The 72,089-nt window shown below is 33.8% G+C and overlaps 3 protein-coding genes and 1 non-coding gene across 8 annotated transcripts in view; 2 read left to right on the top strand and 2 right to left on the bottom strand.

Annotated features, from left to right (window-relative positions):
* The window catches only part of LOC116129219 (homeobox protein knotted-1-like 2), a 6,054-nt gene extending 4,179 nt beyond the window's left edge, over positions 1-1,875 (top strand). For all 4 annotated transcript variants that reach the window (XM_031414963.1, XM_031414966.1, XM_031414964.1 and 1 more), the window contains 2 exons: positions 1,012-1,265; positions 1,385-1,875. In XM_031414963.1, the coding sequence (XP_031270823.1) occupies positions 1,012-1,265; positions 1,385-1,588 (458 nt within the window). In that variant the 3' untranslated portion in view covers positions 1,589-1,875. The remainder of the gene's footprint in view (positions 1-1,011; positions 1,266-1,384) is intronic.
* A 21,235-nt stretch (positions 1,876-23,110) lies between these two features.
* Positions 23,111-25,324, bottom strand: LOC116129242. The gene is made up of 3 exons (XM_031414993.1): positions 25,185-25,324; positions 24,482-24,569; positions 23,111-24,388 (listed from the first exon to the last, which is right to left on the bottom strand). The coding sequence occupies exons 1-3, from the start codon at positions 25,322-25,324 to the stop codon at positions 23,111-23,113; spliced, it is 1,506 nt and encodes a 501-aa protein (XP_031270853.1).
* LOC116129274 lies at positions 24,750-24,856 on the top strand. Its single transcript, XR_004127882.1, has one exon. It is a non-coding gene; the product is annotated as a small nucleolar RNA R71 (small nucleolar RNA).
* Positions 25,325-42,209: 16,885 nt separating the features above from the next.
* LOC116129225 (protein ZINC INDUCED FACILITATOR 1-like) lies at positions 42,210-57,945 on the bottom strand. 2 transcript variants are annotated; one of them, XM_031414975.1, is made up of 17 exons: positions 57,750-57,945; positions 53,369-53,409; positions 52,955-53,015; positions 52,754-52,856; positions 52,504-52,606; positions 51,760-51,813; positions 51,574-51,636; positions 50,547-50,596; positions 50,368-50,443; positions 48,869-49,081; positions 48,097-48,184; positions 46,148-46,233; positions 45,948-46,055; positions 44,868-44,912; positions 44,663-44,751; positions 42,933-42,976; positions 42,210-42,521 (listed from the first exon to the last, which is right to left on the bottom strand). In XM_031414975.1, the coding sequence occupies exons 2-17, from the start codon at positions 53,369-53,371 to the stop codon at positions 42,421-42,423; spliced, it is 1,287 nt and encodes a 428-aa protein (XP_031270835.1). In that variant the 5' UTR covers positions 53,372-53,409; positions 57,750-57,945; the 3' UTR covers positions 42,210-42,420. The 2 variants fall into 2 exon arrangements, with proteins under 2 accessions (XP_031270835.1, XP_031270834.1); XM_031414974.1 differs by lacking the exon at positions 57,750-57,945 and adding an exon at positions 54,552-54,871.
* Between the last annotated feature and the right edge of the window lie 14,144 nt (positions 57,946-72,089).

Raw genomic sequence — 72,089 nt, 5'->3', positions numbered from 1 at the left:
AATACAAAACTTGTTATTCGTTTGTGATACAAGTAGGCCATCAATGATGAAACACATTGATAAATTTAATGGATGTGGATGAAAATAAGGATACTGATGTTATTGATGAAAAAGCAAATTTCTGTCTTTGGAAAGAGGAAGTAAAGTCGGCGCGGATCGTTCTAAATGTTACACTACATTGGCGGTCTTAAAATTTTTTTGCCAGAGATGAGGTCTCTTTATAACATACACTTCTCTGCCATTTTGGAATTACACTCTCTCTCTTAGCCCCTTTTGATAACCAGAGGGTTTGTTATTATACATAAGGAAACTCATAATTTTATATTATATGTGTTATCTGAGCATTTCAAGTTAAGGATGTGCTAAATACTTTGTAGAGTTTCATGATATGCTGATCATTTTAGTATACATGTGATGTGGTGAAAGAAGAGGATATGCTAAAATATAAACAGAAACCATTTGAGATATAGCCAAATGATTTTTGACTAACATATCATGTGCTATCAGGGATATAGGATCAGTATACTATCGGTTTTGAATTTGGAATTTTATGTCGATTGGATGGAAAGGTTTAATAGGAGCATATCTTTTAATCAGACATGAGTAAAGATAAAATCAAATTTAAAATTGTTGGCTTTTGCATTTTACTTCTACATGGACTCAATAAGTGGCATATATTTACTGACATCTTCCTATCAAATTTGAGGAAAATATCTTATTGTTGGTAGGGGGAGCAAAACTCTCTGTCTCAAAGTTATGCTAACTTTTTTGACTTATTTTCTTTGGTTTTGGGGTGGTTGCTTGGAAATGCTAGAGTAATTACTCTTATCTATTATCAACTTTTCAATTACTCTATCTATAATGAAGTATTGAATTCTGTTGAATCTAAAATTTTATGGTAACTGTGAAGATGGAAGTAACTAGATAATTGATATATATTATACATTTATAATTTCCTTGTCAAATTGCTTATGTTTCAATTTATGCACTTTCAATATGACAAATGGACAGATGAGAAGTGTGAGGGTGTTGGTTCGTCTGAGGATGATCAAGACAATAGTGGCGGCGAAACAGAACTTCCTGAAATTGATCCGCGTGCTGAAGACCGAGAACTGAAGAGTCACTTACTAAGGAAGTATAGTGGTTATTTGAGCAGCCTTAAGCAAGAGTTGTCCAAGAAAAAGAAGAAAGGGAAACTACCCAAAGAAGCCAGGCAGAAGTTACTTAGCTGGTGGGAGCTACACTACAAATGGCCTTATCCTTCGGTATGTGTATTTCCTTTTAGCTAACTTGATTCCCACTGCTCTCAACTCTTATTGCTAATTATTAGTTCAAGAAATTATTTCGGCACAGTCACTGAAATATTGTTTTGGCAATCCTACAGGAAACAGAGAAGGTGGCATTGGCTGAATCAACTGGTTTGGACCAAAAGCAGATAAACAACTGGTTCATAAATCAAAGGAAGCGGCACTGGAAACCTTCTGAAGATATGCAATTCATGGTGATGGATGGCCTTCATCCACAGAATGCTGCTCTCTATATGGATGGCCACTACATGGGTGATGGTCCTTACCGTTTAGGACCATAAACAATTTGTGAGTTAGATACAACTCCCTATGCTTCCACAAGAAGGCTGGAATCTACATATATATATATATATATATATATATATATATAGTGTCATTATCAAGTGTAGCATATAAGTGTTAGTCATGCCACATTGTATTTTAATTGAGAGTTGGGTAATGTCCTAAAACCAAATTTGATAGTTTTTTCTTCCACAAATGCCATCACTATGATTTGGTGTAGCTTGTCTATGTATGTTACGGTGATCATTGAGGACAGGGAATGCAGTAATTGTCATTGTACACTTGATTTGGGATGTTTTCATTTGCTTTCTTAGAAGTTCGAAAAGATGTGTGTTATCAGTTAGCCGTGTCTATGAAGAGTGTAAGAAGATAGGTTTGAACTTGGAACTGCACCTACAACTACCAGCTATCAAGTGTATATAACGAAAAAGGTTTGTAATGAGCCGAAGTATCTAGTTTATCTAGTGAGTATCGCTTTTAATTTTATTTTTTTCCCCTTTTTCTGCAAATTTGTCGGTTTTTCAGTATGTTTCTGATGACTGTTCTTCAGCATCCAGATGCATGCTCGTGAATGAACAATCTTTCCAGATGTTCGTCTTGAACGATGTCCAGTGTCATTCTCAAAGAAAATAACGTTATTTTGGTGAAAGGGAAATCTGAAATTAAAGATGTTTTGTCCCTTTATTAGCATCAAATTAAGCCGCCATATTCTGTGGAGGGAGAATCGTTGGCATGGAGATACATGCAGTTGCCAAGTGCATGCAATTCAAAGTTAAAAAACTTTTGAAGAATGTATTATACGACACAATCTCACAATTTCAATTAGAATATGGAACAATTTTAACCGGAGTTGAAACCCCTTGTAACAGTTAGGGGTGTAATTGAGCCGAGTTTTTTGACAAATCGAGCCGAGCTTGATTACTGTAGCAACGAGCTCGAGCCCTATCGAGCTTGGGAAAGCTGAATCGAACTTGAACTCGTAATACTGTTTCGGGCTTGAATTCGAACTCGAGCTCGAGCCAGCTCAAATTCGAGAAAGCTTGATTTCAACCGAGTGCAAAATCAAGTTGTAGCTCAAATTTGAGCTCGACTAGCACAAAAAAAAAAAAAAAAATAAAAAAAAAAATAAAAATGAAACACCAATTACATGAAATTGAAACATAATTACATATTTACATTGCAAAGCATGGCATAATAAGTTCAAGTACACTGATATAATAAAATCATAAGTTTAATATCAAGATTCAAGAAGAACAATACTAAAAAATTAAAGTGTTACATAAAAGATCCCACAAATTCATGTACAAAAAACATAACACCATATATTGGCAAACACAATTGTGAGTTGCTGGAAGCTTGGAATACAATAGCAAAATGTTCATCTTGTAAGTAGTTATAGCAAACGTGCACTCTAAGGTTGTGTTTGGAATCTGGATACCTTCAAAAACTGAGAAAAAATAACATGAGTTAAAAATGGTGTAAATATTACAAGGATAAAGCATGATAATGCCTGATGTAGCTTACAAATATTCATGATACTGCCTAATGTAACTTAGAAATAGTTACTCTATAAAGCATGCATTATAATTGCATCTAAATATTGTTCGATGAAAATGAGAACTTAACCAATGATATAAATATTACAAGGATAAAGCAATTGCATCTAAATATTGCAACCTAACATAATAAACAAAAGAGTACATGATGATGAAGACACTAAGTTGCCTAAACAATGCAAACTGCCAAACCACAACAAAACCTACAAACTTTAACATCCTCAAAAACCAACAAAGCTCAATCACACTCTCCATAAACAGCATACTAATTTTCTACAAAAAAAAAAAAAAAAAAAAAGAATCATTCAAAACCTTTGGGGTTGTCCACCAAAAAAAGATATTACTTATACTAATTTCTTATAAGTAAGGCTGTCCACCGAAGTCACCACAACTCTTCATTAATGCTTTTATCATTTCATTTCAGTCCACAATTTATAGCCTTACAAACCGTTAGCAACATTAGGTAAGGTAAGGTAAGGCTGTCCGCCAAAGTCACCCCAACCTTTGATTAATGCTAATTTTTTTTTTCTTCTTCCAAACAATAAAACATATACATATACCTGCCAATTTATCAAAAGTTGGATTGTTTGGACTGTTGGAGGATCAAACATCTACTGAATCACTTCAGTTGAAGGGATAGGAAGCGTAATCTTCATTGGTTGAATATCCCTCTAAAATACATATAGAAAAAGATAAAAAAGTTTAAGTTAAGAGTAAAATAAAGTTAATTACAGATAAAGGAGGAATATAAATTTTATTAATTTAATAAATGAACTTACTTTGCTCTCCTTCAATCCGTTAAGATTGCGGCACCAATCACCAGCACATAGTAGCACTTGGACTGTTTCAGGAGACAATGAGGCTCGATAAGTGTCGATGACTCTACTTCCGACACTAAAACTAGCCTCTGATGCAACCATGGTGATAGGAATGACTAGTACATCACGAGCCATCTTAGATAATATAGGATACTTTGAACTATTCCATTTCCACCAAGCTAAAGAATCAAAAGCATCATGAGCTTTTAGACATTTGTAACATCCCTCATCTAGATAACAATCCAAATCTGATTTTTCTGATGCAACTGTATCACTTTTGTCTACTAAACTCAGTAATACCAAATAACTAGAAGAGCATCTCCTGTAGACACCCCACTGTTGCTAGGCCCACCACTAACCCCTACATTAGCACTGCGATTGGCAATAGAAGATTGCCTATCAGCCACATTTTCCCCATACAACTCATATAAGGCCTCCCGAACTCTTGCAACACGCACCCAGGATTCTTGAGGACCAATTTTTTTGGGAAAAACACCTTCAATCACTCTCAATTTGACCTAGGGTCCAATACCGCAGTAATAACCATCAACAAATTACACTCTCCCCAATACTGATCAAACTTGGCTTTCATCAACCTTACCATGTTCCAAACAAAATCATCCTCATCATTTGCATGTTTATCCAACAATATTTTCACCCTACAAACCTCGGCCAGAAACTTATTTGATTTTGAATAGTCACACCCAGAAATGATATTTGTGGCATCACTAAAAACTTTTAAAATCTGACAAACTTTCTCAACTCTGTCCTAGTCTNATAGAAAAAGATAAAAAAGTTTAAGTTAAGAGTAAAATAAAGTTAATTACAGATAAAGGAGGAATATAAATTTTATTAATTTAATAAATGAACTTACTTTGCTCTCCTTCAATCCGTTAAGATTGCGGCACCAATCACCCGCACATAGTAGCACTTGGACTGTTTCAGGAGACAATGAGGCTCGATAAGTGTCGATGACTCTACTTCCGACACTAAAACTAGCCTCTGATGCAACCATGGTGATAGGAATGACTAGTACATCACGAGCCATCTTAGATAATATAGGATACTTTGAACTATTCCATTTCCACCAAGCTAAAGAATCAAAAGCATCATGAGCTTTTAGACATTTGTAACATCCCTCATCTAGATAACAATCCAAATCTGATTTTTCTGATGCAACTGTATCACTTTTGTCTACTAAACTCAGTAATACCAAATAACTAGAAGAGCATCTCCTGTAGACACCCCACTGTTGCTAGGCCCACCACTAACCCCTACATTAGCACTGCGATTGGCAATAGAAGATTGCCTATCAGCCACATTTTCCCCATACAACTCATATAAGGCCTCCCGAACTCTTGCAACACGCACCCAGGATTCTTGAGGACCAATTTTTTTGGGAAAAACACCTTCAATCACTCTCAATTTGACCTAGGGTCCAATACCGCAGTAATAACCATCAACAAATTACACTCTCCCCAATACTGATCAAACTTGGCTTTCATCAACCTTACCATGTTCCAAACAAAATCATCCTCATCATTTGCATGTTTATCCAACAATATTTTCACCCTACAAACCTCGGCCAGAAACTTATTTGATGTTGAATAGTCACACCCAGAAATGATATTTGTGGCATCACTAAAAACTTTAAAAATCTGACAAACTTTCTCAACTCTGTCCAAGTCTTCTAAGTTGGGACAAGAATGATAATGCGAATCCCTTTCATAGTAGCTTGAAAACACCATTTTGAACTTCAATGCAACTGACAACATCTCATAAGTTGAGTTACACCTTATTTTAAAATCGAGGATTAGCTTACGGTATGGCAGCTAAAAGTGTTGTACAATCTATGAAAAAATGGTAAGTCAACTATCCGATTGATTGATGTAAGACACACTATCATGGGCATTCTAAATGACGTGCCTAATATGAATAAGACTATCTTGTACCATTATATTTAATATGTGCACACAACACCTAACGTGAAACAACTTACCTCCACAAGCAAGCCTCCTGGTTATTGAAAAGTTTTCCTTCATAACCGATATTGCCACATCATTACTCGAGGCGTTATCAACTGAAGTCGTAAAGACCTTGTTTTCAATTCCCCATTCCTTTAAACACTTGAATATACAATCAACAATCTGAATCCTACCCCGAGGAGGAGGTAAATGAACAAAACTGAGCACACGCTTATTCAACCTCCAACTAGGATCTAACCATGTATTCAATCTTCTGGTTGCTTGAATTCCACAAATCAGTTGTCAAACTTATTTTATCGACATTCTTCAATAGATTCTTCAATTTCTTTTTTTCCATATCATACACCTTCACACAATCATTTATACTAGTAATATGCGATATTCTTTCCCAGCAAGGCGTCACATACTTTGGCAATTTGTTTAAACCCTCTTCCTCCATAATTGTGAATGGGTGCTCATGCATAGGCACCCAATGTGCAACCAATTCCCTCATAACTGTCATATCAAACTTACCACCTATTAGAGCTGACATCTCAGTTTGTCCCATATTAGACTCTGATGGCAGGACATTTATTTGTTTTTGTTGTCTCATGGCAACCATTCATCGCGAACACACATTTAAATGTCTAGAAAACTGAGTAGTGCTTCGGGTAGCATTAATGGGCAGTTTTGCTTTACAATGGTTGTTTTTTGCCTTTTTTGTATCGTCGGGTAGAACTACCTCCGAAAATTCATTCCAGATCGTAGATGTCTTAGCTCTTTTCCTTTCACAGAATAGATTAGTATCATTTTCATTGGATAGGCTACTACCACAAGTTTCAGTTTCAGCTTCATTCCTATTAGTTGTGGGGTTTGTGGTCTTAATCTGAACCTTAACCAAGTGTTCATCCCACGTGAGACGGAAACCAGATAAGGAATCCATACCTATAATGGAAGAAATATAATGCTATTAGTATTGGAAATATCAATACAAAAATTTGTCACATAAACACTAAATTGATTATCAAACAACATTAGTGATAACGATATTATTGTATAAATGAAGAAACTAAGACATTTCAATAACATTCAATCAAAAGCATATATATTAGTGATTGGTTTAATGTCATAAAAAATAATTATGTTTGGACATATGTAAATTACACAAACATTTGAAAAGAAAGTAGTGGAGAGAAATTGCAAATGCCAAATCACAAAGTTAGCCAAGACAAAAGTTCATAAAGGTACACAGATCGATCAGAACCTAAACACCAAGCAAAAGGAAAAAAAACAAAAAAAAACAAAGGCATACAACACACATTGATCACACAAATTCCAAATCTAATTTTATTTGATCAACATACAAATAACATACAAGACTCTTTTACTGATTCATAATCTCAACTCACTTCAAAATCCACAATCTCCATAATCAATTGGAGCTAAAAACATTAAACAATAAAATCATTAAGTTTTACCGAATGCTCACTCTTGGTTGTGCTTGTGCCTCTGATGAATCTTGACCAGCCCTTTTCATAAGGAGTCCTGGAGGATCTTCTCCTTTAGTAGTGGCTTCCTGCACAATGACATCTTATTCAGTAACAAACAACAAACATGTATAAAGTAAAAGTCTAAAACTGAGAGTGACACGGGAATGAGAGTGAGAGTGAGAGGGAGACAAGAGTCACGACTCACGACTGATGAGAGTCAGATTGAGAGGCTGAGACTGAGATTGAGACTTTGAGAGGCTGCAAAGTAAACCTTACCTAAGATTAAGAGGCTGATCGTCTGAGACAGTCAGACGAGAGTTCAAGAAGAAGCCAAAGCATCATTTGTCGGAGAATTAGAGGGAAAACGGTGACCCAAAAACAACGATGAACATAGTCAATTGGGGAAGGAGAGAGATTTATGTGGTTGGGGTTTGTTTATAGTTTGATTTAGGAATTAGGGGTGTATCGATTTTGATTTCATTTTATTTGATAAGGGGGTGGATTTGCAATTTTTTTAAAACTAAAACATAACAGAACTTCATATGGCCTCCTATTACTTTCAAAATTAGCAAATAAACCTACGAGCTGTGATAGGTTACTCGCAAGTGTATGAAATCGCGCAAGTAATAAAGCTCAAGTAATGAGTGTCGAATCCCAAGAGAACTATTATTACCAAGTACCAAACTAATCTATCTTATTACTATTTGATAAATCAAAATCCTTAAGAAAGAAGTATTAAAAGTAAAACAAATTAAAAAGTAATTAGCAACATAATTATTATCAAACTTTGGTTGAAAATCAATATGATTAAACTTAGGGCAGATAGTTCACACCAATTTAATCATATGCAATGACAATTATTGCTAACCTAATTAAGCTTATTTTAAAGGCTAAATTCCCTAATTTTCTGATAATTTTCTCTCAAACAATTACCAAATAACCCTTAATTAACAACCCAAAATATCTCTAAAGTGGATTTAGAAGTTAAGAGATCATTAAGTTTTATGGAACTTATTAGATCCTCACAAATCACGGTAACCTATCTCTAGTATTCACTCAATCTGTGGTTTTATTACCTTAGACTAATTAGGTTTCATCTCTCGATCTCAACCCAACCCATGATATCATTTAGCTCTTAGATCCATAAGAATTGAAAGCCTTACATGCAATAATAAAACTTAGACAATACTCAATTAAAACTAACAACAATAAAATCAATACATATTCATAAATTGGGCTACATCTTTAGCCCTAAAAAAGAGATTTAGTTCATAATTTTAGTACTAAAAACAACCATTGTATTGAATAACATGAGTATACGAAAGAAAATAGAAAAAACTTCTCTAATTGGTCAACAAAAACTCCAAGAATTCTGATCTCCAAATAGTGGCTACTCTTCTCTCTTTCTTCATCTCTAAAAACTAATTAAAGACCCTTATTTATAGTGGTAGGGTTTGGAAGTTAATCAGGAAAAAATTAAATGCCTCAAACAAGTCAAATTCAGACTAGGAAATAAAACAGCCCATCCAAGCCCGCACTCCATCGCTGCTAGCGATAGAAATGATCGCTGCGGTGATCGCTCAATCTGTCCCACGAGTATGATATCTTTAGAATTTGGTGAAGTCATAAGAATAAAAATTTTATCCCTTTGAATAAGCTTTCCAACGCCATAAGAATCATCCAATTCCAATTTCTACAGCTCAAGTTATGATCAAAACATTGAAGCATACTTATCTTGCAGAATTTCTAGGTTTTAAATCTCATCTTCAAAGCATCACAACTTCCTCGTTTCAAATCTGATTCTTGTATCGTTTATTTCTACTCGTCACAAATTCCATCAATATCATCCTTCTTCATTCAAATATTATTTATAACCTGAAAATACTCAAAATACATCCGTGATCCCATAAAAGGTATTTATGAAATAATTAACTTAAATTTTGCAATTTAAATTAACTTTCACACAAATACTCTAAATAAATCACTAATTAATCATGTATTTTCAAGCTCTTATCACAACCCCCAACTAGCTTCTGGCTAGTTCCTAGCAAACTAAGCGATAAAACATGTCTTCGATCTTGAAAATAAAACACGCAATTAAAACCTATATCTAAACTATCCTAAATCATTTTTGTGGATTGACACGATTGCATTTAATGCATGCAACAAGCCTTTAAACCCCTAGGTTCGCCCTAGTTAGATGACTTGTAGTCTCGTGAGGGTTTCCAACAATGTTCTAAAAATCAGACCGGGCCCTAAACCGGGCAAGGGCCTAATTTTTTGTTCGGACGGTTCAACTAGTCGGTTGGACCGGTGACGTCAGCATGCTGATGTCATCATAACATCATGTTGACATCAACTTGAACATCCAAAACAAAAAATGTAATATTTAAAAAAAAAAAAAGCCCTGCAACAATCATAAAGACATTAACCAGAACACAAATAAATTTACAAAATATCAATCCTTAAGTTCAAAGACATAGAAAATTACATAATATCAATCCACCAACTAGTACACAAACAAAATTACAAAATATTAATCCACCAACTGACATACAACATTACAAAATATCAATCCACCAACAAAACTACCATCCATCAACCATAAGTAAAATGATTTCAACCCAAATTCAATTGAATCAACTCCCACGAGTCCCATCATCCTACAAATGAATTAAAATAAATCAAAAGAATTAGAATGAAAACATGACATAAAGTCATAAATTACTACATTAATTAATATAATAATCCATCTCAATTCCTATAATCATTTGAATCATTTCCATAACATAAATTTAAAATAAAAACATACTTTATTTTTCCAATGATCTTCAATGGTTCAACCCATCCTAAATTGATTATCCACTCCATCGTCCGAGTCATCATCATTATCATCACCATCATCTACAAAAGATTTAACAATAATTAAAAACATAAGTTAAAACTTATGAGGTACATTGTTTTTTAATATTATAATTTAAAATAGCTACTAAGTTGGTTAAAAGTTGGAAAACAACCTTATAAAGCATCTGCTGAATCATAGTATGACTCATCACCAACACGAATAGGAATAAATCCTTCGTTGTAAAGTGCTTGCTCCAATTCATCTAAATTGAATTCATCACCCTCATTTGCATCTTTAGCAATCCAAAAATCTGTTTTGTCGATGCTTTCAAAATCGATAGGGTCACTACTGCTTTTCTTGTAGCACATCCTAAAAGACAAGCCAAATAAAAATATCAATAAAAAAAAGAGATAATAAAAATTAAAATTGTCAATGCTTTATACCTATTTTTCAAATGCAAGTTATAATGGATAAAAAACAAGATCATTCAACCATTGATGCTCCAATCTAATCCTTCTTTTTCAATGGATGCGTTTGAAAACACTCTAATTTCGCCCACATCCCGAACAGGTCGATGTTTGGCTTAAAATTTTAATTGCAAACTTCTATAAAAGTGGAGTACTGTACTCATATGTCCTCCACCATTCATCTAATTGAAAGTTAAAGTGTTAACCATATGAAATAAACATAAATTCATAACTCGGAAATTAGACTTTAAATTGAGAAATTTAATAACTATCACATACTAGGTCATGTGGTTTTGCAGATTTGAAGGGCAAGCTCAAGAGAAAAGCTTTTCTCGCGGTCTCGATATATTCTACTCTCGTCCACTAACTTTGTCTTGTTCAACCTGAATGCACTTGCTTTATTGTCGACAACATTAAGGAAACCACGCATGGCCTCTGGTTTCTGGCTGAAAGTTGCATGCTCATACTGAAAATCTGGATTCAAATAATAAGCTGTAGCATGAATGTCATGATGCAAAAGCCTATCCCACCATATCTTAATAATATTGTTATAAGGCTTGTATAATGTCTTTTTATTCTTAAAGAACTTCTTGATCACTTTTTTTGCTCTGTACATGCCATCGTACACATATCCAATTGCAAGCCTTTCATCTGAGTCCACAATTCGCGAAAACGCATCAAAGGAGCCACAATTTTGGTAACTTTATCCATGTCATCCAAAAATTCATTATCTAGAATTATGAGAATAACATCCTTGCCTTTACTATTTTTGGCATATTAAGAGTCTACAAAAAATCTATCCATCACCATAGCTTGCAAGTCTTGTTTGTGCTCATGGAGACTTTTTAATGCAATGAAAGTAGCAAAACGTATAATTTCCTTCCAACCCTGTTCAAGTGATAGATATTAGGTATATAGTAGATGTTAGTAAATTACTACAAAATATTCATTATGTAATGAATTGACAAGAACATGAGTTAAATGTTTATAAGCTATTACCTCTCTTTTCCTCAACCAAGCTATCAAGATTGTGTGATCATACACAAACTTCAGATGCACGTTTTGCAAGATGTACTATGTGGTCCAACTCAACTATATCTTTCAAAATTAAATTTATGCAATGTGCTACACAGAGCAACCAAGTAATATTCTCATACTTCTTGGACAACATTCTTCCAGCAGCTTTAAAATTGTTCCATTATCCGTGACAACATGGACAATATTGGTTGGTTCAACCCATAAAGCTATATCCTCAAACAACTTGGAAAATGTAAATGCATCCTTTACAACATCTGAAACATCCACTGATTTTATAAAACAAACACCTTTAGGATAGTATACAAGAAAATTAATCAATGACCTATGGGAAGTATCAGTCCAACCATCAACCATTAATGTACATCCAACATCTTCCCAAATATTCCTGTAACTGTCAACAAGTAATTGCACTTCCTTCTTAGCATCTCTCAATAAATTCACATGCATAGCATCATAAGTAGGTTGTTTATACACAGGGCCAATTGCAGTTATAACATCCAACATAGGCTGAAAATAAATTGAATTTAAAGCATTCATCGGGATGCAAGCATCATAAAAAAACCGTGCAATAGACATGTCTGCTCTCCACTTTGCTTCTTTTCCATCCAAAGCACTTACCCAAGAGTAGTTTGTGGAGTAAAATAACTACTAATCCTTGTAGGTTGCTTCCTCTTACTGGTCGTGCATTTCTTTTTACTGCCACTACTATCACGTTTATTCATGGTCGTTTGTGATGGGGGAGACCCCTTCACATTCTTTATCTAACATATCACCCTCAAATTCATGTACCGTAGCACCATAAGCATTTGCATACTTTAAAATATCTTATTCTTCTTTATTCTTTTTCCCTATTTCTTTTAGCAATTCATTCATACGGAATTTAACATCAAATGGAACCTTTAGGCACTGTTCAATATCCCTTTTTACTCCTACTAGGTGTTTCTTCATTCGGAAAATACCTCTACCTTTAGTAACCTTGCCACAATAAAGACAAGATAATGTTTTCTTTCCATCTTTATCAACACCCTCAATAGCATGTTCCCATGCTATATCGGTCCTTCCTCGAAAAGATTGTGAGGAAATGGATGCGACTAATGAGTTTTGTGCAGACGAAGATGATGACATTCTCTCCCCTGGCAAGTGGCAACCAACAACCAAGTCACCAACACAAACTATTTCACATTCAACAAACAAGTTACAAGTTTGCATATTCCAATATTCGATATTTGTTTACTACAACCCTTACTAATTGATAAATGCTAGTTTACTATAGCCTTTCCCTTGCCTCTACCCATTATTGAAAATTTCAAAATGTCAAAGACGAAAAATTTAGTCCATAGTTTAATTAGACCATGGCCCACTTCATTAACTAAACTAAATTGTAAACCCAACACATACTTGCTTAACCAAATCACCAAAATAATAATAATAATAAAAAAAAAAAAAAAAACTCACGCTTACTAACTATGCAACATTACACCTTATATAATATATAATATTAGCAAGTTTATATGATGTTGGCTTTTCTTTTTGCTTTCATTTGCCTCTTAGCAATTAACACGTAACAGTATACCATCTTCTCAAACATTCTAAATTTCTAATACAATTGAAAATTTGAATATATTGTAACTCTTGTACCAATCCATCATTCTCTCTCTGTTTCTACCTTCTTTGTTTTGATCAAATTTCCTTCTATAATAGAGCCAAAATAGTTTTAGGAGGTATATGCGTTAAAACAACATCTGAATGCAGATGGAATGCATGTGAAGGTGTATGAAGGTTGATGCAAAGGCTGAAGCGGTTGGAAGTTGAAGGAGCAAGTCGCGAGAATGTAGACGACGAAGACAGCAGATGTGAAGGCGAAGATGTTGAAGTTGAAGGAGAAATGAGGTGAAGGATGAAGACAAATGGGAGATGCAGATGAAAGATGGATGCATGGAGAATCAAGCATATCATGCTATAACAAGTATAGTCTAGTTTAAAAGAAAATTTCAATCAAATTGAAATAAGTAAGGTGAACATGTTACCTTAGTGCCTTAGCAAATGGAGCTCTTAATTTCAAGAGAAATTAAGCAAAAGGTATCCACACCAAGGGAAGAAGAAATTTGACCAAGAGAAATATTTAGGGTTCTTAGAGATTTTTTGATCTCTTTACAAAAATTGATAATTTTTTCTTTATATAAGATGCTTGTAAACAATTCAATAATTGTTTTGGACTTCCTTAAACAATTCCATAATTGTTATGAAGTGTAAACTTCTTTAAATTAACATTGGATTAACATTTAATCACAATTAACAATTTACTCTTAAATTGTTACATAACAATTAACCCTTAAATTTACAATTAGAACCCCTGTAAAATCCAATTAATATAAAGAAAACGATTAATATAAATAACTTATTACCTTGGTAGGTGCTAGCCAACCGGATAATCAACTCTCTTTGGCTATTTTTCATTCTCCTAGTTTTATGTGTGACCTCTTGGTTCATTGTGGCCTAGCCGTGGGCCCAATATCACAGACTATTTCGATATGTTTTGTCAAAATTTATGAACAAAACTTCCACTGATTATGGTAGGATCTAGCAATGCTCCATAACCCCTAAGTCACAATGAAGATACTCAACGAACCTTTTACAATTACACGTTGTATAATCAAATCCTTCTGTTGTCTAATCCAATTAAGAATGGATTCATGGTATGTCAAAATCTTATCTTAAATTTAATTCAATACTATGGAACGTGTCACCATGAAACAACCTTTCATGTAACATTTAGATTACCTCCGGCCGGAGATTTCCCTTTTCCAATGTATCTTGACATTTGTCTTGGAACTTGATATCAATCTATACCAAGTCAACGGATCCCATCTTGACTATCACTTGTCCTCACACATAAACAACACATGGCCAAATCGGCTTATTAACACATGGCATGATTAGCCTCATGTTTATACACCATATGAACCATATGCGTTTATGCAGAATCCAACCGTGATATCTCAGGTCTAAGGATTAATAATACCCTAGTACGATCTTATGATAAATCATTGACTACATTTTAAATGTCCATGTGATTCATCATAAATGGCCATATTTGATAAACAGTTCACTAACTGCGTATCCATGCTAATGCCCTAGTGATATAACTTTTATAATCACCCACACCAATACTATCACATGATATTCTACAGAGGCATTCAGCATGCCTTCTATGTAATATTATTGCCCAATTAATATTACCTATGTAAGGAATACTTTGATGATTTTGATCTTCTAAAGATTTGTATCATCTGGACATTTCACATGTAATACATATATATAAATGAAGCAATAAACCACATTTGAAATAAGAACATTTTCTTCTATTGATAAGATAAAATGTATATACAAACTATATACATTCACATATATATACAAAACATAATGCCTCGGAACCGATGACACGATTGGTTCCTAGGGCATACACTAACAGCAGACAGCGATGGCGACGACAAATTTGAAGAGTGAAGACTCAAGAAGGAAGTTGCAAATGCAAGCAATCCGTAGACCTTGAAGGAGTTCGCAAACGACAAGGCGAACGACAGGCGACGACAGAGTGAAGACTAAAAAGCTTAAAGGAGTTTGCAAATGGAGGGAGGTGGTGAGGGGTAAAGACAGTCACAGAAAGCAAAATGAAAAGGGAAAAGGGAAAAAGGAAAAAGGAAAAAAAAAATTTTGATTTTAGTTAGGGATTTTTAGTGGATTAGATCTAGTTCAAATCTGGTTGGACCGGCGGTCTAATACAGTAACACTGGTCCAAATGAGGTCTAACACGATTTAAAGCTAAATCTCAGTTTTTTTCTCTTTGTAAACTGAAAATGCAAGCAAAACTTGGTCAGACCGGTTGAATCGGCTGATCCAATTCAGTTTTCAGAACACTGGTTTCCAGTGATAATACCCACAAACATTCATACTAAACCTAACCTAGACTCCAAAAATAAAAATAAACATAAAAAGAATAAAAATTCTTGGATCAATTCATAAAGTTTTCTCAAAAATCGCATACTAAACCCACAGATAATGCAAACATCAATTCCAATTTCGTTATCGACCCTAGAACATCCATACAACCTCAAACCATTAATTTAAAAACCCAGATGATTTTATGTATAACATTCATAGACATAGTTTTGATCTAAAAAATTCGGGTTATGACTCATATATGAATCATGGAATGAAACTCCATAGGCTCACTTTTCAAACCACTCTCTATTAATGTAAAAATTCACACTACCTTGGATCATTGGGTCTTTATATAGGTTGTAACGTTAGGTCAGGGAATATGGTCATAAAAGAATGGAAATGATTTAAACAGAATCAAATTAAGAGACTTAATCTTCATTATATTCATTATTATCATACAAATACACTTCCCTTTTTCACTCAGAAGCTTCCCAAACTTTATCGAGCTCTCTCTTTTTTCAACACTACTACAAACCCATCTATTTATTTTCACATTTTCACAATGCTTCTCAGTGCTCACTTCCTTTTTTTTCATTTTTTTTTCTTTTCATATAGGAAGAAAACACATACAACTCCACCTTATCATTCTAACTCTCCACAACCCCCAACCTATTTCTTTTAATAATTTTGTGTTCCGACAAATTTTCACCACTTCTTACCCTCATTTGTCCACATTCTCTCACTAAGCTTGTACTCGAATTAAGTCTCTTATAATAAATGGGTAAGGATGTGTTTTAGGCTCATAATCAAGGTAGGTTTAATTAAGTTTAAAGAAAGAAAAACAAGGTCTAAATGTGTTTGCAAAGGCTCAAAGGAGGCTCAAAGGGTTGACTAGTGGTAATTAAATAAATGGTTGGCCTGAAAGATTCAATCAATCCAAAAATAGCCTAACTTATTTCCTAAGTAATGTGAATTCTAGGATTTCGCTTCAACTGGTTATCAAATAAGTTTTAGAGTTTGTTGAGATCACAAAAATATCCATGAAAAATTCACGCATAAAACTTCTCTAAGTAAATAGACTAACCACTTTCAATCTACAAACCGCTAGGGTCTTAAACTAGATGTCATTATCATTAACATTCACAATCATCTGCAATTAAAGCAAAATTTGATGTCCTTTACCGATTATATGTTATTGTAATTATATTCCTATGATAGACCTACAAATTAATTAAAGGAAATAACTCTAAAAAAAAAAAAAAAATTGCTCCCTAAGTCCATATGTCCATAATTTGCACAAAGGTGGGAATTCTTACCCCCAACCTTAAAATCAACACTATCCTCAATGTTAAAAAAAGGAAAAAGGAAAGAAAAACAATACCACATTCCTAATGGTGTGAAAGCTATCCAGTTCGATGGTGTCCATGTGTGCCGAAACTGTTCAATCAAAATCACAAAATAAAGAGGACCTTATCAACCACCATTGTTATTCATAAAAATAAATGGATATAAAAAGCATCAACAAACTAGAAATATACTTGGATAAACACTTAATCAGTTCACAAAAGCATAACAACACAAATATCAACAAAGAGCAAGTGCATGAAAGAAACAATTAACACTGAAAATAAATAGAAAAAAACAAAAAAACTCCAAGTCTCTAGTAGTAACACACTCCCCATTCTTCCATGGTATCCTCAGAATCATCACCAGTAGCATCGGCATCCTCCTCATCAGGCAAATAAACAAAGTCATTCCATTCAAACTCAGGCCCTGCTATCCCAGCATGAGCAAGCTACAAATGTTGCATTTCATATTGCACCCTCATGTGCTCAGTCATCCAAGCTTCTTGACAATCCTATTGCTTGCTTAATTTATCTAAATCTTCACTCATCTTTGTCAATTGATCTTTCTTGGATGCCTTCTTTGATGTAGACGCTCTGGTCTTGGATCCTTCCAAGTTGCCCCCAATTGTGAGATTGTGCAAAAAATGCATTATCAGACACACGCCAGGTGGGATTAACACTTCTTCAGAATTCAAGGGCACCTGAGCTTGCTTACATAATTTAGTGATCAACTAAAGGAAGTAAAAACATGTCTTGATATGCTTTGCCGAATTGAGAATCTTATGAAAAATGATACCTCCCACATTCATCCTCATCTTGCGGTGGATAGCAAACATCAGAATTGCCCTAGCTTTACTAATTATGCTCATATGCTTTGAAGGCATCAAAGTAGAGCATACAAAATACTACTAGATGCACGCAATTGGGACTTACTTTCAAAACAGATATGCTCCCCAACAACAATAAACCATGTTGCTTTCCCCTGCGTTAGAAGGTTAATCACTGCATCATAATCCACTTCTTGCTTGTATGCCACATACTCATTCTCATTCTCTTCAATATGTGACAGCCCGTAAAATGCATTAATGGTGGTTACATTAAAAACTACTTCCTTGCCTCTCACCATCGTCCTTCCATCAACGATATTTGACATGTTGACATAAAACTCCTTGACCACAGAGGCTACAACAGGTCTCTGCGATTTTTTGCAAAATGTTTGCCAACCTAGAGCTAGGATTTTGTCATAAATCCCCACTAACATTTTCAGTAAACACCAGCCCTCTCTCTTCAATAAACCCTCTAGGTTTCTTCACAAACTGTTCATACCACTCCTTGGAAGCCTGACTTACAAATCTAATGTCGTGAGAAGGCTGCCTCTTTCTTTTATCTCTCCTATCTCCTCTTGGTTTTCTTTTACGTGCCATCATAATAACTCTTCATTCAACCAATTCACCCAATCTAATATACTATCACAACACCCAATCTCAATCACTACAAACTCCTCAATCACATACAATTTCTCCACAATTAAGCAAAGAATTCAACCAATCCGCAACAATCAACAATATTATGCAATGTGGGTGGAAAAACACTTACTTGAATCGATTGTGTAATAAACTTGTTTTGAATTTGTGAAAATTGTCCCAATTTGAAATCCCCCAAAATTGGAACCCTAGCCTTTGAACTTGTGAAAATCTTGGAATTGTTTCTTGAATCTATGTGATATATGAGTTGAGATGGATTTTTTTAGTGATAAAATGATGAAAAAAAATTGGAATGAAGGACAGATGAGGTGAAGGGTTTAGAGATGTTAGATGGAGAAGAGGAGGTGATGGGAGTTTGAGAGAAAAGGAGAAGTAAATAAATTGGGAATTCGCATTTTTTTTTTTTAAATTAAGGGACTCGTTGTTTTTCCAAATCATGCTTGCTGCAGCTATGTGTTTTTTCATTGCAGCGAGCATTGTTCTTGTGTTTGCGTATCGAAATTTGATACTCGTTGCAGCGACGTGACTTGTCGCCGCGATGATCGTACTTTTCTTTATCGTTCATTTTTTAGCGTACAGTGGCTACAATGGTGGAATTGTTGGCCGCGAGGAGCGTGATTTTGTTATGGTTGGGCAACTGATGAATGTGGTCTGCTACTGCCTTGAAAAAAAGCACATCAAATATCTAAATTGAGACACGAAGATACTAAAACTAATAAGACTCAAAATAAAATTGACCAATAAAAATACAAAAAAATGTAAATAAATAAAAATGAGAATTTAAACAAAAATTAAGAACTAAAAATAAAACGAAATTAAAATCTTGGGTTGCCTCCCAATGAGTGCTTGTTTAAAGTCTTAAGCTCAACTCCTTTCCGTTCGTCATTGTGGATTCTAAAGGAAAATTGAAACCCTCTTATCATTAGTTTCATGCTCTATATAAGATTTCAATCTTTGTCCATTGACTTTGAATGTCCCCTCCGTTGGGTGGTAAACCTCTATCGCCCCATGTGGAAACACGCGATGTACTGTGAACTGTCCAAACCATCTTGAGCATAATTTTTTTAGAAAAGTCGTAGTCTTGAGTTAAACATCAACACTTTATCCCCCTCGAATTCCTTCTTCATGATATGCTTGTCATGCCCTTGCTTAGTCTTTTCTTTGTAAATTCGAGCATTCTCATATGTATGATTTCTGAATTCCTCCATCTCATTGATTTGCAGTAATCGTTTTGCTCCTGCCNAAAATGAGAATTTAAACAAAAATTAGAACTAAAAATAAAACGAAATTAAAATCTTGGGTTGCCTCCCAAGGAGTATTTGTTTAAAGTCTTAAGCTCGACTCCCTTCCGTAGTCATTGTGGATTCTAAAGGAAAATTGAAACCCTCTTATCATTAGTTTCATGCTCTATATAAGGTTTCAATCTTTGTCCATTGACTTTGAACGTCCCCTCCGTTGGGTGGCAAACCTCTATCACCCCATGTGGAAACACGCGATGTACTGTGAACGATCCAAACCATCTTGAGCATAATTTTTTGAGAAAAGTCGTAGTCTTGAGTTAAACAGCAACACTTTATCCCCCTCGAATTCCTTCTTCACGATATGCTTGTCATGCCATTGCTTAGTCTTTTCTTTGTAAATTCGAGCATTCTCATATGTATGATTTCTGAATTCCTCCATCTCATTGATTTGCAGTAATCGTTTTGCTCCTGCCGCTTGTAAATTGAAGTTTAAAAATTTCATTGCTCAATACGATTTATGTTCCAACTCCACTGATAAGTGACAAGCTTTTCCATAAACCATCTTATAAGGTGACATTCCAATGGGTGTTATTCCAATGGGTGTTTTGAATGCTGTACTATACACCTATAATGCGTCATCAAACTTGGTTGTCTAATCATTTCGAGAAGTGCTTACAGTCTTTTCCAAGATCCGTTTAAGCTCTTTGTTGGATACTTTTACTTGGCCATTGATTTGAAGGTGATATGGGGTAGAAACGCGATGCGTAACACCACACTTGCTTAACAATGTTGCAAATTGACGATTGCAGAAATGAGAACCTCCATCACTTATAATGGCCCTTGGTGTGTCGAATCTTGTAAAAATGTTCTTCTTTACAAACTTGACAACCACGCGAGCATCATTTCTTGGCAATGCTACAACTTCCACCCATTTTGAGACATAATCTAAAGCAACCAAAATAAAACAGTTAGAAAACAAGGAAGGAAGAGGTCCCATGAAATCTGTACCCTACACATCAAATAATTCTACTTCTAAGATATTATTTAAAGGCATGACATTTCTCCTAGCTATTTTATCGACCTGTTGACATTCATCACAACTCATCACAAAATTAAAAGCATCTTTAAAAAGAATGGGCTAAAAAAATCTTGATTGAAGAACTTTAGCGACTGTCTTTGTCAAACCAAAATGGCCGCCAACTTCCATTGAATGATAATGACGAAGAATATTCGTCATCTCTTCCTTTGGCAGACATCTTCTTATCATTTGATCTACACAATGTTTGTACAAAAAAGGATCCTCCCAAAAATAATATTTTAAATCAACAAAAAATTTCTTTTGTCTTTGGGAGTTCATTCCAAGGGGCAAAACTTTATGTGCTAAATATTTGACAAAATTTGCGAACCACAACCTTTCTTGAATGGAGAATAATTACTCATTTGGTAAGTATTCGTTGATTGACTTATCTTCCTCTTGGACTTCTTCATTGGACTCCAATCAGGATAGATGATCAGCCACTTAATTTTTCGTTCCTTTCTTGTCTTTGATTTCCAAGTCGAATTCTTGTAGGAGCAGCACCTGTCACAACACCTTGGCTTGGAATCCCATTTTGCTAGAAGGCACTTCAATGCAATATGGTCAGTGTACACAATAACCTTGGTACCTAGCAAATAAGAACAAAATTTATCAATAGAAAATACTTTTGCTAAGAATTCTTTCTCAGTAGTAGCATAATTTAATTGAGGCCCTATTAAAGTCCTACTAGCATAATAGATCACATGCAAATTCTTACATTTTTGCTGTCCTAAAATAGCCCCTATATCATAATCATTTGCATCACACATGAGTTTAAAAGGTAGTTCCCAATCGGGCGTTACAATTATAGGAGCAAAGATTAATTTTACTTTTAAACATTCAAATGCATCTAAACACTATTGATTAAAATTAAAGGGAACATCCTTAGCTAATAAATCACAGTGAAGTTTAGAGATTTTATAAAAGTCCTTTATAAATCTCCTATAAAAACCCGCATGTCCAAGGAAATTTTTGACAGCCTTCACTGAATTTGGAGGTGGTAGTTTCTCAATGACTTCAATCTTTGCTCAATCTACCTCAATTCCATTCACGGATATGCGATGTCCTAACACAATTCCATCTTGTACCATAAAATGACACTTTTCCCAATTTAACACCAAGTTAGTATTAACACATCTTTGCAAAATATTAGAAAGGTTAGTTAAGCAATCATTAAAGGAATTTCCAAAAATAGAAAAATCATCCATGAAAACTTCAATGGACTTCTCAACCATATCATAGAAAATTGACATCATGCAATGTTGAAAAGTGGTAGGAGCGTTGCACAAGCCAAAGGACATTTTTTGGTAGGCGAATGTTCCATATGGGCACGTGAAAGTTGTTTTCTCTTAATCTTCTAGTGCTATAGCAATATGATTATATCCTGAATATCCGCCTAGGAAACAATAAAATCCATGGCCTGCTAACCTCTCTAACATTTGATCGATGAATGACAATGGAAAATGGTCCTTATGAGTCGCGAAATTTAGTTTGCGATAGTCAATACATACTCTTCATCTCGTGACTATTCGTGTTGGAATCAACTCGTTGTTATCATTATGGACCACAATCATTCCTCCCTTTTTGGCACTACTTAGACTAGACTTACCCACGCACTGTCCGAGATTGGATATATGATTCCCACATCTAAGAGCTTCAAAACCTCCTTCATGACCACTTTTTGCATTTATGGGTTCAATCTTCTTTGTTGTTGGATGGTAGGCTTATAACTCTCCTCCATTAGGATCTTGTGTATGCAAATTGAGGGATTTATACCGTTTATATCCGCAATTGTCCATCCAATGGCCTTCTTGTATTTCCCCAATATTTGCGGTAACTTTTCTTCCTCTACAACATTCAAATAAGCATTAATAATGACTGGAAGAAAATTATCATTTTCTAAGAATGTGTACCTTAAATGAGATGGTAGTTGCTTGAGCTCAAGTGTCGGTGGCTTCTCGATTGGTGAAGTGGGCTGAGCTACCACAACTTCAATTTCTTTAATTGTGTTGGCTTGAGGACGAGCTAAAGGTGGTAAAGCAGTTAAGTACTTTAAACACTCTCTTATCTCTTCACTATCAACTTCATCCTCTTGATCTCTAGAGTTCATCAAGCAATTTCTCTAAGGGGGAAATATGGTAGCTTTCTTCAAAATTTTGATCCACTATGTTATCAAAGACACTAATCTTAAAACATGTGTCTATTTCAGATGTGCACTTCATGGAGTCGAAAACATCAAACTCTACATGCTCATGTTATACCCTTAAGATTAATTTCCCTTGGTGGACATCTATCAATGTTCTAGCCATGGCTAGAAAAGGTCTTCTTAAACTTAAAGGTATTTTCCTATTTTCCTCCATGTCTAACACTGTGAAATCTACCGGGAAAATCAATTTGTCTACCTTAATCAAGACGTCTTCTACCACCCTCCTAGGATATGTTATTGGCAATTGGAGAGACATGGTGGTTGGCTTTACTTCTCCCAATCTAAGTTTCCCATAAATAGAAAATGACATTAAATTAATGCTTGCCCCTAAGTCACACAAAACCTTATCAAAATAACAACTATCAATAATATAAGGGATAGTAACACTCATTTGATCTCGTAGTTTGAGTGGTGATTTCTTTTGAACCAGTGCATTGCATTCTTCCGTTAGCGTAACTTTGTCGTGTTCCTCGAATTTTCTTTTATGTGTGAGGATCTCCTTCAGAAACTGGACATATTTTGGCATCTGTTCCAACATATCAACAAAAGGAATATTAATATGCAAGCTTCGAAACACATCAATAAACTTACCAAATTGCTTGTCAAGCTTCTGATTTTTCAAACGGTGTGGGTATGGAATGGTGGATTCCTTTTTCTCCTTGGCCTGATGACTTAAAGAAGCATTATGGTTAGATTCACGGTTGTCACGACTACCAGTTTTTTCGCCGCGGCGATGAGTGCCAACTTCTGAAGATTCGGGAACAAAGTCACGGTCACCACGGTGACAAGTTTCCTCGCAACAGCGATCGTCATCAACAAAGCTTGCATCTTCAGAAATTTCATAGTCACTGCGGCTACCATTTTCGTCGCCGCAACGATCGTCTTTCTTTTCTTCCTTTAGGTCTTTCTCTTGTTCTTGAATTCGTTTTTCATCCTCTGAATTTTCCAAAGTTCTTCCACTCCTTAGGGTGATTGCATGCACTTGTTCCTTAGGATTCTTCTCTGTATCGCTCGACAAAACACCTTGAACTCTTCCCGTTAATATGTTATGGATTTTTCGTATTTGAGTCTCAAGGTTTCTAATGGAGGTTAACTGATTTTGGACAAGGATTTCATTCTTTTCAAACCTCTTGCTTGTCTCATCAATGAACATGGTAAGCGCATTCTCTAAGTTAGATTTTGGCTCTTGAGCTTGAAAACTAGGAGGTTGTTTAGGTTCATTGGTTGCTTCATGAGAAGTTGGGATGCTTCCTTCATGCAAGATTGTAGTTGGAGTATGGATTCCTTTGCCCCTTTGGAAATTATTGACGTAATTCGCTTGTTCAGGCTAAGCAAATGGATTCCCTTCTTGACAATCCTTGGATGAGTGATTACTTACACAAAGTTCACAAGTTAAAGGAGATGAATCAATTGCATTTACCTTTAAAACAGTACCCAATTGCTTCTGAATAGCTAAAAGTTGTGCAGCCAATGCAGTGTAACCATCTACATCAGACACCCCAGCGACCCTATTTGGTAAATTCTATTCTGAAGACCTCAAGTAATTGTTGGTTGCCATAATTTCAATTAAATTGTAAGCTTCCTCTGGTGTTTTATTATTCAAAGCTCCCCCACTTGCAGCATCTATCATAGCTTGAATATTTGGCAGTAATCCTTAATAGAATGTTTGCACTTGCGACCATATTGGCAATCCATGATGAAGACACTTTCGTAAGAGATCATTATACTTTTCTCATGCTTCATACAATGAGTCCATGTCTTGTTGGAAGAAATTAGTAATATCACTTGTCATATTGGCAGACTTGACAGGTGGAAAATATTTCATAAGAAACGCTTGAGCTAACTCGTTTCATGTAGTGATGCTCCCAGATGGCAGAGAAATTAACTAAGCCTTAGCTTTATCCTGAAGGGAAAATGAGAAAAGCCTTAGCCTAATTACATCATTAGATACCCCATTATGTTTGAATGTGTCGCATAACCCTAGAAAATTGGCGATATGCAAGTTGGGATCATCATTAGATAACCCTGCGAATTGGACCAAATGTTGTATCATTTGAATAATTACTGGCTTTATTTCAAAATTATTCGCTTGAATTGGTGATATCCTAATGCTAGAATAACACCCTTCAACATTAGGACTAGAGTAGTCCTTCAATGCTCTTTGAACAACTACAACTCCACCAGTTGCATTGCTCCCTGGGATTTCCTCATTCTCAATCTCTTGATTAATCATATTGTGACTTATAATTCCCTTGTCAACCATTGATTTTTCTAAGTTGGCTTGCATCTTTTCTTTTCTCAACTATTTAGCCGTTCTCTCAATCTCAGAATTGAAAGAATTAAGATCACCGCCACTTTTAGAACGTAAGCTCTCCAGGATCTAAAAAGAAAAAGAAAAGCAAACACAACAAAATAAAAATTAATTTTAAAACAAAAATAAAACAAATCAAATTAGCAACTAAATAGTTTGCAATGATATTGATAAAAAAAAAAAGTATTTCCCCAACAACGACACCAAAAACTTGACAGGTTATTCGTAAGTGTACGAAATCGCGCAAGTAAAAGTTTTCTTGGGATTCAACAATCGTTACTTGAGCTTTATTACTTAAAAACTTGACAGGCTATTCGCAAGTGTACGAAATCACGCAAGTAATAAAACTCGAATAACAAGTGTCGAATCCCAAGAGAACTATTACTACCAAGTATCAAACTAATTTATCTTATTACTATTTGATAAATCAAAATCCTTAAGAAAGAAGTATTAAAAGTAAATATCAGCAAAATTATTATCAAACATTGATTGAAAATCAATATGATTAAACCTAGGGCACAAATTTCACACCAATTCAATCATATGCATTGACAATTATTGCTAACATAATTAAGCTTATTCTAAAGGCCAAATTCCCTAATATTCTGATAATTTTCTCTAGAATAATTATCAAATTAACCCTTAATCAACAACCCAAAATATCTCTAAAGTGGATTTAAAAGTTAAGAGATCATTAAGTTTTATGGAATTTACTAGAGTCTCATAGATTACGGTAACCTATCTCTAGCGTTCGCTCAATCTGTGGTTTTATTATCTTAGACTAATTAGGTTTTATCTCTCGATCTCAACTCAACCTATGATATCATTCAACTCAACCTATGATATCATTCAACTCTTGGATCCATAAGAATTGAAAGCATTACACTCAATAATAAAACTTAGACAATGCTCAATTAAAACTAACAGCAATAAAATCAATATATATTCATAAATTGGGCTACATCTTTAGCCCTAAAAAAGAGACTTAGTTCATAATTTCAATACTAAAAACAACTATCATATTACAAGAAAGAAAATAGAAAAACTTCTCTAATTGGTCAACTAAAACTCCAAGAATTCTGATCTCCAAATGGTGGTTGTGCTCTTCTCTCTTTCTTCATCTCTAAAAACTAATTAAAAACCCTTATTTATGGTGGTAGGATTTGGAAATCAATCAGGAAAGAATTAAATGCCTCAAACAAGTCAAACTTGGACTAGGAAATAAAACAACCCATCCAAGCCCGCACTCCATCGTTGCAGCAATGGAAACAGTCGTTGCGACGATCACTCTTTCTGTCCCACGAGTCTTATATCTTTAGAATTTGGTGAAGTCAAGAACTTTGTAGCCCTCTGAATAAACTTTCCAAAGCCACAAGAATCATCTAATTCCGATTTCTACAGCTCAAGTTATGATCAAAACATTGAAGTGTGCTTATCTTGAAGAATTTCCAAGTTTTTAGTCTCATCTTCAAAGCATCACAACTTCCTCGTTTCAACTCCAATTCTTACACCGTTTGTTCCGACTCGTCAAAAATTCCATTGAAATCATCATTCTTCATTCAAATATCATTTATAACCTAAAAATACTCAAAATACACCCGTGATCCCATAAAAGTTATTTATGAAATGATTAACTCAAATTTTGCAATTTAAATTAACTTTCACACAAATACTCTAAATAAATCACCAACTAATCACGTATTTTCAAGCTCTTATCAAGCTAGCTCAAGCTTGCGAGCTTCATGAGCCGAGTAGCTCGGTGTTCGAACTCGGCTTGTGATCAGCCCGTCCAAAACCGAGCTGATTTCGAATATTTCTTGAGTCGAGCTCGAGCCGCTTGGCTCGGCTCGGCNTTTTTTTTTTTATTTCTGTAATGCTACAACAATGTAATAGATTATCCATTTGTACCGTATACAATTGTTTTTGGGATAATGTATAAAATTTTATTTCAATAATTGTTAATTTGGATTTATTTTTGTTATTTTGTAGTATTATTAATTATACAATAATAGTAATGGTATTATTCAGTCAACAATAAATTTGTTATATAAACAATGAAAATAAATTTATTTTTTGTAATTAATTTAAAATTTTGAAAAATTAAATATAATATACTATAGTTATATGAAAACTTTATACGATAACTTATATACAACGATAAGTTACCGTTGCATATACATTTATAGTCCCTCCGTTTCAATATATATGTCATCTTAGACTTATTACTTTTTTTCTAAATTAAGTGCCGTTTGACAAAAAAGTTGAGCGAACCTCTCTCTCTTTCTCGTTTTATGGCCTCTGTCTCCTCTCTTTCTTGTTTAACAATATTTTCCACCAAACTTTCAAAGGGAAGAGTAATTTTAAATTTGATAATTTTTCAATCATTGAAAAGTAAATAAGAGCCGACAAAGTAGGAGAGAGAAAATCCGAGTCAACTTTTGTCAATGTAAAAGAGTGCCAACTGCCAACAAATTATTGATGACGATTTGTCTACATTAAAAAATTACTTTCTCATAACAGAGAAGTATGTCATCATTAGTTCATTAAAAATTGTGTAATTTGCTAAAACGACAGATATTTTGAATCAAAGGGAGTATTTGTTTATAGTCTTTCAATGATGTTTTTTTTAAGCATCCATACCAACCTAGGTATTAATAAGCTTCAAATCCCACATAGTCTTCTATTAACTTAACTGTCATGGCTTAAATAACAAATTAATAAGCTATAACTTAAGCTTATCTATTTTTACTATATTAAATAGAAAATGATAACTAAACAATATTAATCAATGTTCTAAAAACCGAACCGGGCCCTGACCTAGCCAACGGCACGGTTTCCAGTTTAACCAGTCCGATCGGTCGGTCGGACAAATGACATCATCATGCTGACATTAGCATGATGATGTCATCATAACACCATGCTGACGTCAGTTGAATGATGTCAACATGATGATCCACAAAACAAAATGTTAGATTTTTTTAAAACAAACCCTACAGGCTACAACAATAATGAAAACATCAACCACCACACAAACAAATTTACAAAATATCAATCCTCAAGTTCAAAGGCATACAAAATTATATAATATCAATCCACCAACTAGCACACAAACAAAATTACAAAATATCAATGCACCATCCATCAATGATAAGTTATTAATGATTTCGACCCAAATTCAGTTATATCAACTCCCAGAGTCCCATCATCCATCTCAATTCCTACAAATGAATTAAAATACAACAAAAGAGTTAGAATGAAAACATGACATAAATTACTACATTAATTAATATAATAATCCATCTCGATTCCTATATTCATTTGAATCATTTCCATAACATAAATTTAAAACAAAAATTCAAAAACATACTTTATTTTTCCAATGATTTTCAATGGTTCAACCCATTCTAAACTGATTATCCACACCATCGTTTGAGTCATCATCATTATCATCACCATCATCTACAAAAAATTTAGCAAAAATTAAAAACATAAGTTAAAATTTATGATATGCATTGCTTTTTAATATTATAATTTAAAATAGCTACCAAGTTGGTTAAAAGTTGGAAAACAACCTTGTGAAACATCTGTTGAATCATAGTAGGGCTGATCACCAACACGAATAGGAATAGATCCTTCATCATAAAGTGCTTGCTCCAATTCATCTAAATTGAATTCTTCACCCTCCTGTTCATCGTTAGCAATCCAAAATTCTGTTATGTCGATGCTTCCAAAATCGATAGGATCACAACTACTTTTTTGGTAACACATCCTAAAAGACACGCCAAATAAAAATATCAAGAAAAATAAGAGATAACAAAAATATGAAAATTGCCAATGCTTTATACCTATTTTTCAAACGCAAGTTATAATAGATGAAAACAAGATCATTCAACCGCTGATGCTCCAATATATTCCTTCTTTTTGAATGGATACGTTTGAAAATACTCTAATTTCGCTCACATCCCGAAGAGGTTGAAGTTTGGCTTAGAATTTTGATTGCAAACTTCTGTAAAAGTGGAGTACTGTACCCATATGTCCTCCACCATTCATCTAATTGAAAGTCAAAGTGTTAAGTTAACCATATGAAATAACCATAAATTCATAACTCAGAAATCATACTTAAAATTGAGAAATTTAATAACTATCACATACCAGGTCGTGTGGTTTTGCAGGTCTGAATGGCAAACTCACGAGAAAAGCTTTCCTCATGGTCTCAATATATTCTACTCTCGTCCACAAACTTTGACTTGTTCAACCTGAATGCACTTACTTTATTGTCAACAACATCAAGAAAACCACGCATGACCTCTGGTTTCTTGCAAAAAAGTTGATCGGTCATACTAAAAAGTTGGATTAAAATAATAAGTTGCAGCTTAAATGTCACAGCGCAAAAGCCTATCCCACTGCATCTTAATAATATTATATAAGGCTTGTACAATGTCTTTTTATTCTTAAAGAACTTCTTGATCACTTTTTTCTCTCTATACATGCCATCGTACACATATCCTATTGCAGGCTTCTCATCTGAGTCCACAATCCGCAACAAATGTATCAAATAAGCCACAATTTTGGTAACTTTACCCTTGTCATCCTAGAATTCATTATCTAGAATTATGGGAATAACATCTTTGCCTTTACTACTTTTGGCATGTCGAGAGTCAACAAAAATCTATCTGTCACCATAGCTTGCTAGTCATGTTTGTGCTCATGGAGACTTTTTAGTGCAATGAAAGTAGTAGCAAAACGAGTTGCACCCGATTGTATAATTTCCTTCCAACCCTGTTCAAGTGATAGATACATAGTAGATGTTAGTAAATTACTATAAAATATTTATTATGTAATGAATTGACAAGAACATGAGTTAAAGGTTTATAAGCTATTACCTCTCTTTTCCTCAACCAACCTATCAAGATTGTGTGATTATACACAAACTTGGTTACTTTTGATGCATGTTTTGCAGGATGCACTATGTGGTCCAACTCAACTATATCTTTCAAAATTAAATTTATGCAATGTGCTGCACAGGGCGACCAAGTAATATTCTCATACTTCTTAGACAACATTCTTCTAGCAGCTTTAAGATTTGCTCCATTATCCGTGACAACATGGACAATATTGGTTGGTCCAACCCATAAAGCTATATCCTCAAACAACTTGAACAATGTAAAAGCATCATTTACAACATCTAAAGCATCCACCAATTTATAAAGCAAACACCTTTAGGATAGTATACAAGAAAATTAACCAATGACCTATGGGAAGTATCAGTCCAACTATCAGACATTGATGTACATCCAACCTCTTCCCAAATATTCTTGTAACTGTCAACAAATAATTGCACTTCTTTCTTAGCATCTCTCAATGAATCCACAAGCATAGCATTGTAAGTATGTTGTTTATACCCAGAGCCAATTACAACTATAGCATCCAACATAGGCTAAAAATAAATTGAATTTAAAGCATTCATTAGGATCCAAGCATCATAAAAGAACCATGCAACAGACATGTCTACTCTTCACTTTGCTTCTTTTCCAGCCAAAACACTCCTAATTAAGGGTTGACTCCCAAAAGTAGTTCGTGGAGCAAAATAATTACTAATCCCCATAGGTTTCTTCCTCTTACTGCTCATACATTGGTTTTTACCACCACTACTACCACCTTCATTCATGGTCATTTGTGATGGAAGGACCTCTTCACATTCTTCATCTAACTTATCACCCTCAAATTCATGTACCGTAGCACCATAAGTGCTTGCATACTTTCGAAAATTTTCTTTTTCTTTATTCTTTACCCCTATTTCTTTTAGTGATTCATTCATTTGGAATTTAACATCAAATGGAACCTTTTGACACTTTGCAATATCCCCTTTTACTCCTACTAGGTGTTGCTTCATCTAGAAATACCTCCACCTCTAGTAACCTTGCCACAATGAAGACAAGATAATGTTTTCTTTCCATCTTTATCAACACCCTCAGTATCATGTACCCATGCTATATTAGTCCTTCCTCGAAAAGATTGTGAGGAAATGGACGCAACCGTGAGTTTTGTGCAGACGAAGATGATGACATTCTCTCCCCTAGCAATTGGCAACAACTACTATGTCAACATTTCATTCATCAACACAATAAGATCAAAAATTGACAAATTGAAAAGCCACAAAACAAACCCAAAATCATAGGCAACAGAAACAAACTAAGTTTATCAAACTCATTCATTAACACAACAAGATCATAAAATCCAACAATCCATACAATCATAACACATAAGTCATGATCCAACAATCCATTCATCTTCTACAAATTAAAAAGAAATGGTAAGTTGGTAATTTTAAAGACAAGATAATGTCAATAAATTCTTTAATAGCTCCAAAGCAACTCGTTATGTTCATCTCAAAAACCCACCAAATTGGGACACAACTGCAACACTTTTAATAGTTGAGAAAACAAACCTTAGCACATACTCTCTAACTCTCGTACATGCCATCATCTACGCACAACATGGGACACTAGTCAGGTCTGAACACATAACATTTCTCTTTAATCTCCACATGTAACTCTCCACAGCAAGATCAAAAATTGACAAAAGGGAAAAGCTACAAAACAAACCCAAATCACAGATGGCAAAAACAAATGAGAAAGAAAGATAAGATGACTCGAAGCTCTTACCTGTATACTTGGTCGACAACAATGGCAGATGTGTGTGAAGTCTGACGAGGTTGAAGTTGAAGGAAGTCGCGAGAATGCAGTTTGCAGACAATAAGGTAAACATTAGACATAGATGACAGACGAAGACGGCAACAGGAACGAAAGATACAGAGGGTGATGACAGATGCAAAATTGATGGAAGTCGCGAATGCAGCTGCAAGACAGCAAGGCAAACGAAACAGCATAAACGTAGAGCTTTAGGTGAAGACACCATCGGCAGATTGAAGATTGAAGGCTGAAGAGATTGAAGGAGTCACGGTGAATGGAAGAGCAAAGCAATCGCAAAAATGGCAAATGGGTTTTTAAAAAAAAAAAAATTGGGTTTAGGTTGGGGGTTTTTCATTGGACCAGATTTGGTGCTAGTTCGATTGGATCGACAGTTTGACATAGTAACGCCAGTCCAATTGCGTTCCAAGGCGGTCCAATGATGAATTCCGGTTTTTTATCTCTTGTGAACCAAAGTTTTAAACGAAACCCGATCAGACTAGGCAAGCCAATCCGGTCTGGGTTTCAAAACATTGATATTAACAATTGTCATTCTGTATATAAATGAAATATATTCCCATGCTTTATGAAACATAGTGTTTGACTATTTATAGTCGCTTACATCATGATTTATGTTCTTTATTCCAATCACCATTCTTTCCTTAGTTTCTTTTTAATTATTTTAACCAAACAATAGATATTAATAAAATTTAATATTTTACTTTTTACTTTTTATTTTAACCCTTAGAGGGTGAAATAAGCAATGAAGTCAAGTTAATTTTATTAAAAACAAAAATACCTATTTACAAATAAATCGGTCTTCCTTTTCTTTAAACATCCAAAAGGGAAAAAAAAAAAAAAAAGTATTTGACAATTAATGCCATTTAATTTGGGGAAAGTAAAGTTGAAATAAATTCAAATAACAACACCTTTAAATCAAAATAAAATTAATTTTGATAAGTTTTATTGCCTAATAACACAGACTAAATTTTACCCAACTCTAGTCTACAAAACAAATCAAAATGGTCCAAAGTCAAAGTCATTATTTCAAGGTTGGTTGGGTCTTTGATTATATGAGAATTAATATAAAAAAGAGATTCGATCCAAAAACTTCATCTCTCCTCACCATCACCCACAGTTGCAACTGGCAACCTTTGTGAATCACCCCCACGGTATCAACCTACAACCTTTGCCACAAAAAAAGGAAAAAAAAAACATATCTTTCTCTTCTCCTCCTTCACTTCGTTATTCTTTTATCTACTCCTCTTCACACACTTTGACTTCATGGGTAATAATTTTCTAGCTCCAACTCTAGCTTCGGGTTTAAGTGAAATAGCTTCTTCCAATGCTAAACCTCTTACTCTATCAACATCAAATCATAAGCACAAAAAAGTAATAGAAGAATGCCAATTGAAGGGATTTTAAGATTTTAGAGCACTACCAGTTCTATTTTTGGGTTTATCATGCAATGTTGTTTAATTAGTCTTGTGAAAGGAACCCACTCCCAAATTAATAAGAACTGGGTTGGGTTGTGGGTTTGATATAAATTGGGCTAGACAACAGTCCTTTTGTGGGCTTAGGTAGAATTGTCCTTGGAAAACCGTGCTAGGAATAGTGTAAATATAGGTAAGGGTAATTATGTAATTATGATACAGTAAATATATTAGGGTTGTATATTGTATTTTTTTAATTAAATAAAATATATGAATTCCTTCTCTATGAACATGGTATTAGAGCCAAAACCCTAGGAACCACATATGGCATTTTCCAGCGTCTTTTACGGCTTTTTCGGCTTCTTCCAGTATCGCATGAATAGTGTTGCATGAACAATATTGCATGAATAGTGCATGTGTGTTTTTCGGTGACTAGTCTATCTACTTTTATCTACTTTCTATGTTTTCCGATTTGGTTTCTCTCTCTCTTCGATTTGGTCTGTCCTTGTTTTTTTAGTGATCTGATTTCTGGTCAAATTGTTTCTTTATTCTATTTAGCAATTGTTTGAGTTGTTGGTATCAATTGTTAGACTTGGAAGTGTGGGTTTGGTGATTTGAGTTTTAAAGTCATTTGGCAATGTTGTTTGTTTGTTTGTTTGAATTAAGTAATTGAATTTGATTGTTGGGTTTATTAAGCTGTGATGATTTATTTGGTTGTTGGGTTTATTGAGTTGTGATTTATTGCGAATATGGGAGATTCCAGCAAACATACAGTGACGGAAATCTCAGTCACTCCTTCCACCAAAATTACGGATCGAAAACTATTGGGAAAGCAGAATTTTGTTCATTGGCAATGAACTGTTAGACGATATGTATCTAGCATTGACATGGGGGATCATTTAACTAAGGATCCACCTTCGAAAACAAAGACTAATGAGAAAGCTAGGAAGAAGTGGTTGATGGAGGATGATAAATTGTTCAATCAGATTTAGAACACTTTGGATCCAATGGTAGATGATATTACTAATCATTGTGATACAGTTAAAGAGTTGTGGGAGTATCTTGAGTTTTTATAGGCTAGTCAACAAGAGTTGTCCCATGTTTATGATTTGTTGTTGAGGATTTATCAAGCTAATATGCAAGGAAAGACGTTACTTGAGTACTATACAGAAGTGAAACAAGCTGTTTAAGAAAAAGCAAGCTATATTTCCTATGACTGTAGATGTTGTGATGATAAAAGAACAAGAGGACCAAGTGATTGTGCAATGTTTTCTAGCTGGGTTGATGCCAGAATATGATGTAGTTCGGACATAGCTCCTAACTAGTGACAAACTTCCTTCTTTTATTGATGTTTATGCTTGTCTTTTTAGGGTTAGTAAAAGGGAAAATAAAGGCACCACACAAGATTCTACTACAGATCATGCTGTTTTAGCTAGCATGAAGAGTAACAATGGTAAAGCAAACAAAGGGGTAAGTCAGGATATACGAAGTAGTCGTGGTCATGGTACTCGCATTTGTTTCCATTGTGGTGCTGAGGGACATGTCAAAATGTATTGTTGGAAACTTCACAGGAAGCCTCAGAATGGGCAACAATCTCATAAATATGCCCATGTTGCCACTTAAGATGGCCTCTTACCTACTCCTTCTGTGGTTACTATTCCTACCAATGGGTATGCTTGCCTCACAAAGGTTGCTAGTCATTCGTCATCCATTCCATCGACTGTCGCTACATTGACATAGTTAGGTAATCCTACAGCTTGTGTGTCTACTTCTACTCACAATTCGGTAATTGATTCTGGTGCTACTCACCATATGACGGGTGATACATGTATCCTTTCGTCATTTTCTTTATCTTCTATCACTTTAGCTAATAGGTCTATTGTGTCTATTATAGGGTGTGGTAATGCTAATCCCACCAAATCTATATCTTTCCTCTCTGTTTTGTGTCTTCCCCACTTTCCTTTTAATTTATTATATGTCAGTCAAATCACTAATACATTTAACTGTGGTGTTTATTTTTTCCCTACTCATTATGTCTTTCAGGATCTTGGGACAAAGCTGATTATTGGTAGGGGTTATGTTTCAGGTGGCTTGTACGTGCTTGCTGATATTTCTACTCTAATGCAACAACCTGTTGCATATGCTAGTGATTTATGTGTCCCGGTTTAGAGTCAGTGTCTCATTTTGAATGTGAGTCATGTCAGTTTGGTAAACACCATCGTGTGTCATATAGTTCTAGAATAAATAAACGAGCTGCAGCTCCTTTTGATATTATACATTCAGATATTTGGGGTCCGTGTCTTGTTTTATCTAAGTCTGGGTATAGATACTTTGTTACTTTTGTTTATGATTTTTTCCGTGTAACTTGGCTATATTTTAAGAAAAATCGTTCTGAATTATTCTCTATTTTTTGTGCCTTTTATGCTGAGATACAAAATCAATTTGCCTCCTCTATTAAAATTTTGCAGAATAATAATGTCAAATAATATTTTTCTGCATCTCTTTCTTCTTTTTTGTCCACCAGGGGTATTATTCATCAGTCATCTCGCGTGTATACACCTCAACAAAATGGGGTTGCTAAAAGGAAAAATCTTCATTTGTTGGAGGTCAGTCATACACTTCTTTTTCATATGAAAGATTCCAAAGAATTCTAGGTAGATGCGGTTTCCACTGCTTGTTATTTGATTAATCGAATGCCCTCCTCTGTTTTTGGTGGTCAGATTCCTTATTCTATTCTTTTTCCTTCTCAGTCTTTATTTCCTCTTCCTCTCAAAGTCTTTGGGTGTACTTGTTTTGTTCAGGGTGTTCGACCCACATTTCCTAATTAGATCCTAGGTCTCTTAAGTGTATACTCATGGGTTATACTCATTACCATAAGGGTTATTGTTGCTTTTCTCCTACATAGGGTAAGTATATTGTCTCAGCGGATGTTTCATTTTTTGAAAATACTCCTTACGTAGAATCTTCAGATTCCTCAACTCCTATTGTCTTCGATGATCTTCTTATTTATATCGGTACTCAACATCACTCCTCACCCCCTCCTCGTCCTCCTATTAGTCAAGTCTTTGTTCGTCAGGATAATCAGCAACAACATATGTCACCCATATTGGCCTCTGACTCATTGCCCCTACTGTCAGTCTCGTCCCAGGATCCAGATCGTTCTGACCTTGATTTTCCCATTGCTCTTCCTAAAGGTAAGCATTCTTGTACTTTTCCTATTTCATCTTTGGTTTCTTATACATCCTTGTCTCTGCCCCCCAAGTCTTTTGTTGCATCTTTAGATTCAATGTCCATTCCTAGTTCTATGTCTAAAATGGTTGCTCATGATGGATGGCAGAGGGCTATGGAAGAAGAAATGTTGGCTCTTGAGCATAATAATACATGGGACCTAGTTGACTTACCAACTAAAAAAAAGGCCATTGGGTGTAAATGGGTGTTTGCAGTGAAGGTTAATTCGGATGGATTTGTGACACAGTTGAAAGCTCGGTTGGTTGCTAAGGGTTATGCTCAGACATATGGTATTGATTACTCTGAGACAATTTCTCTTGTTGCTAAAATGACATCTGTACGATTATTGATTTCTCTTGCTGCTTCTCATGGTTGGCCTCTTTACCAACATAATGTTAAGAATGCATTTCTTCATGATGATCTTCTTGAAGAGGTTTACATGGAGCAACCTTTGGGTTTATTGCTCAGAGGGAGTCCGGAAAGGTATGTAAACTCAAAAATCTTTATATGGCTTGAAACAATCTCCACATGCTTGGTTTGGGAGGTTTAGTAGTGTGGTGTCTGAGTTTGGTTTACATAGAAGTGCTTATGATCATTCTATCTTTTATAAGTAGTCTAGTTCCAACATTCTCCTTCTTGTTGTTTATGTTGATGATATTATGATCACAGGTAGTGATAGCGGTGGCATTCATAGTTTGAAAGATTTTTTGGCTTCTAAATTTAACATGAAAGATTTGGGCTCTTTAAAATACTTTCTAGAAGTAGAAGAGGAATTGTTTTGTCTCAACAAAAGTATGTGTTAGATTTGTTGACTGAAACAGGTTTAACTAGAGCTAAACCTTATGATACTCCTATGGTTCCCAATGTGAAATTGAATGATAAGGATGGAGAGGTGTTTTGTGATGCAAAGCGATATAGACAAATTATTGAAAAATTGAATTATCTTATAGTAACCCGTCCAGATATTGCGTTCTCAGTGAGTGTGGTGAGTCAATTTATATCATCACCCATGACACCTAATTGGGATGCTATTCCTCATATCTTGAAATATCTCAAAGGAGCTCCTGGACGTGGAATCGGTTATAGTAATCATGGTCACAATAAAGTAGAAATATTTTCATATGCAGATTGGGTAGGGTCATCTGTAGATAGTTGTTATGTGACTGGATTTTGTGTCTCTGTTGGAGGAAATCTTGTTTCGTGGAAAAGTAAGAAATAACCTATTGTAGCTAGATCAAGTACAGAATCTGAGTATTGAGCTATGGCACAAGTGACGTGTGAACTTATATGGATAAGACATCTTCTTGGAGAAATTGGAGTTGGATCCAGGGACTATGGATTTGTGGTGTGATAATCAAGCAGCAATACATATAGCAAATAATCCAATTTTTCATGAGCGGACAAAGCATATAGAGGTGGATTGTCATTTTGTACGGGAAAAGCTTGAACAAAATTTGATTGCTACTAATTATGTCAGAACAGGGAACAACTAGCTAATATCTTTACTAAATCTCTAGATAGAAAAAGGGTAACTTACATTTGTAACAAGCTGGGTATGATAGATATATATGCTCCAGCTTGAGGGAGAGTGTTAGGAATATTGTAAATATAGGTAAGGGTAATTATGTAATTGTGATATAGTAAATATATTAGGGTTGTATATTGTATTTTTTTTAATTGAATAACATATATGAATTCCTTCTCTACGAACAAACCAGCTTGCCAAGGAAGGGTGCCCAAGCCCTTTATAACCCACATGCCCACCCTTTCCCTTTCAATGTGGGATCCTAAAACACCATCATGCTTCTACAACCGACGTCCATGTCAACCTCTTTACCCTTTGGCTGACTACGCGGATCTCTTTTCCCTTGGGTCTCTATGCCCTTTCTCAGGGTAGCAGCCCAGGCCCAAGGTCAACCTGCCACATTGGTGACATCCACATGGTCGTAGGATCATGCTCTGATACCATTTGATAGGAACTCACTCCCAAATTAATAAGAAGTGGGTTGGGCTGTGGGCCTTTGATAGGAATTGGGTTGGGCAATGGTCTTTTTATGAGCTTAGGTAAAACTCTTCTTGGAAAACCGGCTTGCCAAAGAAAGGTGTCCAAGCCCTTTATAACCCACATGCCCACCCTTTTCCCTTCCAATGTAGGATCCTAACACAAATCATGTAGTCACCCAAGGGGTAAAGAGGCCGACATGGAAATTAGTTGTGGAAGGGTGGTGGTGTGTTAAGAACCCACATTGGAAGAGAAAATGGTGGGCATATGGGTTATAAAGAGCTTGGGCACCCTCCTTTAACAAGCCGGTTTTCTAAAGAGAGTTCTACCCAAGCCCACAAAATGACCATTGCCCAGCCCAATTCTTATCAAAGGCTCACAACCCAACCCAATTCTTATTAATTTGGGAGTGAGTTCCTATCATCTTGACAACGTATAAAAGTGGAAGTAGAGATTTTGGCACTACAATATATAGGTTATTAATTAAATCAAGAAAGCTGAAGACTTCGCCTTCTTGGAAAGATGATGGTCTTGCTTCTTTGGAAGTCATAGGATATCAGGTGGGTGTGGGCAAGTTTTAAAGGCTGGGTTATGGGAAAGCAATTACTACTTCAAGGTTATGTGCTCCAAATGGGGCTCATTACCTTGAACCTTAACATTTGAATTTCTTCAACTTCATCAGGAAGAGATTTCTTGATTTTGGTTGGCACTAGTGATGTGTATAACAGGAGTATGGGTTCATAGAGTGTGAGGAAATTGGTTCAAAAAGCACTAAAATAGACTCAGATAGCTTTGCAAACTAGGGTGATATGGTAATTAGAAACACGTAGGTCATTGAAAAAAGGATAAGGTTGCAAAATGGTTGAGGTTAGGATTAAAAGAGACAAAAGGATAAGGAAATCTCTACTTTGTTATAATGAAAGAGCTAGTGCTAAGACAGAGGTAGTGCGATGGGCGTAAAGAGGAAGAGTAATAGTAATAGAAGTACAAGAATTAATAACAATATAAACAGAACTTGATCTTAAAGAATTTATGTAACAACATCTTGGTTCCATTTCTCATCGTCTTCTCCTTACGGTTTGTGTAACAAAAAGAAGATGAAAAGGTTTAGTAGTAATGGGAAAAAAGAGCCTCAAATCAATAGAAAATTTGATGCTTGTAAATTGTAATTGAATATCTTTTCGCTTGATCTTTAGCGAGTCTGTTGCTTTGGGCTTGCTCCGAACGAGTAAGTTTAACTTTATTATATACAAGTGAGAAGCGCAAGGAGAAAAAAAAAGGGAAGAATCAGCCAAGGAAGTTCGTGGGGGGCGGCTTAATTGGAAACGTTTTAAGGGGAACAATATTCAAAGTCTCTTCTTCACAAGGAGCTATGAGATAAAGTTAATGTATATTCTAAGTCTTGCTCACTATGAGCTATGAAATAAGTTGATGTATATTCAAAGTCTCTAGCACAATATGAGGTATGAGAAAAGTTGATGTATATTAAAAGTCCCTTGCTCAGTATGAGCTCTAGAATCTTCACACGTCGGTAACACTCTATCCCAACATTCGTCCAAAAAGGACTTGAACTGTGTTGAGTTTTTATTATGTTACCAATGCTTCATATAGCTGGGGTGGGAAAATGTAGTTGGGTCCTTTTAGAAAGGAAAAATGTAACTTTCGGAGTCATAATCACATGCAATTTTGGATTTGACATAAAAGAATGAAGTAACAAGCTTGGAACCTAACCTATCCCAAGAAATTTCCATTTCTTGCATTTTAATTAACTTTTCTCTAATCCACTAGCTTCGTGAATCCCTTCATTACTCCCGTGCTCTTTGAAAGACAGGTGTTTGACAATTTATAGCACTTATATCATGATTTACGTGCTTTATTCCAATCACCTATGTTTCTCCATCCATGACCAACTTGATCTTTTATGGTTTGGGGACAGGACAGTAATTTCAGCATTGCCACGTAAGGGATGACAGTTACTTCAAAATGATGAGATTTGAGAATTAATGCCATTTGATTTGGAGAAAGTAAAGTTTGGAATAAATTTAAACATCTTTAATCGAAATAAAATTCATTTTGATAGGTTTTAGATTAACTAATAACACACGCTAAATTTTACCCAATCAAGATTCTTAAAGGCATTCCAATGATGAGAGCTTGGTAGGTTCTATGACATTGGTTAGATTTTTTATTATATGAGAATTAATATAAAGAAGATATTTGATCCCAAAACCTTATCTCTCCCCTACCATCACCCACAGTAGCAACCTGCAACCTCTGTGAATTATCCCACAGTAACAACCTACAAAACTTCGCCACAAAAAAACATGGTTTTCTCCACATTTTTCACTTCACTCTCTTTTCTCTATTTCTCTTCACACACTTTGACTTCTTGGGCAATAATTCTTCAGCTACAACTCCAACTCCAGGTTTAAGTGAAATAGCTTCTTGTAATGCTGAAACTTCTACTCCATCAACATCAAATCATAAGTACAAAAGGTTATAGAAGGATGCTAATTTAAGGGATTTAAAGATTTGCTTTAGCACTAGCAGGTATTATTTTCTATTTTTGTCATTGCAATGTCATTTAAGTTAGTTTTTTTTTTTTTTTTTTTTTTTTGATAATCAAGGTGTCGGGCCAGCTTGGCGCTTCTTGATTAAGTTAGTTTTGGCAATGTATAAACGTGGAAGTAGAGATTTTGGCCAGTTAATTAATCAAGAAAACTAAAGACTTGGCTTTCCTGGAAAAAGGTGATGGTCTTGCTTCCTTCAGTTCTTTGGAAGTCATAGGATCAGGTGGGTGTGGGCAAGTTTTCAAGGCTGAGTTACCGGGAAGCAATGGCAAGATGATTGCTATTAAAAAAGTTGTTCAGTTCAGCCTCGAAAGGATGTCGCGGAGTTGACTGATGCAAATGGTAAGTTATTGAGCAAGAAAATTAGACAAATCCAGCCTGAGATTAATTATTGCAGGTCAAATTAGGCACAAAAACATTCTTCCTTTGTTGGCTCATATATCTCGACCTAACAATCATTTATTTATGTATGAATTCATGAAAAATAAAAGTTTGCAAAATATTTTGAATGATGTTTCACGAGGCAATAGAGAATTGGATTGGCTTACCGAACATAAGATCACACTCGAAGTGACAACTGGAAGTGAATATCTACAAAAAGTCATAGCGCGGTTATTATTTACATAAATTTAAAGCTCACAAACGTGCTATTGGATGATGATATGGAAGCTAGAATCTCTGACTTTGGACTTACAAAGCAAATGCTTGATGCTCAAACACATATCACTACTTCAAATTTGGCGGGAATAGTGGATTTCATAACTCAAGAGTATTATCAAATGCTGAAATTCACTGAAAAGTATTCTACAATGATCATTCTCTATATATTAATGAAAAAATTAGATAAAGACATCATTAGATCATTTAAAGTCCTGTCTATACAAACATATTCTACAATGATAAACAATGGTCATTCTCTATATATTAGTGAAAAATATTCACAGTAGAAGTTTAACAGGCCATTTTCTATTTATCTTACGAGTTCATTATTTTAAACAAGCTTTCACGGCAAAGTTCGCAATAAACTTGTATTACAACTTTCCTCACCAAAATTTTCAAGTATGAATATATGACTACCTATGCAATCGAGATTTGAATTTTCAAGTATTGAATTTCTGCATTTGAGCTATGAGATATTATCATCTGGTACAGCTAGAAAAGGCTTGAAGGTCAGCAACAGTCCAACTACCTCAATGATGTTCAGGATAAAAAAAACCATTTGATCACCTGCATCTCAAGCACACCATTTACTCAAGCTTATTAGATAGAATGTGAAGCTAAAAATAATTAAAACTCAAGACATAAAAGATGACAATTTCGATAACAATTCGAAAGATAATTTGAAACAGGTATATATATATATATATATATATTTCTCTTTTTTAAAAGAAAATTATAGGACCATTGCACCATAGAGACTGCAAATAAATTTATCATCAATAATAGAAGACAAAAGCAAAAGAATATTGGACCAAATCATATATAACATATATTTCAGGTGAAATTCTAATAATTGATTTGGATAAGTGCCTTATTTATCATAAGGGTTGCGAATGAAAAGATTTTAATATAATGAAGGAGATTCAATCGATTCTAATAAACAAAAATGTCTGAATGGCATTCAAGTAGCTGTTATACCTGGAAGAAAGAAAGCATTTAGACGCCTTTGTGCCCAAGCAAAGCTGCATATATTGAGATAATCGATAAACTATAAGAGAAAATCTTGTTGAATAAGTTAACTTGAAAAATATATTGAAAATAATAAATAATAATGATATGCACACACGTATTTCTGAGATTAAATAAACACACATGATTAAGCTATGTCACGCATATTACATATTACAAAAAATTAAATCAGTGCCAAAACAACGAACACTCATCTTAGATGACGTACACATAAGGACTTGATGTTTTGAATTTATGGATTGCTGTGAACTCGAAATTTGGTAGATCTAAATGGCATGTGTTTAGTTATATGCGTTATATGTCAATGGGAGATTCAAAAAGGGAGGTACAACAGTGGTTAATACAAGAAAATATGTCAAGGTGGATGGCATTTAGTGACAAAACCAAGAAGACAAAGATGCTATCTTAGCCACTGAATTCTAGCCATTGAATTCAATGTCTTCAAAATCCATTTTTCTCTCAAACTGACAATTGAAAAACAGATGTAATTCTGCCTGGAATACAATGTTACTAGACATTTCATGATCCCCGACAAGTAAAACAAGGTTTGATACATCAATGGCCAAAACACTATCATTGTAACATGATAGAGGTACTCACTAATGGTTGAAACGAAATATTCTTTCAATAAAACCACCAGTTTCCAAGACAAAACAATTGTGCCCAAACAAATATAGTTTGTAAGATACTTGGTACTTCTAGGGTTTCATATAAATTTTGTTTTTCCCTATGAAACTATTTTTCCAACTTAAAGGGGAAAACAAATAGCATGATCCAATTAAAGATTTAGCATTCAGCATAATACTCATTACATTGATGGTACACTTCAAGCTTACCAGCATTCTTAATTGCACTCAAAGATTATTGCTGAGACTCCAAAAATTCCATGTTGGCTAAGATATGATAAACTATTCAATATGATTATAAATACAAAGAATCTTAATCTAAAGCTCTAACAATGCATATATCAACCACAATACAAACTTCCTGGATAATTTAAAAATATGCTCCACTTAAACCCGCAATATATTTACTTTGACAAAGGTATACATTTACAATTTTTGGCTGGCAAAAAAACACAAATGTCTAATCATTGACCTAAAGGATATGGCTACATAAATTATGTTTACAGTACTCATGCAAAATTAAGAATCCAAATTTTATTATAGGATATTAATTATTTAAATTGTTTGAGTTAATTTGGTTTTACCAAATTTATTTTTCTTATTTGAGTAGGATTTGAATTACTTATTCAACAAAAGACAAGAAAACAATCCACCATCCGTTTTACATCAAGCAGTACATTGAGTAAGTCTCAACATCCATGGATCCATACATCTTGATTAGATAAGACTCAATTTAAAAAAAAAAAAAAAAATTGGATTTGATCAATTATCTCATATGATGATTGAATTATTCTCTTCTCTCTCCAATCTCTTTCAAAGTTGTTACTTTTCTTCTACTTTTCTCCTCTTCATTATATCCTCTCCCTAATTTATATCCTATCATTCTCTGATTGTTTTCCCTTCTTTCTTTCCCTCTCCTTTCTTTCTCCTCCTTGTCCCACATCATATAAGTTTGTTGAATATAATAAATTTAAAATGCAGTCGCAATTTTTCACTCTTCATACCATCACAAATATTTAATTGGAGGGCAAAATCAATCAATGAGACACTTACAGGGCACCTCCTGCAGCTGGACCAGCTGCTTTACATAGGGACATAGCAGACATGGAAATGCCATTAGCAGCTCCTCTTTGCTGTTGTGTCTGACAATGAGGACAAGTAGGACAGTTGACAAGAATGAGAAACTAACTGTAAGTGAGCAATAGAAGCCTAAAGATATAAAAGAAAGAACATATAGGAGAGAAGAGAGCAATGTTACCACTGCTCTGTTCTGCAGAAGGAACAACCCTGTAGTTATCGATACCTGAAAGTGTTAATAAAAGGACAATAAGGTCAGATATATCATAAGAAGAATACACATTCTCAATAATCACCATAAATACTTCCCATCTTAACTCATACTCGCACAAGTGTTTGATAAGAAGTCAGTCATGTATGTATCCATAACTTGCAAGCTGCTGCTTAAATGCTGATGTATCTTGTTTTAGGGAAAAATGAATTGCACAAATATTGAAATAAAAAAAGTTCTGAAAACTTTTTCCTTCTCAAGAAGGATTTAGTGCTACATAATGAATTTAACCAAATTTCATCAAATGTTATGCACATAAGCATACGTGCAGAAACATTTACAAGTTATATTATGAAGTTCTAAAATTCCTCCAAGTGAAAAAAGTTATGCTAGAGATAGCAATAAATGGATAGTTTGGAATATAGAAATAAAATGTGGAAGAACATATTAGAATCCGCATTTGATCCTTAAATGATTACTAAGAAGAATGAATTTCAACTGTCATTGGCTAATAACACTTGGGGTTTAAAAAAATAGTTGGGCCCTTTTCCAATAAGCATGAGCTGTTAGGATTCATTCAACTCCACAAAGCTGGGAAACTTAACTTGAAATCTAAAGAGAAAAATCTCATTACAATGATCCAAAATCATCTAATCAAAACTTTAGCATCAGAAATTGGACCCCAAAAACATAAACCAATGAAGTTGTGGGGAGTCAAAGAAAGCTTCTCCTCCATTAGCTTTTGCCAATAGTAATATCGGAATTTATATAACATATTTTCATTTGAAGCATTCACTCAATAAAAGTAGAACAAGTCATCCGATTATCCTCATCCATATAAGATTAAGAAGTATTTTATATGATCTGAACCAGAAACCATTTGGTCAGCATCTTAGCCATCATGCAAGCTTAACAATTGGTGAAGAACACCTGAATCTAACAGCATTACATATGACAGTCAACCATCACAACCCAATGATCAAAATACTTCAAAATTACATATTAAAGCAAACAGGGGAAAAAGATATCCCAATCGAAACATGCACTTACACATATCAGATTCTTCAGAAAAGATGCGGAGTTCACCACTAGTGTGAGGGTGATGCCTGTTAGCATAGCTATATAGGGGTAACTAGAGAGCAATGGAATGGTTAAGACCTTCGTATGAAACAAACAAAAAGTCAAAATGAATTCACAACCAAATGAGAGAAAACAGAATTAATTAATTAGATATGGGATAAAAGACATACTGCTCCAATGCGAGAAACCATGACGGCTCCCAAATTTCTCTCTAAAAGTGGGTAAAAAAGTAGCTGAAAGACAAGCAGTCCAAGGCCTAGTAGTTTGCAAGACAACAAAATAACAAAAAAAAAAAAAGGTTAGTGATCATTTTGCTTTTTTATATATAAATTATGGCAACTTCAATTTTTAATTAAAAATTCAACATGAATCCTAGTCATTCATCCTAATCAACAAATTCAAAAGGTAGTTACTTTTAATGTCATCTCAACAACTTTCTATACTCTTGGATTAGTATATATGAATGCTCCACCATTGGTGTTAAATTTCTAAGTCACTATCTGTATAACTAATCTATTCTTAGACTTTCTGAAACTAGTCTGTTAAGTTAACGTTTGGCTGAAACTTAAAACTGTCAGTAAGAGCACAATAATATTATTAAAGCTCTGACACAATCCACATTTTGTGTCTTTAGAAGTCATATATATATACATATAAAAGCGAATACAATTTGTAGTAAAGTTCTCCCATTGAAAGATCAACATTTAAGACACTTGAGGACACATCTCAGATGTTCCCACGCATAACACTTGCATAGAAAGTAATAAGAGATTAAACAATATATCTAGAATCACTGGGCTGATAAGAGATTTGTTGTCAACACATACAAAAAGATCTTATCTACTCAATGTTTTCATCATCTGTGTATCTCTTACTAGCAAACAATCTGTCAATCATATTGGAGTATTAATTTCTTATATTTGTAATTCAAAGGTATAGAATACACAGCTGTGCCCTAGTGTCTATCTTATGGAAAAAGCCAACATCCTGTATCCCATTTTATAATGAAACTCATTTCTGTTTCAGTAAATGATAGAAGATAAGCTCAAAAACAACACAGTTGAGAACCTATGTAACAAACTTTATATAGCATTTGCAACCAAAGACCAGAAGTTTTAATACAAACTAGCATAATTGTATTCTGAATTAAATTAGCATGTAGAACTATATCTACTATACCCATTACATTATAGCTTATCGTTTGGTTAAGCTGCTTGTTAAACCAGCATGCGAAGGAAAAAGTTAGCTCCATCTACAAAAACTTTTCGGTTAGACTAGTAAACAATCACTCTCATTTTCTTTTCTTCTTTTTTCTTCTTCTATAAGCTCAGTGATCAACCCCATCATTAGGCTGTCTGATCCAAACCTACTTTAACTTAACCCACAATGTTACTCAAAACATTGATTTGGATAATTATGTAATTCTGCATCTATCAAATTTGTGCAGTGTGTTACGAGAAAACTTTATGCAGTCAAAACTAAAATTTTACATCTAATCAAGATATATTCATCATTTACAGGTTTTGAGAAAAAGAATATAGGATCACAGATTGTGCAGATAATAGTTGGCGTACTAGCAATTGCTTTCGGAAAATTGATCAGGATAGTTGCAAAAAAAATCAATCAGTCCTGAACAGGCAGTGCAGCATGAAGAAAAATGCAAGGAAATCAGCAAAAACAGAATAAAAAGAAAAATATAGATGAGGAAAGAAAGGAATGAAAAAGAAATCATTAGGAAAAATTCTGTCCACTTTTTGTTCCAAAAGAATTAACACATCCAAATATATCAAAAGATTTCAACTTGCCATTTTTCTTATCTCGTTTACCTTTTTGTTAAAGGCTTAAAAATTTAAGTGACTGAAAAAAGGCAATAAGAAAAAAAAAGGGGAGAAAAGTAAAGAAGAGCGCAACACTGAGAGAGAATTTCTGAGTAATCAAAGTTTGTTTATATTTGCTAGGTTCGACCAACTTAATTGCTGAGGAAAACATAACAGCTCGAATTCCTGACTGTGGAAACCCATGCACTAGAAAAAAAAATTCTAATTATAGAATATATATAAATCAAGAGGGGATTCTTATATGAAAACTGATCAAACGCACAGTACTAATATGTGTATACCGGAAACTGCAAGAACTTCACCAACATCTGCACTTGAGAAGCTCAACCCCCCATTCTTCCTGGGGCTGACAGCCCATAATGAGAAAATCTGAAAAAATAATTAAATAAAATAAAGATATAAGACCAAGATATCTGAGAAGAAGTTAAAGAATACTAAAGAATAACAGTGCTAGACTACAGAGTAAAAAAGGAAGAAGAAGAAGAAGAAGAAAAGTCCTCTTTTTAGTGACAGAAAATTTGGGTCCAAGTAAATTCATCTTACCAAAAAAGTGAGAAACCTCTAAGAACCTAAATTTTGGGTAACAAAGAGTTATGAACCTAATATAAACATGTTGCAGTAGCAGTGACTTTGGCATCTACCTAAAGTTAGGGTCCAACTAAATCAATTTGGCATCCCAGGTCAAGGTGCCAAGGAACTGAAACATCATTTGTTCACATTCATTGATAATGGTTACTCACTAAAGTAAGAAGCTGAAATTTAGTAGGACTTAGTACAGGAATAATTTAGCACCAGTTTCATTTGTGCCAGAAAACAAAGACAAATGAAATACAAAATCTTGGACTTCTGTTTTTATATTTTGAGGATCTGTTAAAACTCATTTATCCATATGACCAAAGGATTTGCAAATAATCCTATAAGAATTTTCTAACCAGTTATTCATCACAAAAAAGTAAAATGCGCTATGGATTATGAGGGTCATATGATGTTGCAAGATTTTTTTTATGCAACGAATTATTTTCAAAAAATAAATAGTTTAAAAAAGAAAATTACCTCTGAATAGGCCATATCATGAAGTTGGAAAACACAATAGACGATGATAGATGACATTAACGGCCAATTTTTCAAAAGGCTTTTTTGTGAGGCACATCTTGGCTCAGTAATCTGCACTTTTTCATCCATATTAGACTTGGACAAGGTTGCCTCTAGAGCATCATATGAGTCATCTAATGCTTCATCACATTCTTTATGGCTGTGGAGTGTCTCCTGCAACAGTACAAAACTTCAGATTCTTTAGTAAACTATTTCTATTTCTGAACCCAAAAAGAAAAGGAAAAAAAAAAGAAGGATTCAGACTCCACTTTACTTATTTTAGCACCTATCCAAAGACATGTATCCATAATATCAAGAGTAGCATTTAACATATTTAAGCCCATCACGTAAGAAGATGGAGAACAAATATTCAGAGAAGGCTAGAAGAGTCTAAGAAAAAAAATAAGAACAAAGTTGGGATTGATTGTGTTCCATAGTGTGCCCCCTTTTTAGATGGTTTACTTTTGTAGTAGAAGGTAACTAATCTACAATCTAATTTTTTTAACATAAATATACATATATATAAGTTTCTTATAAAAAAATACTGTTCTATTCTATTTTCCAAAAATACTTGTTTTCGATGAAATGTACCTTTAGAAATGCAGAAGCTACTGAGAATATTTTGTTGCATACTCCTTAGTAATAGAATATTTGACAGCAAGTCAAAAAGTTCATATGGAAGTTGCTACTGGAGGTGGTTGAAATTCGGAATTATGTCATGCCTTTTATTTCTGAAGAAGACTGCCTTATCACTTCAAGGTGTTGGAGAAATAATTTTTACATGAACATGTTTTGCGTTTCTTGTACTATCTGACAATTTGAATAATATGTACTTAATGCATCTTCCATTTAGTAAAGATGATGATATAAACATCCCTCATAATGTTATTCACAGCAAAATTTGCTGCATATTCATATGCTTAAGTCCATAACAAGGATAGCTAACCACAGTGGTTTAACACTACAATAACACCCATCCAAGAACCTTCTTATCTAGGGTTAACCAGGTACCTTCATGAGAAAGACATGTTGATGCTAGATTTAGTTTAGATGGTTTCCCTAAATAACAAGTTTAGTACATGAGCCCTCATACTAGTTAAACTACTGTCCATAACCAAAAAAAAAAAAAGTGAGAACTGAAGTGCAATTATTCATGTAAAACTGATAAATGAAATACAACAGGGACATTCTTTGCAACTGATTTCTGAAACCAAAAGGAATTGCATAAGAAGATTTCTTTGAAGCAGGAACAAATACTAGGACATTCAAACAACCTGAACAGAGTTGACGTTATCCACTCGACTTTTCAAACCCTTTCTTATTCTTTTTGACCATGAAAAAGAATGTAAGAAATTATTAAGAAGACCCCATTCAAGATAGAATGAGCAAAACTGAACAGAAACATTAAAAACTACATATATTATTATATGAATAACAAAAAGATAGATGTTAGAAATTACCGGGAGATAACAGCAAATAATAAACACGCCTAGTGAGAACACAGATATGATAAGGCAAGGCAAGAAGTATGGGAACCTGCAATATCGTTTCATAATTTGTAAAGTTAACTTAGTTAAAATTGTCAAAACAGGGCAAAAAACAATAAATAAAAGAATTCAGTGGAAAGGCTATTGTGCACCTTCCGAAAAGGGAATCTTTAGAAAATACACTTGGATATTTCTCTGCAGGCTAAAGTACCAATCCAGCAAAAGCCAAAAGATTAATAAGTTAGATGCATAAAAGATAAAATGAAATAAGCAAAACAATATCAGAATCAGTCATGAAAATTATGGGATGGAATCAAGTTTCAAAACTTATTTTCCAGAATTCTTATTTGAATTGCTTTCAAGAGCCCAAACTGGAGGCAGTGAAAGGAGCAGGAAGGATCCTGTTAAAATGTCTTATTGTCATGGGCTCAATTCCACGGAGAAATAATGGTAAAGTTAAAAGGAAAAACAATTACAATAACGGGAAGCGCACAACGATACATGTGTTCGGTTTTAGCCTATGCCTACTGTGAAGACAAAGAATAATTTTTCTATCAAAGTGGAATAGACAAACTTTGGTAGGATAACTCTGAGAAACCAAAAATCCCAATAAACCCAATTTTCTATCAACCTCTCTTTGCGTCTCTAATACTTGAGTTGCTTTGCATTTATGATGCCCTTCATATTTATAGTGAATGGAGACAAAAAATTAAAAAATTAAAAATTATTCGAATGGTGGATCTCATGCCCTTCATACTTATAGTGAATAGGAGCACTTATACTGCCCTTCAGTTTTTGAAAATGGAGCAGGTAACCACCATTTGATTAGTTATAAAGGTGATAGATGTGAGGCAAGGCAGCACAAGACATGATCTGAATATTAAATGCCATCTACACTGTCAAATAAACAGACCAGGGTAATTCTTTTGACAAAAGTGGCTCAAATAACCTCACCGAGCCAATTGAAGCCAAGCTCAAACTTCTCTTAATCTTACAGAAATCCATACGAACTTAACAAACTGGAGCTGTGACTTTTTTCCATTTTAAGCTGCAGTAAAAATAGCCAAGCTTCTGCTCAGCTTAGCTTGTTTGCATCCCGATTATAGTCACGATATATTTGTTGATTCACAATTTTCAAACATTTAGAAATACATCTTTCATTAATCCAAAGAAATATACCTGTGCAAGAAAGCCACCAATAGCTGGACCAATGACTAATCCAATGCCCCATGATGTGCTAATCTAAAATGAAAATTCTACATTTAATATTGTTATCATCTTTCAAGAATCAATAAATGAAAGACATATATAGATGGATAAATGAATAAATATATATGTGTGTACATTAATTTAGTTACTTCTTACAATGGACATTCCCAAAGCTTGATACTCCTTACGGCAAACTTCAGAAGCATATGCCTGCTCAAATTAAAAAAATAACTGTATGGTTAGAGTATCTCAAATTACGGGAAGGATTGCAAAAAAAAAAAAAAAAGTTCATCAGTTATCTATACAAGATAAACATCAACTCTACACCATGTTAGTGGCTAAGTGGCACAAACAAATGCAAATATGTCCTAAATATATATCATCACTGAATCTTCCAAATACTGGTGCACGGATTGGCAGTGAGAAGAAACCACACAATCAACAAGGCAGCCAGAGATTTCATAAGCAAAGACAAACATGTGCAGGCTAAGACCAAGCTAAACTCAGAGTTTACAAAGAAATAACAGGTTTATTGAGAACCCAAGGCTCAGCCACATATAGACAAAGTGGAACAGTAAGATAAATGGGACCAGAGATTGCTTGAGTGGCACCTAAGTCTACCATAACATATCATGTACATATAAAACCATATAATTGCTTAGTACGATTATTAATAATGACCCACAAGGACATGACCTGCTAAAACTTGCACAGTTCCTGTCCAGCACACCTAATCCTCTCTAAAAATGTGTTGGCACCAAGCAAACAGCATTTAACTGTTAGAACGTTCAGATATGCATAAGTTGGGAGCAACTCTACAAATCAATCAATAAGCAGAGACATAGATTTTGGAAAAAACTGTAACAGCTCGAATATCTAATTCTGAAGTAAGCGACTTACCCTCATTGGACCAAGCATACCACACAAACTTCCAAGAAGAAACCTTGCAGAAACTGCCATCCAAAAGTTTGTACTAAGGCCGAAGAGAGTGTTGAAAATAACACTGCAATAATAATCAATATATGTATAATAAAGTACAGATGATGGATATGAAAAGTTCTATTTCATATTTTACAGGCTCATCAATGAACAATATTCAAAAGATTTATATTAAAAAAAAAAAAAAGTGTCCAGCACTAGCAGTACTAACATAGCCATCGCACCAAACATAATGACAGGTTTTCGACCATAGCGATCAGCTATCATTCCCCATAGGATAGAAGTCAATGCTCTTCCAAACATAAATGCAGATCCTTCAAGTGAGATGAAAAAATAATGAGAAAACCACTAAACAAATTCTTCACTTACATACAGCATCAAAACAAATAACAAGTACAGAATTTATGCTCACCCACATAACCAGCATAGTAGCCAATATCTTCCTCCCTTTTTGCAATATGGAAATCCCTTATCTGCAGTAAGTGAAAATCCAAGGACTCCACATAAATAAACATAAAAACAATTTGGCAATACATTTACATGTAGCTCCAAGTCATTTCAAAAATTGGCTGCAGATTTTAAAATCGACACAGGATGATCGGAACCATGATAAACAGCTCTGTGCTGCAATAATGAAATCATATTTCAATTCTTTTTTTTTTTCTTTTCGTTTTACTTTATCAAACAATCCCCATAATACCAGATAACCCAAAGCCACTCTCATGAATGAACATAATTTAGAAAAGAAACAAACAAGACATTTATTTTGTTTTGCCATAGAATATAATCTCTTAAAAATAATCACTTAAAGAACCAACATGCTTACCATGAAATATAGGAAAGGGAAAAGGCATGATATAGGCAAAGCTGCAAAAGTTAAACCAAAGAGGATATCGTCAGAGATTCAGTTCTTCAGGATAAATAATATATGGCAGAAAAAGAACCACCACTGTTGTTACCAACAAAGACGAACATGTAAATAAAATCATTTTGGTCAAAAAAAAAAAAAAAAAAAAAAAAGAAAGAAAGAAATGTCAGAATGAAGTTTAACATGTTCATCAGAAACTTTTACTTCTCTTTGGAAATAGTTTCTACCAAAAACAGAGGACATAGAAATATCACACCAAATATGTTATCGCATAAAATACATTTGACATGCATGAAAGACTGTTTCCAGGTTTTCTCGCTCAAGATATAAAGTGTGATTTGATTACAAACAACCAAAGGATGACTTAATCCTAATCAGATATTATTGTCACTACATTTTCAAAGGTGAAAGAGGACACCACAATTCAAGAAACAAAAAGAACAAAATTCAGAATACAAACTTCATAAACAAAAATAATTACACCAAGTCCCATTTATTTAAAATTGATTATTTCACTAATAATATTTGTCTGCGTACAAAATTCTGAGAAGAAGGAGGACAATAATAAACCTTGTATTTATAATTAACTGAACAAAAAATAATCTAATTAAAGCACACAAGCGGATAAAACGAAAAAAAGAAAGCTAACTCTTCAAAAGTTTAAACATTCAACAAGTTTATTTAATTTGAAAAACAATTCAATGATATATTATATAGAACCATTTCAAATATAAGCAAACATCCCGTAATTCTAAAAGCCAATGATATATCTACCAACAAAATCTTCTATAAATTTATATTTTTTTCTTGGTTGGAGTTTGTGTTCCAACTGATTCTTTCATCATTATCAATCTAACAATCAATCACCCCGGAAATATCCAAGCAGAATGAAGAATTCCACGTTTATACCAAGTGAAGATTGGCATAATTCCATTGCATTATAGTTACCGTTACTTATATTAAACAAGTTCTATTCTTTGCCAGTTAAAAATTTGCAATGTAATCCAGCTCTTAATTTCCTACGATAATCATCACAATCTACCATAAGTAAGTAAAACCTCGCCCTTGAACTATTACATAAAACCTGTATTTCACTGTTCTCTACTTCACTTGAAAAAAATACAAAGATAGAGATGAATACCTGCGCAGAGAACTATAACCCAAACAAAGAATAAATGCCTGAAAGGAACAGCAGAGTTTGATTCTTTCAAGAGTTCAATCTCACAGCCAGGGCAATTCTCATAATACTTTTTCTTCTTCTTCAGTAACCGTTCTCTTACATCATGATCATCATTCTCTCCCATATTTTCTTTCTTCCAATTCTAATTATTCTTCTTCTTCTCACAACTCTCTTATCTAACCAAATGCAAAACCAATTTCGTCGAAACTACCAATCTCATTCTTAAACGCGCTTTACGAATCTCTTTTCTTTACTTGGAAATTGCGGCTCTCACACAGCTCTTTTTCGGTTCAGATTTTGAGTGGGCCCTAATGTGACTTCTAACGGATTAAAATTTAAAAATGAAAATCTAACAAACAAAATATTTTATTATAAAATATTAATTTTATAATTATTCATGACCATCATTGATCTAGAAAATAAAATAAGCTTTGACTAGTTAATTAAATACATAATAATTGTGAATTTATTTGAGAATGGAGATATTGCCAAACAAAAATTATTCAGTCTTGATCAAATCATCAAAGGTGTGGTTCTTCACTTCCTTGAATATATTCCAACTTTAATTTCGGGCAATCAAAGCCAAAGGGCATTAATTCTCAAATCTTCACCCTTTTTTCCTTTTTCACATGCTTAAACAGGAGAGGAGAAAACCCACTTTTCTGTAAACTTGTGTTTCACAATATTGACTGACTAATAGTTGTTCAACATTCAACAATTAAGTAACTTGACTTTATTAATTATTTAGTAACATTCCTTATATTATAAATTATTTCGTTTAAACTTACATAAAGAAATGAGAATAAATCAATAAATGAAAAATCCTAAAAAAAATAAAAAGGTAAAATCTTTGGAAATTATGTGGGGAAATTTTATTTTATTTTATTTTTTTTTTTTTTTGGTGACCGGAGGTGTCCGAGCCGGCTTGTGTGTACCTCAACTAGTCCTCCAAGGTCCTAAAGTTGACAGTCGTATAAATCCCCTCAGTGGTGAGCCCTGTTAGCAACCCAGATGGATCGATCGAACTCAAAACCTCTTGAATAATATATCCAAGAGTAACCTAGTGGTGGTTAATTATGTGGGGCTTTTATAATTAGGTTGTTTGTGGGAAATGTTGGAAACAAATAGAAAGAAAGAAGAATAGGTGGATAACAATCTTGTTTATTTTGTTTGGATTGAAAGCTAAACTTTCATCCCTTACGTGGCAAAGTTGAAATTACTATTTTGACCATCTGCATCTCAACCCCAAAAAAAGGATCGAGTTGGGTCATGGGCAAGGTTTTAAAACCCGACCCTAGGAGTGACCCGGTCAGGTCACTGGGTTGACCGGTCGAAAGCGGTTGAACCATGATGTCATCATGTTGATGTCAGCGTGATGACATCCTTCTAACGTCAGCATGACATATTAAAAAATAATGAAAATGCGGTTCAACCGCTGGGTCAAACCAATTGGACCAACGGTTTATAACAAAAAATCTGATCCAACCACGGTTCAAACTGAATTATTTAATATTTCCTGTTTTTTAGTCAAACTGACCTGGCTCGATCACTAGTTCCTAGTTCAACAAGTCAGGTCGGGCCAGGTTTTAAAACCATGGTCATAGATAGGTTGTCGAGATTATGGGCACTCACGTATTTACATATCTATCATCTAATTTTATTTATCATAAAATTTAGATAAATATATTTTTCTTAATAATTTATAATTATAAGAGTTTTCTTGAACTATATAAAAGATAAACTATTTTAAAATAATGTTATTATAAATGAATCAAATCTTTCAATCTTAATAATAATATGAACAGAATTATGCCTATGAAATTCTAATTAATTCCCATTTTATGAAAGAAAAGCTCGATGTATTTTAAGAAGCCTAACCTAATTAATTATTCCTATCGTTCAATTTTAATGAAAGAACAAAATATTATTATTTAAGAGTTCGAAAGGAATTATTCATTTAAGGCGCCAAATGATGTCATATCGGTATATTTTGGAATTTTATTAACAATTGTATCAAGCATTTCACCTAAGAAAAGGTCAAAGTATTTCAAATTGAGGACTCTAAATTAATTAAATTCTTCTTCTTTTGTCATTTATTTAGAATAATTTTCATGACATTACTATAAACATTTAAAATTCCACTCTTTAAATAAAATTAATATTTATAATTTTCTAAACCACGAATTACTCCCATGTTATACTAAATAAATATGAAATGTTAAATTATAGAAATTTATTTTAATCAATTTAAGCCACTTAAGTCCTAAATAATTCTATGGCTCCACCAATGTTTATCCCACTCATTAACCAAAGTTTATTACTTGTAAATAAATAAATAAACTGTTGAAGTGAAGCCGATAAAACGCTATCGCATGGTGCTCAAAGTGACTAAGTGATGCGTTGCCGTTTTGGGTTTTCTACTTGAATGAATCCTAAACGTTGATTTCATCTGATCCAATGGCTACTCTTCTCCATCTGGTCAACATTATATAAGCAATCCCAAAATGCAGATTTTTACATCAGTCTTCCTCTCTCTTTCGGGAAAAATAATGAGTGCTCTCTATATTTTTCATTTTTCAGTCCAAAATCAGTGCAGTGTCAGTGAGTGGGTGATTCATTCTTAGTCATTTTACGAGGTTTGTTTGTTCTCTAAAAAATTAGAGATATCAGAAAGAGTTTTTTTAGATTAGGAGTTATAAAATGAGTTTTGGTTGTGAATAAGTGAAAAATTGGTTGATCTTTGTTTTTGTAAACTGTAAGTTCTTGATTAATTAGTGCATTGAGCCCCAAATATTCTGGAGCTCAACGTAGATGTAATCTATCTAATCTTAGATAGGTGGATCACGATAAAAATCTTGTTTTTGTTCTTGATTGTGTTATTATGTGGATTGTTTTGGTTGTGTAATTGATTGATATTGGAGATTAATTAATAGGCTTGGATCTTACCATAAACATATCAAACAACTCTAAAATACTCATATATTATTGAGAGAACTGAAACATAAAAACAACTAGCTACGAATAAAAATATAATTAAAGAATACAAAAATATATTGTTCTATTTCTCTAAAATATATTCGAAAAACGCCATGATTATTGAACAAGAATTAGAAGCAAAGTGATAAGAAATGAATAGCAAAGATTCAATGCTCTACGTACCTGCGGAGAGAACAACAATACCCACATAGAGTAAATACTTAACAGGAACGCCATGATTGGTAGCTTTAAGTTTCTCAACTTAGCAACCTTCACACTTCTCATAATACTTCTTCTTCAGCAATCCTTCTTCCGTCTTCTTCTCCATGATCTCGATCTCTCACTCGTCAACTCTCTGTATTGTGTTCTTGTGTTAGATCAAATTTGGTTTATTTCTCTATCATTTTGAAAAAGTAGATTTGATAATTGGTTGAAACTAGAAACCCCAACCTATAGCTGTCAGTCAATATACACCATGCATGCTTATACAAACGCATATGCAGCTGAATTTGATTTTTGGTTTTTATGTGAATATGTACAATCATCAACACTTGGCCTATTCGTAATGTTGTCACTAGTTGGAAAATGAATTAATTGGTATTTCATTTGGGGTGGCTGCCTCCAATTAATAATGAAATAATACGTACGCCAATATGCCACCAAGTTATGTCTTCTGTCTCAACAGTAGGGCTGCTTCAAATAATTGTGTCGCTGTCTCCGTAAAGAGAAAATCTACCCTACCCCAGTTGTTGGTAATTGGTTGGTACCACAAGCCATTAATAAGTTTACATATATTAATTTTATTGAAAATTATATGAGTAGACAACTGTTTCCCACCCAAGGTTTGCTTTAGTCGGTCATTATACGAGTAGACAACTTTTTCCCACCCAAGGTTTGCTTTAGTCGGTCTTAGGTATTAATGAAATATAATCTTTGAATAGAAAAATAGTATTTTAAAATTTTTTGGGTGGAAAAGTGTCACTAGGGCAAATAGTAAGAAAAAGTTGTTTACTCAAAATCATATAATACAATTGAGAATTAAACGGAAATAATGCATAAATTAAAGAGCAAATAGAAAGAAATCATATATTATATCCTAAAATAAAGGAAATAAAAAACAAATGATGTTGACAGGGTGTTTACCAATTGATTTTTCGGCCAATTATGCATTCGGAAAACCGAATAGATACTACCAAACAACATTTATTAACATTTATCAAATCTATTGAAAAGTTTCATCCTAATTTTATCAAGAGTACTAATTATTGATATGTGATTTTGACACCAACGATCTTGCACGTATAAACTATTAAGCAAATCATAAAAATTATACGTGTTTGATTATGGTCACAATAGCATGCAAAGACTTAACAGTAAATGAGACAATGAACATTTTATAGTGGTTCAGATACTTAAAGTGATTCCTACATCTACTGTTTTCTTTTATATGAGTGTTCTTGGTTATTAGCCAAGTTACAAGAAGTTGCAAACTACGAATAGAATTACAAGAGCTTGATATTCAGAGAGAATATTAAGTCAATCTCTTTCCCCTAGCTTGTCTGTGCTATTTGTTTTTATTAAAATCAGAGATCCCAATTTTGTGAGGGGTAGTCCTCTATTTATAACCGCTGAGTTCAAGGTAATGATTACAAGTCTGCAAGTGGGTAGGTGTTGTGCAAGTCCTTCCTTGCATCTCATTGGCTAATAACTTATGAAATATCCTTAAATTATATGGGGCTTGGACAGGTGTGTGGATCACATTTATTCACAGACAAAACTTGAGCCTGCTAAGTTAGTGACAGCTGTATTCTCTCTGTCTTAGGGCGACGTGGCAGATTCTAGACAGCGTAAAGCCTTCTTGGACTATAATTGGTGCTCGTTGATAAAAGCTTACGTCAGCCCTAACTTTTTAGGCATAACAAAAGCTCCCCAATTCTTGAGATTCAAGGAATTGGATATCTAGAACTTCATGATTATGTCGCGACCTGACTTGTCTTCAAAAATGCTTGCTCGAGCTGAGCGCTGAGCGTAATCACATCGTTGCAAACAACCTAAAGTTGATTGCTTAATCAGACTTCCGAAGTGCTGTAGTAACACAAACGACCTGACGTGATCGTTCACTGAGATCTAGTGACCTGAACTTGATCTTGTCTTGAGTCATCGGGAGGTGTTTTAAACTCTAACTGTCATTCACGACCTGAAAACACTTAAAAAATTTCATGGCTGAAAATTCTGAACCATATTGTTTGGTGTTCATGTTCAACATGTTGAACAAATGTCTTTTTTAAACGACCTCTTCAGATGTTATTTGTTGCGCTCGATAGCTAGCTCGGTCAATAAAATAATCTTTATCTGACAGATGTGTCCCTACGCGCAATAAGTGTTAACCATGACCATTAAATGCAAGTCATGCTGAAACGATATTCTCTTTTGGTGCATTAAAGATCAAGGGGGTCTTGAATTCTAGTTGTATCAAATGGGTGGCCAAACAATTACCTTACAAAAAATAAACAAAACAAAAAAACTCAACCTGAATGGGTACCACAAGTCATTAATAAGCCTACGCATATTAATTTTATTGAAAATCAAATAATACATATAAGGACCAAATGTAAATTATATATAAAAGTAAAGATCAAATTGAAAGAAAGAATATATCCAACGGGAAATAATACAAAAAAGAAATTCTCTTTTATATAGCCATTACAGTGGTGGTTATTGATGAATAATTTAGAGAAATTATTACTTAATAATGGTTAAAAATAGATATATAAAAGAGAAAATTTGGCATATAAACAATAATATGTATCAGTGTCATGGAGCGATTTCACTACATTAACAAAATGAAGTAGTGATACTTCTTTTATAAATTTTTCTCAACCTCTAACTAACTGGGTTACCCTGGTTCCACAAAAAAAAATTCAAAATTTACACATAATTTTATTAATTTTATTCCTTAAAAACATATTTATTTTTCTTTAACCTCAAAATATATATAATTTCCTCTAAGTCCAAGCATGTCTATTATGTTGTTATGAACTATAAAACAAAGTATTGTGATCAATAAACATGAAATTAATATAATAAAATACATAAATTAAATGTATGAAGTGAAATTAAGTGATACTCTTACATGGTTGAAGGAAAGCATGCATCAATTTCTTACGTTTATAATATTTTGCATCAAGAATTCTTCAAATTTGTTTTGACAAGTATTAATTTAGATAACAATTATTTAATTCTAAGGAGATGGCAACTAAAAGAAAAGAAAATTCAATCACTAATATGGATGACTTCTCTCAAGTTTATTGAACACATTTTTATGTACATAAAAGTGTTGGAATTAAAAACTTTTGCGATAAAATAATATAAAGATAGACTCAAATAATATTTAAATATATTTAGAAAAGATGTAATATTTGTTAAGGGAATATGTTAGGAATTAAACTAAGCACGTTTAGTTTATTAAGGTTATTGTTTTTCTATTTATATTGATGTTAACTAAATTGATTGGTATTAAGATTCCTAGTTTGAATAGAACTAGGGTTTAACTCTTATATAATGGAGTGTGTATGTCAGTTTATGTGTGTGAAGAACCGTCTTGTGTTATGAGTTATGACATTATGTTATTATATCATATATTATTTTAAAATTTTGGTATAGAATAAAAAAAAAAAATCGTTATTATAATAATAAAAAAGCAATGCTCGTATTAATACTTAATAGAAAAGTTATGTTAGCATTTGCATTAATATTTAATATACTAAAAAATGAATGGTGATGGCCACATTATTCGTAATAATCCATGCAACATATTCTTTCAATTTCAACTTTATATCCGTGTTTGGATTAATGGGAAACGAATCACATTCTTTTAGCATTGATTCTATATCATCATTGTTGATTCTATTGCATTGTAATTAAACAATTAATTAGTAGAATAATTAAAGAAGCTTTGAATGAGCGGCCCTAGAATAATTAAAATGTGAAGTTTGAATGGTAGATAAATAATTAATGAGAAGAATGGAGTTACATAATTATTATTTAGGTTGATGGGACTAAGCAAACAAAATTTCAACACTAACAACCACCTTTTCTTTCCATTCTGGCCTAATCACCTCACCTTCCCCAACAAATCCACGGAAATTTGTATATACATATATATAAAAAAAAGGTTAATTCAATAAATGTTTGATAAATTTAAAAGGATAAAAGAAATACCACCACAGAAGTATTTTTTACATACATAACTGACTTCAAATTCTATACCTTCACATAGTTGTAGTTTTTCAGAGTTGTGGCAATTCATATTTTGAGCTTTTGGGCTACCATTTGAACTTGGACTTGTAAATTGTTCTTGGCCCATGATCTGTTTTCTTGGTTTTACGATTTTAAATGCAAGTTGAAGTAAAAAACACAAGAATTGAAATATATAGATTTAAAATGAGGTTTTAGGGTATGCTTGGGACTTGGGAGTTTTTTTTCCACTGGTTTTGAGAGGTTTTTAATTAGACTGATTTTGAGGAGTTTTAAAACCATTACTTGCCATATTTTTTATGCATTGGTTTTGGCTGACTCAAAAACCCTCCAGAACTAGTATAGTGTATTTTTGAGGGGTTTATAAAACACCTCAAATCAGAGTGTTTTGGTTGATTTTAAAATTGTATTCTACAAATACCCTATCCACTACAAAATTAGCCTAATTATATCCAAAAAAAAATTTAACCATATTATGCGCGTCTCCAACCATATTAAATATAAAATAATTTTAAGCAAGCATAAAAAAAAAAAATTATTAAAATCTCATTTCTAGATGCTTGCTTGGAGAAGTGGAGCTATAATTTTTCAATCATTCCAGATACTGCAAAGAATGGCGAAGAAGGATAAAAAGACTTTATCACATTTGAAGTTATAAAATACTAATAAGTAGAAAACAAATAAAAAATCCTTACCTTGTAATTGAAAAAACAAAACTCCCAAGCACTGATTGAAGTTGGGTATTTTTATGAGTATATATGTAAATTTATCATTTTTAAAAACTATCAGAATCGCTGGAAAATAAACTCTCAAGCACAGGTTAGGTGTTTTAAAAACTGCTACTAAAAACTCATCAAAACCTCTACGATGGTTTACCCTCATAACTGCCACGGTGGTTTACCCTCATAACCACTACCATGAAACTCCCAAGCGGACCCTTATGATTTAAAATGGAAATTAGGGCGTCTGTAATAAATTACATATTTTGATTTGTCATTTTATAAGAAGATAAAACTGGAATTAAGAAGAAAAAAAAAATTAAAAAGGGTCTAATAAGATAAAAGGTGTATTTAAATCCCACCTAAACTATTTCTAAGTCTTATTATTATTATTTTAAAAATATATTGTAAATACAAAACTATCAAAAAGGATTACCTACATCTAAAACTCTGAACTGTTATGAATAAATGTGGATATCCCTTGCAATTCTATAACTTCCTAATCTTTCATCTTCTCTAACTCTTAAACATATCAAGTTCTACAACTTCAAAGCATTTTTTTAGCTTTTAATTTCATTTATAATATTTCATAATCTTGAGACTATAAATAGATGTATTGTGAAAGATGATGTACACTTAAATTTTTGAATCAGAAAAGCATTGGTTCTATTTCCCCTCAATTATCTTCTCTCTTCTTATAACTTATTTTATTATACGTTATCAGTACAAGTTTCTAACCATATATCAACTTGTCAAAGAAAAAAAAAAATCTCATCAAGTTTCAAGCTTTTGTCTCTTATCAAATTTAGAGTTGAAGTTTTCCATTTGTCAAGTAAGTAAATTCAATTTGCTTGTATCTCAATATGCCTTATAAATATGTTGGAATGTTTAACCATTTTTATAGTATAAAATATATGAAAGTGTTTTAATTTGGAACGTTTTTATTTCATTACAAACAAAACATTGTATAGTGATAGATTTATAATTTGATTAATATGAAAATACATACATATATTTGTAAATATTTGCTTTTATGATTTGTGTTTTCAAATAATTAAATTCTCTATAATTGTAATAAATTGTATGTGCATTATTGTTATTCTAAACTCTTATTTGTAGTAATATTTTCATTTTATTAGAGATTGTCTAATTTATTAAATATTTCTTTTATAGTTTTCATCATGACAAATCTTACAAAACTTGAATTTGTGGCTCTTGATATTACGGGCAAGAATTATTTGTCGTGGATTCTTGATGCTGAAATTCACTTAGATGCTATGGGTCTTGGTGACACCATCAAAGAAGGAAATGAATCATCTAATCAAGATAAGGCTAAAGCCATGATTTTCCTTCGACATCATCTCCACGAAGGATTGAAATCTGAACATCTTACAATAAAAGATCCACTTACTCTTTGGGAAAATTTGAAGGAAAGGTATGACCACTAGAAAACTATGATTCTTCCTAGAGCTCGTTATGATTGGATGCATTTACGTTTACAAGATTTTAAATCAGTAATTGAATATAACTCTACAGTATTCAGAATTAGTTCTCAATTGAAATTGTGCAGAGAAAATATTACTGATAAATTTATGTTAGAGAAAACAATCTCTACTTTTCATGCATCAAATGTGCTCCTGCAGCAGTAATATAGAGAAAAGAGTTTTCAAAAATATTCTGAACAAATTTCATGCCTTCTTGTGGCTGAACAAAATAATGAGTTATTAATGAAAAATCATAAAGCTCGCCCAACAGGTTCTACTCCATTCCCTGAAGTGAATGTGACAATATCTAATAATCATGGGCATGGGCGACGTCATGGTCGTGGCCGCGGACGTGATCAAAGTCGTAATAATCACAACCATGGGGGTTATAACTATAACTCTTCTAATTATAAAAATCACCAGAAGTGGAATAATGATGAAGAGAAAAAGGAAAAGGGCAAAAGTGGACAACATAAAAATTCGAAGAGTACAGAAAATCTGTGCTATCGATGTGGCATGACAGGACATTGGTCACGTACTTGTCGTACGCCTAAACATCTTGTTGAACTTTATCAATCATCGTTGAAAGAAGAAGAGACAAATACGAAAGCAAATTTTGCCTACCAAAATGAAAATAAAGAAGCAAATTTTGCTTATCAAGATGATAATTTTGATCATGGACCTATTGATATAACACTTCTGGATATTGCAGATTTATTCAAAAATCTTGAAGGGAGAATTGATCATTTAATTGGGGATGGGAATGTCCAAAATTATTAAAATTATGTTTTTGTGAGTGTTTTACTTTTAATTTATTTACATTGAGTGTTTTACTTTTAATGTGTTTAAGTTGAGTGTTTTGCTTTTAATGAGTGTTTTACTTTAAATATGTTTAAGTGCAATTTTCAATTTTAGATAAATTACTTTGTTTTGTTGGCTTTGTAATATGTCTTACTATGTATTTGTTTTTGAATAAAGAAAAATGGGCATTCCCAAGTCTATAATTGGATCCAAGATTGATGATGAAGATCTTTGTCTCGCAGACAGTGCTACAATGCACACTATACTTAAAGAAAGAAAATATTTTTCTTCTTTGATAATGTGTGAAGCTAACATAAATACAATATCTGGTTGTACAAGATTAATTGAAGGCTCTGGAAGAGCTAATATATTATTGCCCAGATGAACACTGTTTATTATAAAAGATGCATTATTTTCTTCCAAGCCTAAAAGAAACTTATTAAGTTTTAAAGATATTCGTTGTAATGGATATCATATTGAGACAACCAATGAAGGAATATTGAATATCTTTATATTACAAGAATAATTGCAGGCAACAAATGTGTGTTGGAAAAATTACCTGCTTTTTCTTTTGAATCATACTACACAAATATCAGTGTATTTGAAACACATGTTATAGTAAACCAGAAGTTTACTGATCTTAATACTTTTATTATTTGGCATGATCGGTTAGGCCATCCTGGTTCAATAATGATGCGAAGAATCATTGAGAATTCACATGGACATCCATTGAAAAACCAGAAGATTTTTCAATCTAATGAATTCTCTTGTGCTGCTTGTTCTTAAGGTAAATTAATTATTAGACCATCACCAGCTAAAATTGGGATTGAATCACCTACATTTTTAGAACGAATTCAAGGTAATATATATGGGCCTATTCATTCACCATGTGGACCATTTAGATATTTTATGGTCTTAGTAGATGCATCTACAAGATGGTCTCATGTGTGTTTATTATCTACTCGCAACCTAGCGTTTGCGAGATTACTTGCCCAATAATTCGATTGTGAGCACAATTTTCAAATTATACAATTAAGACAATATGTCTTGATAATGTTGGTGAATTTATGTCTCAGACTTTTAATAATTATTGTATGTCAATCAGAATAACAATTGGAAAGCCTATTGCCCATGTTCATACACATAATGGTCTAGTAGAGTCATTTATTAAATGCCTCCAATTGATTGCTAGACCATTACTTATGGAACAAAGCTCCCAAGTTCTGCTTGGGGACATGCTATTTTACATGCAGTAGCACTTGTATGCATTAGGCCAACAAGTTATCACAAATTCTCCCCTTTACAATTGGCTTTTGGTCAAAAGCCAAATATTTCCCATTTAAGAATATTCGAATGTGCGGTATATGTTCCAATTGCTCCACCACAACGCACTAAAATGGTTCCCCAAAGAAGACTGGGAATATATGTTGGATATGAATCTCCTTCTATAATTAAATATTTAGACCATTAACAGGAGATTTATTTACGACACGATTTGCTGATTGTCATTTTGATGAAACAAAATTCCCCGCATTAGGGGGAGAGAGTAGGCAATTGGAAAAGGAAATTACCGGGAAAATGTCATCATTATCTTATCTTGATCCTCGTTCTAAACAATGTGAACAAGAAGTTCAAAAGATAATTCATTTGCAAAATGTAGCAAATTAGTTGCCAGATGCATTCATTGATTCAAAAAGAGTGACTAGATCTCACATACCAGCTACAAATGCTCCAATTCGGATTGATGTCCCTGAAGGACAATTACCTGTAGCAAATGAATCTAAGGCACATTTAAAGCGTGGTAGACCAGTTGGTTCCAAAGATAAAAATCCTCGAAAGAAAAGAGTAGTAAATGACCAAGATGTTTACATCAAGGAGGCAAGTTCTCATGAAGAGAATAGAGACATATTTAATCATGAAACTACAGAAGAAGTTCAGGTACCTGAAACTAGCAAGAATGAAGAGATCTCAATAAATTATGTCTCTACAAGAAAAATATGGAATCGAAAAGAAATAATTCTCGATAACATTTTTGCATACAATATAACGCTTGATATTGTAAATAATAATGAGGATCTTGAACCTAAATCTGTTGAAGAATGTAGACAGAGAGAAGATTGGCCAAAATGGAAAGACGCAATCAAGGCAGAACTGAATTCATTAGAAAAACGTGAAGTTTTTGGACCTGTAGTCTGAACACCTAAAGATGTAATGCCAGTGGGGTACAAATGGGTATTTGTGCAAAAACAAAATGAGAAAATGAAGTCGTAAGATATAAAGCACGACTTGTAGCAAAAAGGTTTTTGCAAAGACCTGGCATTGATTATGAAGAAACATATTCTCCAGTGATGGATGCAATAACATTTCGATTTCTTATTAGTCTGACAACAAATAATACCCTTAATATGCGTCTAATGAATGTAGTTACAACCCATTTATATATATCACTTGGTAACAACATATATATGAAAATCCCTAAAGGATTTAAAATGCCTAAAGCGTGCAACTCAAATTCTCAAGAATTTTATTCAATTAAATTGCATAAATCATTATATGAATTAAAGCAATCAGGTTGTATGTGGTATAACCGTCTTAGTAAATATTTGTTGAAAGACGGTTATAAAAATGATCCTATTTGGCCATGTGTTTTCATAAAAAAATCTGGATCTGAATTTGTTATAATTGATGTATATGTTGATGACTTGAATATTATTGGAACTCCTGAAGATATTCAAAGGGCGGCAGATTATCCAAAAATGGAATTTGAGATGAAAGACCTTGGAAAAACAAAATTTTGTCTTGGTTTGCAAATTGAGCCCTTAACGAGTGGATTTTTGTGCACCAATCAAATTATACCGAGAAAATCTTAAAACTATTTTATATGGATAAAACACATCCACTGAGTACTCCAATGGTTGTAAGATCACTGTAATAACTCTCTTTCTAGCTAGTATACTCGTAAAATAACAGTAAAATTTACTAAATATATATAAGAAAATATATACATATAAACGAGTATAAAATTTTGGGCCCACATTTGATTTTTCTTTATATATAAATCTTTACAAAACATAATAAAGTCTCAAAATATTAATTTGACAGTTTAGCCCAACCCTTCCGCTGTGCGATGTTCCAATGACCGCATCTCACTTGTTACCTGCAAAAACATTAAAAACAACGGGGTGAGCACTAATTGCTCAGTAAGTAAACCCGCTATACTACTCTTCTCTCTTCGTTGCTTAAATTCTAAATTTCTTTCCTTACTTCACATTTCTCCATTCTTCTCTATTCTTTCTCTACTCTTACTCTGTTTTTCTCTCTGTTCTTTCTCTATTCTAATTTCCCACTACTCAGATAATGGGCATGGCATGGTATTATGTTTATATATAATGCAAATGCACAAATGTATCAAATATGCATTTTCTTTTCTATATTTCTTATTTTGTTTTCTGTTTCTTTTCTCTGTATTTCTTTTTTAGCTTCCTTTTCTAGTCTTTCTTTCTTTCTTTTCTTTTCTTTCTTTTCTTATTCTTTTCTTTTCTTTCTCATTCTTTTCTTTTCTTTCTTATTCTTTTCTTTGCTTTTCTTTCTTATTCTTTTGCCGATTGGATTCGGTTGAGGCATAGATTTGGAACCTTGGCCGTGTGAGTGTATTCTTCTTTCTTAGGTACATCCATCATCCACATGCACTCTTACGGACTATACCAATTCTTCTTTCTTATTCTTAGGCTGCTCACTAAAGGCGGTGTGCATGTGGGAAAAATTCTTCTTGTCACTCACAGGTTCCCCATCGCAACAGCATTTTCTTCTTTTTATCTTTTTACACTTCTTTAAATAAAATTCAGATTTGAACTTCTTTAATATTCTCATTTCTTTCTATTTACTCTTTAACATTCTTTAGTGTTTTTTCATGCTCTTATGAGTATGTATGCATGTAGATGGTTTCATGCTTATATTTATTCCTAAATTCACATGTTTAGATGCAATAATGCAATATGGGATGCTAACATGTCATTCTCTACCATCTACAAACTCATCTCAATATAACACATAATCATACTCATACAAACACTTCTCNTAAAAAATGACTTCCCGTCGATGTCGATCAGCTAGCTCTTTCATCTGACATTGTGCTACTATTAAATGGTGCTTGAGTGCATCCAACATGACATTTCTATCCAAAAGTTATTGATTGACATCTTTTACCATTGAAGGATTGTCAGTTAGTTTGAGTACGATGGGGGGGTCTCCTCCATAGAGGGCCTTAAATGGGGTCATTTTTGTACAGTTATGGTAGGTTGTGTTATACCAAAATTCAGCCCATGATAACCATTTAGGCCACTATTTAGGCTGAGAACTGCAAAAGCACCTCAAGTAGGCTTTCACACACCAATTTACTACCTCCATTTGGTCATCTGTTTGAGGATGGTAGGTTGAACTAAACTTAAGGGTTGTTCCCGCAACTTTAAACATTTCTTGCCAAAATTGACTCATAAACACCCTATCCTTATCTGACACAATGGATTGCGGAAGGCCGTGGAGTTTGACAATTTCTTGTATGAATAGGGTAGCTACCTCTTTGGAGGTATAGGGGTGAGTTACGAGTAGGAAGTGGATGTTTTTAGTGAGCCTATCAACAACTACTAGAATTGTATCATGTCCCTTGGCTCTTGGTAACCCCTTTATAAAGTCCATGGACAAGTCTTCAAAGACTTGGATGGGAATTGGCAATAGTTGTAATAGTCCGGCAGGTTTGAGGGAGGAATGTTTGTTTAATTGGCATGTGCTACAAGATTTAATAAACTCTTGAACATCCTAGCAAAGGCCTTCTTAATACACAACACTTGATACCCTTTCGTAAGTGCAAAAAAACCCCGAATGTCCCCCACTGGAGCTGCAATGAAACTCAGCCAGAATTCTTGGAATAAAGTGTGATTTGCGGGGCATGACTAACCTGTTCTTGAAGAGGAGACAACCACTGTTGAGCTTGTAGTAAAGGTGGCTGTTGGAATCAAGGAGCAAGTCCTAAATAATGGTCTGGAGCTTCGAATCTCACTGTGCTTCAGCAACCAACTCTTCGTACTCTGAAAACAGGACAGTGGTGAGGGCTAAGAGTTCCCCTTCTGCCTCTTTTCTTGATAAAGCGTTAGCACCTTGTTGGAGTTTCCCAGATAGTAATGGATCTCAATGAATACCCCATCAATTTTGAAATCCACTTGTACTATTCCGGTGTTTTTACCCACAGATCTGTCAAAAATTGTAAGCTCCGCTGGTCTGTTTTGATGGTAAACTTGCAGCCAAGAAGATAATGACCCCATTTGTGGATGGCAAAGACAATGGCCATAAGTTTGCGTTCGTATACATACTTCACTTTGGATTGAGCTGAAAATGCCTTACTAATAAAGGCAATTGGCTTTGAATTTTGGATTAACACTGCCCCCATCCCATGGTCGGAAGCATTAGTTTGAATCTCAAATGAGAAGTCAAAATTGGGCACCGTGAGAATAGGAACAGTGGTCATGGCAGCCTTGAGATTGTCAAAAGCTCTTTGTGCTTCCTCATTCCACCCAAAAGAATCTTTTTTCAATAATTGGGTTAGGGGTTGAGCTATCACACCATATCCCTTTACAAAGTGACGTAATACTGTAATACCCTATACTTTTTTGTATGAAGTTTTATTAAATTTTATTTTGTGATTCTGGGGGTAAAGTGTAATAATTTGAAAGTTTTGGGGAGTACAAGTAATAGCTGAAATAAGTGAGGACTAACTTGAAATTTTTTAGATATTTTGATGAACAGTGACCATTCAATGAAAAGAAAAGCGGGGAATAAGAGAAAAAAAAAAAAAGAGGAAAAGAGAGAAGGAAAAGGAGAGAGAAAAGAGAGAAAGAAGAAGAAGAAGAAGAGAAGGAGAGGAAGAAGAAAAGAAAGAAGGGAGAGGAGATGGAACCAATAATAAAGAGAGAGGAGAGAAGAGAACAACGGAAGTGACTGGAAAAGTGGTTGCCGACGAGCAAATTCCGGTGATCGGAAAGAGCAAAGGGAGATTGAGCAAATGGGAGGTGAGTAAAGCTTGATATTTCCCTTTTTTGGTAATTTATGATTCAATTGGTTTAAAGAACTCTCTTTGGATTGTTTTGTCTATGATTTGGTATAAATTCATGAAAACAAAACTAAAATAGGGAGATTGATTTCAATAATTTGGTGTGGGTAGAATATACATGTGTTTCCTAAACAAAATTTGGNGTTTATTATAAAAGATGCATTATTTTCTTCCAAGTCTAAAAGAAACTTATTAAGTTTTAAAGATATTCGTTGTAATGGATATTATATTGAGACAACCAATGAAGGAAATATTGAATATCTTTATATTACAGGAATAATTGCAGGCAACAAATGTGTGTTGGAAAAATTACCTGCTTTTTCTTCTGAATTATACTACACAAATATCAGTGTATTTGAAACACATGTTATAGTAAACCAGAAGTTTACTGATCTTAATACTTTTATTGTTTGGCATGATCGGTTAGGCCATCCTGGTTCAATAATGATGCGAAGAGTCATTGAGAATTCACATGGACATCCATTGAAAAACTAGAAGATTTTTCAATCTAATGAATTCTCTTGTGCTGCTTGTTCTCAAGGTAAATTAATTATTAGACCATCACCAGCTAAAATTGGGATTGAATCACCTACATTTTTAGAACGAATTCAAGGTAATATATATGGGCCTATTCATCCACCATGTGGACCATTTAGATATTTTATGGTCTTAGTAGATGCATCTACAAGATGGTCCCATGTGTGTTTATTATCTACTCGCAACCTAGTGTTTGCGAGATTACTTTCCCAATCATTCGATTGTGAGCACAATTTTCAGATTATACAATTGAGACAATATGTCTTGATAATGTTGGTGAATTTATGTCTTAAGCTTTTAATAATTATTGTATGTCAATCAGAATAACAATTGGAAAGCCTGTTGCCCATGTTCATACACATAATGGTCTAGCAGAGTCATTTATTAAATGCATCCAATTTATTGCTAGACCATTACTTATGAGAACAAAGCTCCCAAGTTCTGCTTGGGGACATGCTATTTTACATGCAGTAGCACTTGTACGCATTAGGCCAACAAGTTATCACAAATTCTCCCCTTTACAATTGGCTTTTGGTCAAAAGCCAAATATTTCCCACTTAAGAATATTCGGATGTGCGGTATATGTTCCAATTGCTCCACCACTACGCACTAAAATGTGTCC

This window comes from Pistacia vera, unplaced genomic scaffold (genome assembly GCF_008641045.1).
Source record: "Pistacia vera cultivar Batoury unplaced genomic scaffold, PisVer_v2 Contig21, whole genome shotgun sequence".
Lineage (NCBI taxonomy): Eukaryota > Viridiplantae > Streptophyta > Magnoliopsida > Sapindales > Anacardiaceae > Pistacia > Pistacia vera.
This window is presented reverse-complemented; position numbering and strand designations above follow the sequence as displayed.

Coding starts and splice junctions, on each gene's coding strand:
- LOC116129242 (XM_031414993.1), bottom strand. CDS start 25,324: ATGGTTGACAAGGGAATTATAAGTCACAATATGATTAATCAAGAGATT. Junction 24,570..25,184: donor TCTAGTCCTAATGTTGAAGG/GTGTTATTCTAG, acceptor TTTACCAAATAG/GGTCGCTGGGGTGTCTGATG. Junction 24,389..24,481: donor AATTGGGTACTGTTTTAAAG/GTAAATGCAATT, acceptor CCATTTGCTTAG/CCTGAACAAGCGAATTACGT.
- LOC116129225 (XM_031414974.1), bottom strand. CDS start 54,714: ATGGGAGAGAATGATGATCATGATGTAAGAGAACGGTTACTGAAGAAG. Junction 44,913..45,947: donor TTCTGAAGAATCTGATATGT/GTAAGTGCATGT, acceptor TAACACTTTCAG/GTATCGATAACTACAGGGTT. Junction 44,752..44,867: donor TTCTGCAGAACAGAGCAGTG/GTAACATTGCTC, acceptor CCTCATTGTCAG/ACACAACAGCAAAGAGGAGC.